This window comes from Phaseolus vulgaris, chromosome 1 (assembly GCF_051622355.1).
Source record: "Phaseolus vulgaris cultivar YP4 chromosome 1, ASM5162235v1, whole genome shotgun sequence".
Lineage (NCBI taxonomy): Eukaryota > Viridiplantae > Streptophyta > Magnoliopsida > Fabales > Fabaceae > Phaseolus > Phaseolus vulgaris.
This window is the reverse complement of record NC_143498.1, coordinates 34,841,641-34,912,675: the sequence shown is the minus strand read 5'-3', so window position 1 is coordinate 34,912,675 and position 71,035 is coordinate 34,841,641. Positions and strand designations below refer to the sequence as shown.

Sequence of the window (71,035 nt, the reverse complement as noted above, 5' to 3'; positions counted from 1 at the left end):
GTAACCCTTGGCCAGACCTCAAACCAATTTAAAGGGGTGTTTGACTCATGAATTAATAAGATTAATTTTGAGTGTTATACTGCCAAGTTGCTAGCTCTTACACTCCTTTGTCTAAACCTCTCGAGGATAGACACCTTTGGTCTTCTTCATCGCCTGTTTAGGTGATATGGTCCAACCAATTACTTTCCATACTCTTCATGCACCTTCAAGGAATTCATAACTCCATTGGAGACCTCCTTGTTCCATTTTGATACAACCCAGTTAGCCAAGCAAATGACCAAGGACACAAGCGACAATTCACACTATGATCATTCGTCTCAGTATACAAAGCCAGGCCCCACCAAACCTCAAGAGAGCACCAGCATAAGAAGAACCAGATATAAACGAGAATATCATAAGTTCTTCCTTATTGTCTTTCCACAAGAGAAGTTATGTAAATAAATTGGACTATCTTTGGGGGTCCAAATAGAAGAATAAACTAGAGTAAAGTATGCTTAGTAATTTGAGTAAGGTGTGCTTATTAATTTGAGTAGGGTGTGCTTATTAATTTGAGTATGGTGTGCTTATTAATTTGAGTAGGGTGTGCTTAGTAATTTGAGTAGGATGTGCTTAGTAATTTGGGCGTGCCAAACCCACCTTTCATGACAAGTGCTTCTAGGTTTAGAGTTTCTTTGACCTACTTTCTAGAAGGCTTCTCACAAATGACACCCCTACCCCTCTATTTTGTTCTCTAAGACACTTTCTCTCGTATAAATAGAGTGTCTTGCCTCATGTATTTCAGACTTGATTTTGAATACAGAAAAGAAACTCTGCAGGAGTGATTTTGTGAGCTCTCATTTTTGGGTCTTATCTTGGGTGGGTAACATCTCAAGTGACGGCTCTTTGCGCCACTCATCTTGGAGTCCTCCCCTCTTCAAGTGGCGTGACATCCTTCTTATTCCACAAGCTCTCTTCATCTCTTTACCCTTATGAAGTGTACATTCACACTTACTTAACCATTTGGTTAAGTTCGTGTGCAGCAGGATTCCCACTATCGTTGCTAAAATTCAAAATTCATAAACAAAGTATCACCATAAAAAAATCAACTCACATCATATTTCCTACACCAAGCTTCCGCCACTTCTCTCAAAATTCCTAGAAAAAAAATTGAAATGAAGGAAAAAAAAATTGGAATGAAGACACAACCGTCAGTAGTGACCGACGAGATCAAATTTTTCGTCACTTAGTCAATCAATTTTTCTATCAAAATGAATCATAAAACAACATGCTACATTTGATAATTATATATATGAAATGAAGTAAGATCTATCTCATTATAAAAATACATAATATCTTATATCACTTCATATATATATATTGTATATATAAATCTTTCATTATTATTAAACTATATACAAAAAATTCTATTAATATGTAATTATGGTGTAATAATTTGATTTTTTCTTATATGATTATTTTGTATTTTTAGTTAATTTTTTCTTTAACGAAATCCTTATATATTTCCACCTCATTTCTGACCAACTTTTTTGACCTATTTACTTCATCTCCCATTTCACGAAAGAGCCAAAAATATGAATGACCATCATGATCATGATCAAACGGTAGCTATTGTTTGGGTATATATGATCTAAGTCTGCACTGCAGGCAATAATAGTACGATAGCGCAGAAGGCAGGCCCGCCGGAGCAAATATTCTCTCTCCCAACGCTCTATCCATTCCCCTCCTTCCACACGGCATACATTCTAAACAAAAAATAAATACACAATATATTTTTTAACATTATTGAAATTTTTTACATTTATTTATAAGTTTAGACCTTTAAATATTTTATTCTAAAACAATTGATGTTTTAATATGCCAACTCTAACTAATATTTTTTTCTCAAATATACTACTATTTAATTATATTAATCACTAGAGAGCAAGATTTTACATAGTAAACATTTCTTAATTTATTTATATATAATCACTAAAAAGGAGAGAGATATAATTCAGAATGTGGAGTTTAAGATTAAGTCCAAGAAAAGTTGTATCTTGAAGTGTAAATACAACTCATAGAGGGTAAAAGCCGGCCATGTATGTCGATAAAATCAACACAATAACAACTCCTATATATAATCCTTATCCATTTTCAAATCAGTGTGAGCTAACAATTCATCTAAGCAATAACATTTGCATTGACACATTTGTTAGCACCTCCACAACTCCTTACTCCAAATCAAATGGCTTCCTCTTCTTCTTCTTCAGCTCGCCTTGCCTTCTTTGCCATCTCCATGCTTCTGCTTTCATCACTTTCTATGGCTACTGATTTTGTTGTGGGTGATGACAAGGGTTGGACTCTTGATTTTAACTACACAACGTGGGCACAGGACAAGGTTTTCCATGTTGGTGACACCCTTTGTATGTTTCCAAAACCCTAGCTACTTCCTCTCAGTTTGATCCCCACTTTCCATACTTCTCAAAATTATCACTATGCTCTTATATCTGCTTTTGAAATCTTCTTTCTTTACTGTGTTATATATCAGGTTAAATTATTTAAATATTTTAAATTAAAGATTAGTTTAAAAATGATGCACAAGTAGAGTGGTTTGATACTATAAATATTTGGAGTTCCTCCACTAAGATGAAGAGTGTCTTATGGCAGGGTTCAACTATGCGAAAGCGAACCACAACGTGGTGAAAGTGAACGGAACACAGTTCAAGGAGTGCAGTTTCACAGCAGAGAACGAGGTACTCTCCACCGGAAAGGACAGCATCACGCTGAAAGCCGAAGGAAGGAAGTGGTACATTTGCAGCAGAGGCAACCACTGCGCCAATCATCAAATGAAACTGCTCATCACCGTCGAAGCTGCACCTCCCGCACCCGCTCCCACTTCCTCCGCTTCTTCTCTCATGGCTTCTCTCTCTGGGGCCCTCATCGTTGCCCTCGCACCAATCCTTGTCTGAGATCAACGCACCTGCCATAGCACCAATTCTTAGACCAAACACTCTTATTTCGTTGTTCGATGCATTCTCATCATTCGTTTTGTTGTTTTTCTTTTACGCTCGTCTCAATGACAATAATATGTCTGATTTGATTTGGACTGTAAGATTAATGTTTGTGGACAACACCATGATTCGTTAGTCTTATTACCTTTATATTTATAAATAAATCATAATTCTTTCACGTGCTTTTAAAACTCTTTCTAATTCTTTGGTTACACTTTTTATTTTAGAACTTTTTTTCTTTTGTTAATTTTTCTCGTTAAGCTTTTCTCAATAGTTATAAAAATTATTCTTATACAGTGGAAGGTTCGTTTTTCTTTCTGTTTTGTTTTGATTTCTTCTTATTATTATTAATTTTAATGTTAATACTAATTTTAATAATAATATTATTAATAATAATTGTATTGGTCAGAGTGTTCAGAACCTCAATCCAAGTGTTTAGGTATGGTCAACTCGATTGTGCAAGTTATGTCTACCTCGGTCTGTGTCGGGTATGAATCCAAAAATGTGTTACGAGGTCAACCTAGATTTTTTAGTAAGTTTATGTGGAAAAGATAATTAAAAATAACAGAATAAATAATTGAATTGGTTGAAATATATTATTAAATGCAAATAAAAACAATTAAGAATGTTTGTACCAGAAACTAATAGGTATACGGTGAACAAATTATTGTTAAATATTATATTACGAATGTTGAGATTATATTCTCATTTATGAAAATTGTTGAATGAATGTCTATGAAAGGGACTTGAGACCTGAGTAAAGGTACGATTTTCCGAAAGCTCATCATCCTCAATGCATCATCTGCAATAGCCTCAACCGCCCACATGAAAATGAAGTTTCCCTCGTCGGAAGGAGGGGTGATCGTTATAAAGGCTGACCAGAAGATGACACGAAAGTATTATGAAAGCAGCTTGAAGAATCATAGGGGAGCTTATGCAGTAACTATCTGGAGAGCCAGGATGGATAACAGAGGTGCCAACTAGCAATGAAAGGCGACCAGGACCTACGGGAGAGGTTCAGGAAAGGGAGATAAAGGGGAAGAAATTCAAGCTCGGTACCACGCTGCGCAAAGAATTGGAAGCCAATGTTATCTCAATGAACATGAACAATTTTGCATGGTCGTTCGCCAACATGCTTGGAATAGATCCAGACATTTTGTACCATCGACTTACCATAGATGAAAAGGTCAGGCCCGTGGTCCATAGAAGAAGGAAGTTCAATTAAGAGAAACGTCTCATCATCTGAGAAGAAACAAGGAAACTTGTGGCAGCTGGCCATATTCGGGAGATCCAGTACCCTGAGTGGTTGACGAATGTCGTATTGGTGAAGAAGGCAAATGGGAAGTGGAGGATGTATGTTGACTTCACTGACCTGAATAAGGCCTACCCCAAGGTTCTTACCCTCTACCGAGCATAGATTCCTTGGTGGATAGCGCCTCAGGATGTCAGTTGTTGAGTTTTCTGAATGCATTTTTAGGGTATAATTAGATTCTTATGCACCTGAAGGATGAGTGCAGGATAACTTTTATGGCTGAGGTCGCCAGTTACTGCTACAAGGTGCCTTTTGGTCTGAAAAATGTTGGCGTGACCTATCAAAGGCTCATGGACCGAATTCTTTCACCAATGCTAGGGCGTAACATCCAGGCGTATGTGGATGACATGGTCGTCACCTCGGAGAAGGAAGATCAACGTGTTGCCGACCTGAAAGAGTTATTCGCCACTATAGCGAGGCATAATTTGAAGTTAAACCCTGAGAAATATGTGTTTAGTGTTGAAGCACAAAATTTTCTCGGTTGTTTGTTGACCAAGAGAGGAATAGAGGCAAACTTGGATAAATGCGCAACAATTATAAACATGAGGAGTCCAACCAATGTGAAAGAAGTGAAACAGTTGACCGAGCACATGTTCCGCCTTGTCTCGTTTTCTGTCAGCCAGTGGAGATAAGGGATATCCTTATTTTCAATGCCTCAAGAAGAATAACCATTTCGCGTGGACTGATGAATGTATTTCATTACGCTCAAGGAGTATTTGGCCAGTCCACCAATTCTTGGTAAGCCAATTCTAGAAGTTCCCATTCGACTGTATTTCTCAGTAACAGATCGGGCTATTAGCTCGGTCATTTTACAAGATCATGAGAAGATCCAAAAGCCAATATACTTCTTGAGCAAAGTGTTGCAAAGGCCGGAGACTTAGTACCAAGCTACCGAGAAGGTTGCCCTAGTTGTGGTGTTCACAGCTCGGCGACTTCGCCATTACTTCCAAAGCTTCACTGTTATCGTAAAGACCGACCTGCCCATCTGAAAGGTCCTCCAAAAGCCTGATATAGCAGGTCGGATGGTCCGTTGGGTGGTTGAGCTTTCTGAGTTCGACATACAGTATGAACCACCCAATCAAATGTTAGGTGTATACAGACTTTATGGTGGAACTTACATCCAAAGACCCCCAGCCCGATCCTAATGATTTCCAATGGGTTTTGTAGGTGGATGGGTCCTTTAACCAGCAAGGGAGTGGAGTTGGGGTCATTTTAGAAGAACCGAATGAGCTCTTAATCGAGCAAGCCCTAAGATTTGCGTTTAAAGCGAGCAACAATCAATCCAAGTATGAAGCCTTGATAGTAGGAATGTTGTTGGCCTAGGAGTTGGGAGCTCAGAGTTTGTTGGTGAAAAGCGACTCATTGCTTGTGACTGGGCAAGTCATAGGCGAATATCAAGCCAAGGACACGCAACTAACCTCGTACCTCAGATATGTAAAGATCTTAAGAGTAATTTTTTCTACATTTGACCTTGCTCATATTCCAAGATAGCAGAACTCGCAAGCAGACCTGTTGTCTAAGCTAGCTAGCTCGGGAAAGGAAGGTAGACAGAGGTCGATAATCCAAGAAACCTTAAAGCAACCCAGGACAACTACAAAGGAGTTGTCGAGGGTGGGTCACCTGGAGATTTTGCAGGTCAGCCCCGAGCAAGGGAAAAGACATTGCTCGATGGTCCAGGAAACGTTGAAGGTCCCGAGGATAACTACATGCGGGTCCCTTGAAGATGAACATTTTGAGGTCATGTCTTCAACTAACATCACTGCTTGAAGGGTTTTGGAGAATAAGATTGCTACTAAGGTCAATCTGGCAAGCGTGGGGTTGTAGTGGATAATTTGCTTTGTTGCTTCAGTGGGGAGAAAGAGGAGACTACAAGCCATTTGTTCTTTGAATGCAGAATAACTTGGCTCATGTGGAGACTTTGTTATGCTTGGGTAAGGTTGAAGTTGACAGATCATCTTGAGCATGCCTCACATTTTTTGAATTTTAACTTGTTTGACGCTCCCATTGTCGTTAATCTAGCTTTTGGAAATATCTGGATTGCTATGGTAAGTAAGATTTGACGTCATATGAATAAGCATATTTTTAAGGGAGGAGTGATTGATCATTTTGAATTTTTCTCCTTGGCTCAGTTGAAGGTATGGTCTTGGGTTACTCCCAAAGTTCCTTCAGTTTGTTTTTCCTTTTCACATTGGTGTCTTGATCCTTTGGTTTACATGTTTTCAGTTAAAAACAAGTGATCTATCTTTGGTTAGGTAGTTGTTTTGTTGTTGTGAGGGTACGTTGTATTTGTTTTGAAAATTGAGGATTTCTTTGTCCTGTATGTATAAGGGTTGAACCATCCCTAAAATGGTTCACATTTATTTATTTTTCATTACCGATAAAAAAAATTATTTTACAATATAAATATAAATAAATAAATATATATATATATATAATAATGTAAAATCGATTATGGTATATAACATACTCGATTATGTTTATATATAATATAACGTATAATCCATTATACATATAATATAATATAATTATTATAATTTTAATTAAATTATAATTTTTTATAATATTTATCTATAACTATTTTATTAATATTTTTATAATTTAATTATATTTCTCTTATGTTTAATTGTATGTGTAGTGGAACAGTGTAAAAAAAGATAAGATACAAAAATATGTTTTTATTATGTTTTTCAACAATTGGATCTAAATTGAAGATGTTCCTGCGTTTCCATTTTCACAAATAATAAATCACTTTTATCAGACTTAGCAAAGGACTCATAAACATAAAAGAAGTAAATTATTATAGGAAGTTTGTCGTTATTGACATCATTAAAATTTAGAGAAGCATTCTAGTTGTGAAAATAGGAATGAGCTTGAGCCATGAGGCTTTTGCTTACATCTGATATGTAACTTGCTGCAACCAATATGAGAACCATCACAAGCATGAATTTTAGGGCAACATCTCTAGTTGTTTCCTGCGCTACCCTCTTATCATCATCTTCTTCAAACTGGTATTCTTCCATATCATTTTCTTCTGATATTTCTCCTTTTCTCTTATTTCCCCTTTTCTCTTCCTTCATTTCTTGCTCCTCATGAAGAATCAGAGGGCTCTTCTTCGGCATCACCACCGAAAGAATGCTCTGCATCATATTGCCATGAATTGCATCGTCGTTGCAATATGATGGGATTTCGAATTCTTTCTTGAAACGTTTCCATCTGTTTCCTTCCGAAGGACGCTCCCCAGTTATTATCAGCAAACCAACATGGTTTATCTGAATTCGTATTTGGTCTCTCTTAAAACCTGAAAACAACTTTTCCTTCTATCATTCTTACATAACTTTTTCTAAAGCTTGCATTTCTATAAATTAACTCCATTTTATTATTTTAATTATCATAATATGGGGTGATTTTAGTTTCTTCATGAATCTTGTATATTATATATTTGACACGTATATGTTGACCTACCTTAATTGCAGTTTTTGTTTTCATATATGTTAAACAACCCATGTGTTAAAAATACGAAGAGTGACCAACGAACCAAAAATTGAAATATTTTGAGGATCCAAATTGCGCAATTAAAACCTAAAGATCAAATAATGGTAAGGGTTTTATTAAATAAATAATTTCTGAAATAATTACTAATTTCAGAAATAGATATGATTTATTTATAAAAAGGTCGAAAATCGTTTATTTTTAAAGTTATCTGATTAAACAAAAACATAACAAAACTGAAATATATTTATTTTTTTAAGAAATATTTAAAATAAAAAAGTCACCCATCATAATAATTAAAATTATTTTTTATTTTGTTTATGATATTTGAAGTAAAATGAATTTCAGTCCCCTAAATTTAAAAATAATGATTTATTAGTTCGTCAAATTTTAAAAAAAATCTGGACCCTTCAAAATTACTATTTAGATGTTTTAAAAAGTAATTGGATTCTCTTAACTCAGTGTACACTAAAAATGGATTTTTTAAAGTTTGATGGATTAAAATGGTTATTTTTAAAATTTGGAAAATTAAAATCGGATTTGCATAATCAGGCGATAAAGCATAATTAAACATAACTTGAATACTAGTGAAGGAAGATTCAACAAAAATGCTTTTTACGAAGAGATGAAGCTATTGAAAAGCATGCGAAGTTGATATATTTGGAGAAATGCAATGGAACATGCCTGGAAGATGAAGTTCAAGGGTGTCACGACCCTCTTCTCTACGCCACACAAACAAAGGATCAAAATCTTCATAAGACCTATTGGCATGTGCATGCTTGGGAATTTCCATCAATTCCAGAAGTTTGCTGTGTGAGATACTTTTAGGTTGAAGATGAACCAAATAATATAGTTTGTTTTAAAAGATATGAAGAAGAGAAGAGGCTTGTAAGGTAAAAAGGGCTTCAGGGTTTTCTTTTGGGGTTGGTGTTGAACAAGAATTATCCCTTGTTAACCTTGTCAAGTCTCGTCACCCCGAGGGTTAGTAATTTCTAGGGTTTATATTTAGAGAGATATACTTCTATGAGGAATGGGATCATTCGATTCATGTTGTTCTATTCGTGATAACAAAGCATGTAAATGATATACGAGGAAGCAAACCATGAGAATTAATGAATATTTTCTACAAATAAAAAAGGTTCCATGTACTATTAATTCTAAAAGAGAGGAAGCAACCGAAAACTAACTTTTATTCAAAGCAAAAATTGTGGTAAGAAGTCAACCAATACTTTATAATGCCATTATTAATTCTTTTTTTTTTTTTTTTTTAAATTTAGTTTGAGGTGTTGTATGAACAATTACCTAATGTTTTTTATATACTTTTCTGAGTAAAAACAACAATGATATGTTATTATTAAAGTTTATTAATATTAACCATGTGTTAGAGATAATTCAACCTGATTTCACTACAAGAAAAATATAATATTTCGTGGGTAAAAAACGGACGAAATAGGCCAAAAACAGACGCATAAGCGTCAGATTTACGTTGGCCAGCAGTCCAAAATCTTGGAAGCAAATAGAAATTAGCGTGGACGAAAGAATTCGACGCACGTTGCATGGGTCAAGCCCACACAAAACAGACGCAAATTGCATAAGCTAAACCGACGTCAAAGTGACGCAATTGCGGTGGCTTATGCATGAGCCAAACCGACATAAAATTAAAATATTGCCTATGCGTCGGTTTGGTCGACGAAATGAAAAAAAAAATTAATACCAGATTTTGTGTGGGCTAGGCCCATGCAAAATTCAATGCACATATTAATTAATATTTTAAAAAAAGCTGGTGTGGGCCAAAAGCCGACGCGTAAAGGGATGAAAAAAAAAACAGTTTATTTTGTTTCTAGCTAGTTTACATTGTAAACAATAAATACCAACCAAATCACATTCATACAAATTGCTATCATTCACAATACATCCACAATACAAAAATAATACAAATAGTTAAACAAAGTCTTTGATCCATTCAAATATTCAAAATGAATATGACACTAGCGCAGAAATGCTAATCAAATGCGGCTATTTTACATTTACAAATGCGGTTATAGAGCCGCATTTGATCAGCACGCAGTTGTAAATCAGAGAAATACAAATGCGGTTATAGAGCCGCATTTGTAAATGTGATTTACGAATGCGGTTATTTGAAATAACCGCATTTGTATATTCTTTTGAATGAGCTCGCATTTGTATATTCTTCTGAATGAGCTGGGGTTTTAGGGGCACGTTGTTGGTGAAGAGTGGAAGGGGAGAAGAGGAAACACGGCAACTGCGGTGAGTGCGGCGGCGGAAGCGGTGGCGGAGCGGCGAGAGCGAAATGCGACAGCGGCGGAAGCAATGGAAGAGTACACCTTCAAAATGCAGAGCGAAACTCATTAAAAACGAAAGCAATATGGAAAGCGAAAGCCATTGGAGTTCAATGCAGTTGTTAGGAGCAATGGAAACAAGAGAATAAGGGGCAATGCAGTTACGTACCTTCGAAAATGAAGAACTTCGCAACCAGAGAAAACAAAGAACAGATGTGAGCGCAAACGAAGAATGAACGAAACTGTTGAGCGCCTAAAATTTTTAGGGTCAAAACCATTTACAAATGCGGTTATTTAAATAACTGCATTTGTAAATCAAGCTTTTTGATTTACAAATGCGGTTATTCAAATAACCGCATTTGTAAATCAAGCGTTTTGATTTACAAATGCGGTTATTCAAATAACCGCATTTGTAAATCAAAATAATTTCAAAAATGCCACCGCGTTTTTTACGAATGCGTTTAAGTGCTGAACCGCATTAAATAAGGAACGTTCTTTTCTTATTTTAGTACTAGTGTGAATACTTAAAACAAAAATTAAAATTGTACTTTACAAATTTAACTAAAAGCACTAAAATGAATCCCAGAGTGATGTGGTCTATGAAAAACTGTAAAAAATACAAACAATATAAATAAATAAATGAAATAATTAAAATACTTAGAATATAATAAAAATGTCAAATAATTAAACTTACAGTATATGATGCACTTTAAGGAGTAGGTTGATCATCCTGCTCTGGATCATACTCGTGATCGAATTGAGTTGTGCTATTTGAAGCATTTTTGTCATGTACTATTGAGATAAGTTTTTCCTTTATAACCTTCATCTCATCCTCCAAGTGTGCATACTTCTGACTCCACATACTAATTTCAGCACAAAGCATTTGATTTTCAATCACTTGCTCAGATTGTGAAGTGCCGAAAGCAGAGGCTTGAGTGAGGGAAGAGACTCCTTGGCAGAAATTAGCAGCCAAGTCTGCCGTACCATACACTCAACCTCTAGTCTTTCTTCCGGCAACTTCCTTCCAAGTTTGAAGCTTAGTTGCAGGATCAAGTTGGTGGACATTAGTGCTAGAGTCTTGAGAACTATTTACTTGAAGGGCCCTCAAGCGCTCGTGATAGTTTTCCTACATAGATCATTAGGAAATGAAAATGTTAGAAAATTAAAATATAAATATAAAAAAATTTAAAAGAATAAGTTACATAAGTTTCAAGAGCACGAGAATCAACCCATTCACCCTTCTTGTTTGTGTGGGTGGCCATAAATAGTTCATAAAGTTCTAGAGGACGACCATATTGACGTTCCTAATAATGTTGTACAATTAAAAGCATTATAGGTTGCAAATGTAAAATGATTTTCATGTAAGGCAATGACAAGTACTTACCAAGGTCACTGCAATATCTGAATGTGATTTTCGACCTGTGGAGTGCAGTGCTCCACCACGAGCTGAACCCCTATTGGCTTTATTCTGAGTTGATTTATCTTTGAATTGTGGTGAATCCCAATAGTTTAGAAGCTTAGCCCATGCTTGCTTACCTATCCAACTAGGTCGGACACTCTTTGCCCTAGCTTTGGCCAACATGTCAGAAAGTCTTTTTCTGACATTAGACTCGTGGACTTTTTTAATTTGGCACTCATCTTGAGGTGCCCAAGTGACTCTAGTATGTTAAAAACAAGAAATAGTTTGTTTCAATTTTCCCATTTTGGTTGATCTATATGAAATTGTAATTAAAAATTAAAATTACTTGAAAGTCAGTCCATCATTTCAGTTTGTCCTCCTCAAGCATGACATCATAATGATTATATGGACCTCTGAATTGAGACCGAATGCAATGTCCAATGACCTTACTAACAAAATGATTTGGCGTCCAACTACAATACAAACAAATCAAATTACAAACATAGTAATATAAAGATAAAATCAAATATACATTTAGGATGACTTACCCTCTACCAAGAAGTCGGATGATGACCCTACCAGTAGGGTCACGTTGGACCTCCTCAGGGGGGAGGTCATGCTTTGAAGCAGCAGTGGCACCATTGTCAACATGGTCAAAGAGGCCTTGCACAGAGCCAACAGTAGTCGAGACAAATGGAGAAGATGTGGTGTGGACAATGGGATAAGGAGTAGTATGCACAAATGTACCAGGGGTGGTCTGCACAAATGTACCCGGGGAGGGCTGCACAAATGTACCAGGGGTGGAAAACTCCAAGTCTATGGAGTGGTGTAGGGACAGTCTGACGGTAAGTCGGAATAGAGAATGATGGCCTTGGTGGTACTGGAATACAAAGAGGGTGTGAAGATGATGAAATATGTGTGTGATGAGGTGATATAGTGGGGTGTGGATAAGCATACCGAAATTCTCCATGCCCAGAGGACGAGGGGACGGTGGAAGACGGTGTTGAGGAATGAGATGAAATATATGGATTACCAGGATCAGACGGTGGTAAAATACCAGAATAAGGGATGCTTCTCAGGTCTACACCCCACGTGATTATTTGTAATTTTCTGGCCCAATCTGTTGCCCATATTTTTTACTCTCAGCAAGCTCTATTTAATTTCTACACCCCACGTGACTATTTGTAATTTTTTGGCCCAATCTGCTGTCCATATATTTTACTCTTTGCAACCCCTATTTAATTTCTACACCCAATATCACTATTTGTAATTTTCTCGCCGAATCTGTTGCCCATTTTTTTACTTTTTGCAACACCTTTTATTTTGTACATGCATCACCTTTTAATTTTTTTTAATAACCAATGGAAAAATGATCTAAATGTATTTTCTTTTAAGTCTATTCTCGGCAGCACCAATATTTTCTTTTAAAGACAATACAAAAATTAAAAACTTCTAAATGCATTTAATTATTAAAACATAATCAGTGTGAAACTTCTACATAATCATTAATTGAACATAATCCATGGAAAAAGTAAATAAGAAACTTCTACATCTACACTAACAAAATGTCCGTATTATATTAACAGTGTCCATATTAACAGTCCATCCATATTAATAGTGTGTATACAGATTTAAAAAAATTTCAAATAATATGTTCATTAACTTGTTCAAAATTTTTAAAATTTTAGTCTCATCAACCTTCACACCGCATGCAATATTCACATATCAACACACAACCCACCAGAGACCACAAGACACAGCCCAACAGAGACCACAAATGCAACAGAACAATTTTAAAACTTTACCTGTCCAACCTGAACATGTAAAGCAGAAGGTGGAGCTCAACAAAGAGGCGTGAAGAAGACAAGATCTGAAATGAAAAATAAGAAAACAAACATTGACAGGAGATGGGACCGCAAATGGAGAAGAGGCAGAAAAGGAAGACGATAACAAAAACAACCAGTGGTGGAGCACTGACAGCGACGATAGACTATGCAGTGGTTGAGTGAGTGCAGCGGTGGAGCAGCGGTCGACCAACGGTGGTGGAGGGCAGCTCAGGGTAGTTGGAGGCAGAGTAAAAAAGGGGAGAATCAATTTAGGTTTTTTGAATAGGGAAAACGTGAGTGGGACGGGCACACACGATCAAAATTTTCTTAGATAGGTAGACTATGTGTCAATTACGTTCAACGCATAGCTTAAATATAATTTAATAAAAATTAAATTAAAACTTTCAAAAATTTAATTTAATTTATTTTAAATTTATACAACAAATAAATGAATTTAATGTATAAAAAAAATATATTTAATTTATAAAAAAAATTCTTTAATTTATACAAAATAATTTAATTTAATTTATACAACAAAAATAATTCATTTCATTTATACAACAAAAATTTATTTTAATTTATACAACAAAAACTTAATTTAATTTATAGAATAAAAAATATATTTAATTCATACAACAAAAAATATATTTAATTTATAGAACAAAAATAAATACATAATTAAATTGCTATCATGAATATAATATACTCAATTATTAAAATTGCTTATGAAACTCTCTTTTAGTCTTTATAATCGAATTTTTAGTTCAACTCTTACCATATCAACTGCAATAAAAAAAACACAAGTACATATACCTTAAATCCAAAATGTCAATGGGCTACGGTTATAAACTTATAATCCAAAATCTAATGATCAACTCTATTCCATGATTTTAAATTCATTATATACTAGACTCAATTGAAATGGAGGTATATATGTTACATTTATTAAGAACTAAGTCTACTAAAATTACTATGTCAAAGACCTACTATTCATGCAATGACAATTGTTTTACATGGTACAACATTTATGATCTTTAATACGAGGTCAATGACATACAATAAAATAACCTAAATCTATAAATTTGTTATTTAGTGCATTGGGAAACTCTATTAACACACTTATAAGGAATATTGCACATGAATCATCTCGTGACTCAAAACTTACTATATTAGTATGTGTTTCAATTGGAAAACATAAATGTCTTTTTGGAGATTATATTCAATAACTATAACAATTACATTTATAAAACATGTGATCAAGTTTAGGGTAATTTAAGAATTAAGCATAAGTTACTTACTCACACGTTTAGTCTTAATATATATGTTTCTATCATAAATATTCTCGATAAATCTTTAAAATGATCTTATGTTTTATTTATGACAAATAACATTCTTTAAACCACAATGGATATCAAAGTAAAATTACCAGTTTATTTAACCATTACACAAATATGACATTCAAATTTGTTGAAGTTATCAATAAAAAGTTTTATCTCAATTTTTTATTTTCTTAACTTTGATTTCAGATTTTAAGATAAAATGATTCTCTATTTTAAATACATCCATTACATTTTACATACATTAATTACTTCATGTTAAATTCATATTTCCAAATTTATATATATTTTACATAATATTTATAAAATTTAAATATGTATTTTTTTACCCAATTATTATTTTTCTACATCTTTCAATTCTTTATAAACTTTATAAGATAATTTCTTTAATTAATTTTAAATTAAACACTTAATCAATTTAATAAATTTAATTTAACTAATTTATATCAAAATATAAATACTTATTATAATATTATAAATTAAATTAACTTAAAATAATTAATTTTTAAAATATTTAAGTATTTTATATAACATTTATAAAATTTAAATACATTTTTTCCTTTACACAATTATTATTTTTTAACATTTTTCAATTATTTTTAATTTTTTTAAGATAATTTTTTAAAAGAATTTAAAAACAAATACGTAATCAATTTAATTTAACTAACATATACCAAAATTATTAAAATTAATTTTTTTATTATAATATTAAAATAAATTAAAATAAATACAATAAACAAGTAAAAATTATAATATTTATTATCACGTTATATATTAAATAAATATAAAATCAATAAATTTTAAATAAATATTTATTATCATGTAAATTTTTTAAATCTCTACTTGCGTCCGTTATGCGTTTGATGGCCCAAGAAAAATTACTTTGTGTCGGTTTTGCATGGGTTTAGCCGACGAAAACCGTGTTCACACTTGGTCCACGTAAATATGTGAAAGCTAATTCATTGTTTTCTCTTAGTGTTTATCGAGTAAAAATGGAATTTATAACCACTACACCAAATAATCTTTATGATTATATATTATAACAATTATTATTTGATTATTATTATTAATTTTTTATTTTATCATTTACATATAGTTATATTTAATACTAAATTTTGCTGATAAAAAAAATGTTTAATATTAAAATCGAATATTGTAATTACTTAATGCATTTTTCTAATTTTAAAATATATTATTTTTGTCTTAAAAGTGATTTATACAGTGAATAATAACAATTAGAAACAACTACATATAAAGAATAAAAATATTTCATTTTCAAATTAGAGAGACCAAAATAAAATTAAAACCAAACATTAAAAAATTTAGGAAGACAACATGTACGCATGTTTTAAAATAAAACTAAATATAAGTATAAAGGTATATCATTTAAACTTTTACATTTTATTTGTTAATTGTTTGTTTCCTATAATTTTATCTAAAATAAAAATCATGTGAATAATACTATACTAGAAGAAATTCACTTTGAAACACTGATATTTTTTTATTATTTTAATATATTTTAAACAAAATAAAAATATTACAGATAACAATAGCAAAAGATGAAAATCTATTGTTTTTAAGAAGATACTTGTTAACTTAATTTTTATTATGTAAAATTCATTTTAAATTAATCAAAATGAAAGTGAGAAAAGTAATCCACCACATTAATATTAGAACTACTCAATGGTTGATATGTAAAAAAATGGCAACGAAACCATCAACCTCGACCTCTTTTTACTTTTTCTATAAAAGCTAATAATCTCTTAAAATTAGAAAAAGGTAAAGAATAATAAAATATATTTATGTCCCCAAATCTCAACAAATCTTTTTTTCAAAAAAAAAAACTTTCATATTAGACATCACTATAAAACTTGACATCTCAACTATAGTGACACTTCAAGTAATAAACAACAATCACCTGCTACTATATGAAAAAATTATTATTAAAAAAGAAAGAAAGAAAGGAAATACAAACAAATATGGGAGACTAGACCAAAACCCATATATAAAAAATCTAACTAAAGCAATACTTAGGTAATCTATAATTATTAATAAAGAATTCTAAGAAAAGACTGCTAGAACATCAGTGCCCCCAGCCACTCCGCGCCTCCTTTCTCACTGAACCTCTGTGTCAGACAGCGAGCTGCACCACTCTAGATCGTCCGCTGCCACTGCATCCGACTTCCCCGCACCCTTAACTCCACCTTACGTTGTGAAAAAACAATCGTGTGCACAAAAAATAGAATGTTAGTGTTTTAATTTATTTAATTAATTTTATAATAAATATTTGTATGTGTGTGTTGATTAGTTAGTATTTTAATTTATTTAATTAATTTTATAATAAATGTTTGCATGTATGTGTTGATTAGTTAGTATTTTAATTCATTTAATTAATTTTATAATAAATATTTGCATGTATGTGTTGGTTTATATATGTATGTGTTCAACATGTTGATTATGAGTCTAAGGGTTGTTTGACCCTCAACATATTTGTTTTAATTATAGTATTTGTATTTATTGAACATGTTGATTCTGAGTTCGGAGGTGTCCGACTCTCGACAATTTTGATTTAATTGTAGTATTTGTATATCTTGAACACGTTGATTTTGAGTCTGGGGTGTCTGACCCTCGACAATTTTGATTTAATTGTAGTATTTGTATATATTGAACATGTTGATTCTGAGTCCAGGGTGTCCGACCCTCAACAATTTTGATTTAGATTTTCTTAGTTTACCAATTTTATGGATATGAGTTGGATTAATGCACAAATAAGTGATGCTTACGAAAGAGGGGTGGAAGAATTCATACAGTTTGCAGAACATAATGTTGTTGGTAATCATAATGGAGTAAGAATATGGTGTCCTTGTGTCAATTGTTTGAATGAAAGGATATTAAATATTTCCAAAATTAGAGAACACCTTTTCTGTGATGGATTTTTGAAAAATTATACAATATGGAAGTGGGATGGTGAATTGTTACACTTGCAAAGTGTGCGCGGAGCTTTGGAGTTTGTTGATTTCTCAATGGACGATAGATTAGAGGACGTAATTCGTGATATGGGTGCACAATCTTTTGCTAATACAGTTTTTGAAAATATGTCTAATGATGCAAAGACTCTTTCGTATCCTGGTTTAACTAACTTCACACGATTATCAATAGTATTATTAAGGTTGATGAATTTGAAGGCAATAAATGGATGGACCGACAAAATCTTTACAGAATTGCTTCAATTGCTGAAGGACATGCTTCCAAAAGGAAATACATTACCCAATCGAAATTACGAGGCAAAAAAAAAAACTTTATCCGATAGGTATGGAATATAAAAAAATACATCCATGTTCTAATGATTGTATTTTATACAAAAAATGAGTATGAAGATTTAAGAAGATGTCCAAGGTGTGGTTTGTCACGTTATAAGGTTAAAGTTAGTCAGAATGATGGAATTGATGAATTCACAAAGGAAGATCATCTTGCTAAGGTTGTTTGGTATCTTCCAATAAAATCCAAGGCTTAAGCGTTTATTTGCAAATACAAATGACGCTAAAAACCCTAGGTGGCATGAAGATAATAGAAAATGTAATGGACTAATTTGTCATCCAGCTGATTCTTTGCAGTGGAAGAACATTGATAAAGAATTTTCTGAATTTGGAAAAGAATTAAGAAACTTAAGACTTAGATTGAAATCACATGATGTGATTCCAATAGCAAAGAAGAGAATGATTCTTGACATTCTTAGGAATCAACTTGAGTTGGACAATAGTTAGGCACTTTTTCTTAGAATTGGATCAATGTTCTAAGTCAAGAACTCACCAAAACTAGCACCAAATCCAAACTCATATGGAAGTTCCAATTATAGTCAAATTGAACCGATTAAAGTGGAAGAAGAAGCAATTGCACCGTATAGAATTGAAAAAGAACAACAATGAACCGAACAAAATGAATTAAAAGGCAAGAAAACTGAATAAGAGTGCTGGAAAATGAAATGCACCGAACCAAACACAAAGAAGGAGAAGAACAGCTGCTGGAAAAACTAAAAGCCGAACCAAAAACTCAAGAACACAAACTCAAAACATGAACAACAAAAGAGAAGAAAGGAAGGAGAGGAGAAAGCTCATGAAGATGAATGTATGGTTGGATGATCACGCCACTAGAAGGACGGATGCTCCTAGATGAGTGTGCAAGCCGCCACTTGAGGAAACCATGGATCCATCAAGATAAGACTAGAGAAGAAGGCTCAAAGCTCTCCAATGCTCTCTCAAAATTTGAGTATAGTTTCTCTAATTAAAATTCAAATCTGAAATGTACAAGGGCAGCACCTATATTTATAGCCTAAGGGTGCTGAAAAACAAAGCTAAGAGAATTCAAAATTCCCTCCTAAAGCTATTAGAACCGGCGCCTAAACCAAGCATGAGGAAGGTGTGACCTCTTCCTTCACTTTGGCACCTCCTTTTCTACTCCTACACCTATCTACTAACACACCCCCCCTCCTAAAGCTCCTAACTATAGACTAAAAGATGCTATAACAATAGAGGTTTCTAATGTTTCCCTCTAATCACCTTCAACCAAAGAAATTACAAAAAGAGAAAATAATTGTCCCCTAGCTCCTAAAGCTTTGAACATGCTTCTTGTAAGCCTTTGAGGTGGGCTTTGACCTCCATGGGCGTCCTCCATTTGCACCTCTACCTCTTCTTGATCTTGTTGATTGGCCTCCATGTCCACTTGAGCTTGATCTCCATCAATCTCTAGTCCAAAACAACCTGGAAATAACATAGATGTTTATCTTAATCCATTAATTGAAGATTTGAAATTACTGTGGAATGAAGGGGTTGATGTGTTTGACGCGTTTAAGAATGAATCTTTTCGATTGCATTCAATGTTATTTTGTACTATCAATGACTTCCCTGCATATGGAAACTTGTCAGGTTTTAGCGTGAAAGGTCATAAAGCATGTTCAATATGTGAAGAGAATACACCATATAAGCATTTGAAACATGGAAGGAAGGTCATGTATCTTAAGCATTGTAGATTTCTAACGAAATACCACACATATCGTAGATTGAAAAAAACTTTCAACGGATACCAAGAACATGACATTTGTCCCATTCCATTAAGTGGCCTTCAAAATTATGAAAAGATAAAAAAAATGTTAATGTGCCTTTTGGATGAAGAAAAAGCAAATTATGACTAAAATATGGAAGAGATCGATCTTTTTTTTATCTTCCATATTGGTGTAAGTTAGATGTGAGACATTGTATAGATGTAATGAACGTAGAAAAGAATGTGTGTGACAGTTTAATAGGAACACTTATTAACATTAAAGGCAAAAAAAAAGGATGGTGAGACTGCACGTCTGGCTTTGATTGAGATGAATATACGAGAGGAATTGGCATCGTGAGAAGTTGGTAAACATACATACTTGCCTGCAACATGTTACACTTTGTTGAAGAAAGAGAAAATAAGTTTTTGTGAATGTCTTATAGGTGTTAAGGTACCACAAAGCTACTCTTCAAATGTTAAGAGTCTTGTATCTATGAATGATTTGAAACTAATTGGCTTAAAGTCTCATGATTGTCACGTTCTAATGCAACAATTACTACTGGTGGCTATTCGTGGAATCTTTCCAAAAAATGTTAGACATAGAATCACTCGACTATGTTCATTTTTCAATTCGATATGTAATAAAGAGATTGACTCTCAAAAGTTTGATGAACTTGAAGAAGAAATTATTATTATCTTGTGTCAACTAGAGATGTTTTTTCCTCCATAATTTTTTGATATCATGGTACATTTGATTGTTCACCTTATAAGAGAAATCAAATTGTGTGGGCCAGTTTATATGCGATGGATGTATCATGTTTAACGATACATGAAGATTTTGAAGGGATATTTGAAGAATCAATATCGTCCAGAATCTTCCATTATTGAAAGATACATTTCAGAAGAATCTATTGACTTTTGTTCCGAGTACTTGTCAAAAGCCAAATATATAGGAGTTCATGAAAAATGTTGGCATTCTCGTAGACTGATAAGTAAATCTTTAAAAGGTGTACATGTTATAAGCAAATATAGAGAAAAGGTTTTGCAAGTACATTTGTATATCCTGAATAACATTGATGAGGTGTTACCATACTTAGATACACACAAAGACATTGTCAAATATAAGAATCCAAGGCAATAAGAAACATGGGTGTTAATTGAGCATAACAAAACTTTCATGTAATGGTTTAAGCAACATATTATGAATGATCCATCAGCATCTGGAACATTAACATGGCTTGCAAACGGTCTAAAGTTTGATGTTTTATGTTGTTCTGTCTATGAAGTAAATGGTTGTTTATTTTACACAAAGTCTCGAGATGATAAGAGTACAATGCAAAATAGTGGAGTTACTTTGCAGGCAGAGTCCATGCAGTTTTCAACTTCAAAAGATCAAAATCCTGTTGTGGGATCAATGCCTTATTATGATATCATAGTAGAGATTTGGGAAGTTAATTATACCAAGTTTATTGTACTTGTTTTCAAATGCAAGTAGGTTGACAATAAGATCGGTGTCAAAGTTGATGAATCAGGAATGACTTTGGTTGAATTTTGAAAGATAGGTTATCATGACGAACCATTCATAATGGCATATCAAGCTTCCCAAGTTTTCTATATCCAAGATACTACGTCTGAAAACTGATTCATTGTGCTACATGGAAAAAAGCAACATAATGACCCAGAAGATGAAGAACCAAATAATGACATTTGTGAGATTGAATCACTTACAAGAACGATGATCAATAAAGAGTACGAGGATGTTCCTAATGTTGTACATGCAAATCGAAATGATCATGACAAAGGAATATTTATCTTTATGTGCATGTTTTCAGGTTTAGTTTTATAATATATAACTTTTATTATGTTTCATATTCTTAATGTTTATCATATTTGTTTGATAACAGGAACAAGGCTAATGATGAAGTTCCTCGTTCAATAATTGGTAAAGAACCTACTAAATTATAGACAATGTGTGTGAGGATAAATAAAGTTCAAAAAGTGCCATTGACTATCAATGTCAACACTGGTGTCGCTATTGGGCCAAATTCATAGAATTTTAGCAGTTATCTCAGAGTAGTTGCTTGCAAAAGGATCTTTATCTTAACTGATTCTTGGGATCATCGAGCATGAGAGAATATGATTTGGCAAGATATTCTAGTATGTAATTGTTTTTACTTTGTTCAATCTGAAGTTTATTATGAACTAATTGTCCCCAATGTGGAATGTAGATGCATTACGAAATCCCAAATATAGAAACGTTGAGAGCGAAGGTTCTATCTTCAATGAGTGTCAAGTTTCGTTAGTTTAAATCAAAATTGACAACAACTTATATATATAGTGTAAGGAAAGTAGAAAATCCTTACAAAATAGGCATGCCTTGATGAAGAAACTTGGCAGCAGTTTGTGAAGATCCAAGAAATTGAGAAATGGCAGGTGTACTGTGTAGGCCGAGAGGTTAATTGACGGTGTTATATAGACCGAAAGGTCGATCAGAAAGATTAGACAAAAAAACTAAGCCAAAAGATAGAATGAAAGGAAAATAAATAAATAATATTAAATTAATTATTGTAGCAAAATTCATGAAATATGATGAAATTAGTAGATCTGTGTTTAATAAATATTAGGTGCAAAAAGAAAAGCCCAAATAGGTTTTGAGCCCAACAAAAGGGCATTATAAATAGATGAGTAGCTCATGAGGTAGGTAGAGTGATATTATCTAATTATTATCAAGAACTGATTCTGATTTTAACATTGAAGCGTTTTGCAAATACACACATCCATCCGTGAGAGGAGACCAAACTGAGAGACCTAACCTAAAGATAAAAAATGATGAGATATAGTTGACTCAACCTAGAAAAGTAAAAACCTATAAACCAAGCCCAAATAACCCATAAGAATAACATACTGAAAACTTGAACCAAGAATCCAAACCGAAATAAAAGACCGAGAAATAAATCAAATGCTTAGAAGTAAGAAGAAGATTGTTTCTAGGCCCTTGTAAGAATAATAGGTTAATATTACTTGTTTTATTTAGATGTTAATAATGTATTATTAACTTTTGAATTTTGATGACAAGATGTTCGGAAGAAAACACAATCTAATTAGGCACATAATGAGACCCCACACTTATTATCCTGTGGTGGTTATAAGAAGTTAGAGTAGAAGTTGGTTGAACAAAAGATTAACGGGAGTCTGACCACATGTTGGTTGTTGCAATATGTTGGTTGCTGTTGTTAGTGCTGCTAACGGGAGTCACGCTGCATAATTGCTTTAGCTAGATTGAGCTTTGAGTGTTGTTGTTGTGTGCTGCTCACGCCCTCTATAGAGGTTGCCCTTAGCAGTTCTGTAGGCATAGGGTTTGGTTATTTTTTAGGCTACCTCTTTACAGTTTGGGTGTTGGCCTTCGTGTAGTCTTGTGATTTTGTATAAGGGTTGGGATACCCTTGAAGTATCCCTCTTTTATTTAATTATTCATTGCTGATAAAAAAAATACAGAACAATGCTTGTGATTGAAACATGTGACTAGAGGTATAAGAAAGACTCAACAAGAGGAGGTAGAGGGTAAGTGATGAAACTCCTTGATCATAAGACGTTTTCTGAAAACAATTTTATGGATTTAAATCAAATCATACAGAACAATGACTGAAATATGTTCTCATTTCTTCATGTTTTACGGAAAAGTTTCTTCCAATGATTTACTTATTCACAATCTTCAAACAAGGAGAAACTCAGTTAGAAAACATAAAAAGAGGAAGACATTGAACCCCAAGAAACTATTTCGCGCGCGTGTTCCTATAATTATCGTGCTTACCCCTCAAGCGCAAGGTTCCAATGCAAAGGAACATTGTTAAGAGTGGTGTGTAATCTGGATTCAGTGCGTGTTGCATCCTTGAAAAAGAGTTGCATGCGCTTCTACATCCACGAGAGAGTGTAGGGAAAGGTTGGTAGTTTTGTTTGTGAATAGAAAAAAAAATGGTTCGTCTTAGGATTTGATTGGGAGGGTTAAGAATAAGGGGGATGGTGGTGAGGAAGGATATGGAGGGGAAGTGGTTTACGGTGGTGGTAAAGGATATGAACGATTTGACTAAGTCTCTCTGCGGGTTCAAGGCAAAGAAAAGATAAGCATATTTTATTATATTTTCTTCTTTTGTATGTAATATTTTTCATGATTAATGTTTATTAAGTTGAGGATGAATATTTGGTTTATTGCTTAATGGTGTCACATGTATTGTAATGATAAAAATAAAAAAATGCGGATACACAGGTGCGGGAGCGCCTGTGTTCCCGCTAGTATTCACAAAAAGTATGCTAATATCCATTATAATATATAAATTAGAACAATACACATTTTACAAGTTAATTTGGTAAGATTCAATTAAACATAAATCTACTTCTATTATTGTATTATAACATATTCTAATATGGTTTGTTAGACCTATTGTGTTATTCATTATTGTAACCCGAGGAAGAAAAAGTTCTGGGAGCCCGTTCTAAGTAAGCTAAAATCCAGGCTTAGTGTGTGGAAAGGGAGATTCCTATCTATGGAAGGAAGACTATGTTTAATCAAATCTGTTTTGGCTACTGTGTCGCTTTACTATTTGTCCCTGTTTAAAGCTCCGGAGGTGGTCTGCAAGAGCATTATCAGTATCCAAAGAAGATTCCTGTGGGGGTGGGGTAAGGAGAAGAGGCCAATCTCTTGGATTAGTTGGAAAGACATATGTAAAACGAGAGAGGAAGTTGGGTCGGGCATTAGAGACATCCGCAAGTTCAATTATGCGTTGCTGGCTAAGTGAAAATGGAGGTGTATCTCTAACGAGAAAGGGAGGTGGAAGGAAGTGTTGAACTCAAAGTATGTCCTGAAACCTCATAATGTTCATACACCCGTGAAATCCCAATCCTGGTGGTGGAGAGACTTGCTGAAAGTATGTAGAGAAGGAGGAGGAGACAGGTGGTTTCAAGAACAAGTAGGATGGAAAATATGTAGTGAAAATAAAGTTAGATTTTGAGAGGATGTATGATGGAGATCAAGATCAAGAAGAAATAGAGGCCGAAGATCAAGGACAAGAAGAGGTAGAGGCCGAAGTTGAAGAAGCTCAAGAAGTCATTAGCTTACCTCATAGGCTTACAAGGAGCAAGTTTAAGGAATTAGGAAGTAGTGGTAGATTGTTTTCTCTTTTTATAGTGTCTTTTGTATAAAAAGTAGAATGTTTAAATACATAATTTTTAGGAAGGTGCTTGGAGGGAAACATTAGATACCTCTTTTGTAAAGCATCTTTAGGCTTTAGTTTAGAATTTTCTAGAAGGTGACTCTTCATAAGTCACTATAGGTGTTAGCTTAGGAGACTCTTGGGTAACTTGTGGTACAAGTTTTGTAACTCATGACCGGCCCTTGCTCCTATAAAAGGAGGGCTTGGGTCCTTCTAAATTCAGAATTGATGTTTGAAGTAACAAAACTCTCCCAAATTGGTGATTGAGTGTAGTGAGAACTTGCCTTCTCCTCTTCCTAGTCTCATCTTGAGAGCCTTGGTTCCCTCAAGTGGCGGCAATTCACACTTATCTTGGAGCTTTCACACTTCAAGTGGCATGTTCATCAACCAAGAACTACAACCACATAAGTCTTCTTTCTTCTCCATCTATTTCTTCCATTTCCATGTCCATTTGAATTCATAAAACATGTCTTAGGCCTTTTCTTGCAATTCTATTCGGTGCTTTGCCTTTTTTTCACTTGTTGTTCGGTTCATCTTCTTCCTTGTTGAGTTTTATTCGGTTCTTCTTCCTTTTCTATTGATTTGTTCGGTTCATTTCAATTTTAAGGCAATTTAATCGGTTCATTTGCATTCTTAAGCATTTTAATCGGTTCAATTGACAAGAAATGGAACTTCCATGTGAGCTTTGGTGTTTGGTGTTTGGTGCAAGTTTTGGTGAGTTCTTGAAACATAAAACATTGATCCATTTCTATAAGAGTGCCTATTCAATCTCCAACTCAAGTTGATTCCATAAAATGTCAAAGAATCATCTATATCTTGCTATTGGAATCATATCAATGTATGGGTTGGAAACTCTAACCTGAAAACCTTGTTCCCAAGATTGTTCTCGCTATCGTTGAATCAAGGCCAGAAGGTGGATGATGTAGGAGTGTGGGACGATTCGGTGTGGAGGTGGACCTTAACCTGGAGGAGAAGTAGATTTGAGTGGAAGACCTTGTTGGTATCTGAGCTCGGTAACCACATTTCTAGGGTCATTGTTAGGAAGGATGTGAAGGATACCCAGGTGTGGAGAAGTGACGAATCTGGGTGTTTCTCGGTGAGATCAACATATGAGTGTTTAGCCAAGTCTGAGAGGGGCCCCCCCCAAAAAGAGGTGTTCAAGTACCTCTGGAAGGTGAAGACGTTCCCTAATGTATTGCTTACAGCCTGGAGGGTGCTGCTGGGCAGAATTCCAACAAGAATGTGTTTGAGCAGGAGAGGGGTGTTGTTGAACTCCACTGTGTGTGCTTTTGTGAGTCCGAGGAGGAGTCATGCCAACACCTTTTCCTGGAATGTAAACACGCATGGCGGGCATGGACTCTGTGTTTTAGATGGATTGGAATTTTGTTCGTCCAACATAATGATATCGCGACCCATTTTGAGAGCTTTTATCTGATACATGGTAGCTGTAAACAAAATTTGGTCTGGAAAGGGGTGTGGACAGCTATAGTTCGATGTTTGTGGGAGCATAGAAATTCAGTTGTGTTCAATGAAGGTGTAGTGGATGAGGAAGAGGTGTTACATTAGGCCCAACTTAAATCGTTTGTTGTGGTTAAAGCATAAGGGACATAACTTCTATTACTCGTTTTCAGATTGGGTGTTGAACCCATGGCCCTGTATCAATAGCTACAAGTAGCTGTTTACAAGCAATACAGGAAGATGGTGGAAGAGTAGGACCCTTTGGCACCTGTAGATAAAGTCCAAGGATGAAGGCTGGATTTGTGAGAGGATGCCCAAATATGTGCTATGAGTTAGGAACAATAAGGAAAAGGGAGGGCAGGGTGTCATAGAGGTTCTTCGTAACCTTCAGTTCATACAACACATTGCTACTCGTTCCGGGTACAAATACTGCTTGTAAGCAGGTTTTTTGTGAAGTGTTTGGGTGTTTTGGTTGGGAGTGATGGAAGTGTTGGGTGCAAGCCATAGACTGGAGGTGTTTGGCTGGGTAGAAGAGGTTGTTGGTGCTGGAGAATACCTGTGAGTTAGAGAGCCAGTTTTTGGTTTAGGAGCAGTCTTAGATGGAGCAACATTAGAATTTTCCTGGTGTGGAGAAAATAGTAGTGGGGTTGGCACGAGCTCGAGCCTTGGTTCAGGTTCTATCTGTTCAAGGTACTTTTACTAAGATAGCAGGCTTCTCTCTGTTCCCATAGGTTCCATTTACTGGAACCCGTACGGTTGTTATTAGGGCCACATGGAGATGGTAAAGAGATTGGGTGTATGAGGAAGGAGTTTAGCCACTAGTGCACGATGGTGGTACATAGTTATGTAGGAAGCACTTGAAGGGTGTTATGTGTAAAGGAAGTGTGGTGGCCATGAAAGTGGATTGACAGCAGGTTCTGGGCGTTATGTAGGCATCTCTTATGCTGTTTATGTTATGCTGGTCCTCCATCATTGCAATGGAAAGGAGATTGTATTATACTCCTAAAATGTTTGTTGATATGGAGAGGAATATTGCTTGGAACACAGGGCCTTGGATGTGAACGGTCAGGGTCTATATGGTATAAGTTTAGAGTGCTGGAGTTGGTTGTTGATGGTCTTGGAGGAGTTGGAGTTAAATGCAAAAGGCCACCATGATGTCTTATTGTTCCTTTGCCTATTCACTAGTTCCCTCATTGAGTTATGCATATGTTTAATTTCCGTAGTATTTAATTCCTCTGACCTCTCGGCTGTAAAACTTATATGATGAAGTTATGATGGTAAAGGTGTCATCCCAACAAACATGAATTCTGGTCTCTGCAGGTTGTTCTAAGGCATCATTGCTGCGAAACTCTTTGTTCTGGAGTTATATGGTGCGGTGCTTTGATGCGGTAAAGGGGAGCCCTGGTGGCAATGTGGTTAAGCTGTTAGTCTGCAGGGCTGGTGGGTTTGGTGCCTCTTGTGGCTGTTTTTTCTTTAGTATCTTCTTAGGCTATGCCTTTCCTTACCAAATAAGGATGGATGGTGGTAGGATAGTTTTTATGTTGTTATACTTTTGTTTAAACACCCTTGCTGCTGTTTTTGGAGTGGTTATGTTATTGGTTTAGCTGTTAGAAGTTACTGAATGTGTAATTCTATTTAATCTATGAGAGGGGTGTATTAGTTTTGGGTCTGTATACGGTTAGAATATAATGAAGTATCCTTTTTAATTTTATTTATTTATTATTGATAAAAAGAATCTAGTCTTATGAATGTGTAATTCTATTTAATCTATGAGAGGGGTGTATTAGTTTTGGGTCTGTATACGGTTAAAATATAATGAAGTATCCCTTTTAATTTTATTTATTTATTATTGATAAAAAGAATCTAGTCTTATACATACACAAGATGTTACATGATAAAGTGTGTTAGATATTTCATATCAACTAAAAATAAAACTAATTTATAATATATAAGTGAATACAATTTTTAATTTATAAGTTGATTTTGTAAAATTGAAAAATAAATTTATTTAATAATAAAAAAAAGATGGTTTTTGGCATCCTCGTGCATCTCCGGCATCATTATAATCGTGGCAGACATTGGTTTTTGTCTATAAAACCTTTTCTACCACTTACACAATAATTGGTTTTTAGGTTAGGTACTAAATATTCAACTAAAACGATATGTTATATTCGACTTAAACGTGTTACCTAAGAAGCCAATAATTACCCGATCAACATTGTAAACAAATTTAGTAATACTTTTATTCTCGATTTTTTTTTTCATTTTTATACGTAATCTTTTGTGTATGTTACTTTTTTTTAATCTCACACTTAACTTATATGTGGCCATAATTTGAGAATGAATTTTGTGTTAGTATAATTTGGACTATGAGAATATTAGAGGATATTAGCAATAAGACATCATCCCGGATTAATGGTAATATGCAATCATTAAATCGAATCATAATAAAAGATTAGAGTGAGTTGGACAAATAACATAAACTATTCAAATAAAAAACTTCTTAAAATATTATAAATAAATAAATAAAATTTCATTATATGTTATTTATTTATTTATGAAGCATTTATTACCTTACTTTATTTCTTGATATCTTCAATAGGAAAGTGCATTGTCATGGCATGCATCTGGGGTTATGGAAACGTGAAGGAGAGAATTTTAGGCTTTAACTAAAGGGTTATATTGATTTTTTTTATCAAGGTTTCAATAAATATAAAATGGGTTTTAGCAGTGTACCAGGTTCCAATTTTGGGCAACATAAAAAGCAGATCCTTTTTATAAGTGTGCATATTATTAGCTGCATGGTCTTCATTTTTAGAATTTGACAATTAGGAGAGATGATACATTCATTGATTTGATGACTAGTTGTTGCAAACTTGAAAAAAAATTGCAGTACCATCCTAAACCAAAAGAGGAATTAAAGTTGTACATAGCACAACAATTTATAGAATAAAGTGTCACAATGAAACAAATTATATAAGAAAATAATTAAAAAAAGTGGTGCATACTATATACTCAAAATGTGTGGTGGTTTCTCATTCAAAAAGCTGTCACCACCTTCCTCAAAAATTCGAACCATAACAAACAGGTAGATACAACAGCATTTTCCTAAATATTATGGATGAAGAGAGGAAAAATTAAGACCAACTTTTTTTATTTTCCCAAAACCTCTAGAAAGAGAAATCAATATTAAAGATGTCACCACTTTGCATGTTGTTTTCAATCACATTTTCCTGAATTCATTTGTTTACATTGAATTTAGTGGGTATGTCTGCAGAACCTTCATCTACTTCGGTGGCCGTCGCAGATGGACAATCCAAGAGTGCCAAGAAACCCAAATGTAAATTTTTCTTCTTTTCTCTAAATTTTTTTATTTAGATTTTGGAATTTAGGTGAATTTCATTATGAAATGTCCTTGCGTAACAATGAGGCATTTTCTTGTATTTATATTGTTTTAAAATGTAAATTCACAGGGTTTGATCATTATGTAGTTTCAAAATAGAAGTTTTGGTTTGAACAGGTTAAAGGGTGTTTGATAAAATGTTCATTTAGGTTTCCCAAAAATGTTTGATTCCCATCTTCATCCACATGAAATTTTGTACCATCATAGTTGATTGATTGTACTGTCATATAAACAGTGTTCCCTGTTTCATCAAATGATATTATGGTGATTATACATTGAATTGAATTCTATTGATTTCTCTTTCTAGAATGGTATACAAGATCTCTCTCTCTCTCTCTTTTATTTTATGTTTTGCAGTTTATGTGTCTTCTGTAACATTTATCTGCCATGTGACTCATGAAATTTTGTATTTGTAATAGATTCTAGATTCTCACAGCAAGAACTTCATGCCTGGCAGCCAATTCTAACACCTAGTTGGGTACAACTTCCTACATAACTCTCTTAGTTTTACAACAGAATCATAGTATACAACTGTGTTTGTCTCAATATTTATCCACTAATTTTTTTCCAGGCCATTTCAATATTTACGGTTATAGGACTAATCTTCATTCCGGTTGGTCTTGCTTCAATGTTTGCATCTGATAGTGTAAGAAATTGTCTCCTTGTGTATAGCATAGTATCAAATAGAATTTTGGTACTCAAATGGAATGTGTGTTGAACTTGGTTTTTTGATACAGGTGGTGGAAGTTCCATTCAGATATGATGAGGAATGTCTTCCACCCGATCGCAAAAATGACGCAGTGGCATATATTAAAGATGATACGGCAAACAAAACTTGCAATAAGAAATTGACAGTCAGTACAATTGCTTATCACCAGTATAGTTGAAAATAAAGTTCTACTTTTTCTTTGAGGAATTCATTTCTCCACTTTTGATATCATATGTAGTTTAGGCAGCAACTTTTGTAAAACAAATTTCTGCAAATTTTCCAGGTTAAGAGTAAAATGAAGGCCCCTGTTTATGTCTATTATCAACTTGATAATTTTTACCAAAACCATCGACGGTAAGCTTAGTGAACCTGTAACTTTTTCCCTTTATTCCTTTACATCATCAATGCTTTTGTTTTGGCTCCCTTTTTAGTAGAATGACCTCTTCAATCGTGTTCTTAAATTTAAATTTAGATCGACCTAACTTAATCTGAAAAGATAGCTTAGCTCTATATTTTCTCTTATGGTTTTTGTGGAATCCTTCATATCAGGATTGAACACATCTATCTTGAGAACTTCTTGGTTTTCACTGACTTTTATTTGTGCTTTCTTTACACTCTCATGTTGTATAAAACTCACTCATATGAGAGAGAAACAATTGATTCTACGATGAATGTTGAAATGGTCCTCCTTACTTGGATTTTGGATGATATTTTCAGATACGTTAAAAGTAGAGATGATAAACAACTAAGGAGTAAAGCATCTGAAAATGATGTTGGCTCGTGTAGTCCCGAAGATTATACACCAAATGACATGGGTCATAAACCAATTGTTCCTTGTGGCCTTATTGCGTGGAGTATGTTTAATGACACGTACAAACTTTCAAGCAACAACAAGGATTTGGTGATTAACAAAAAGGATATAGCATGGAAGAGTGACCAAGATGGGAAATTCGGGTCTGATGTTTATCCAAAGAATTTTCAAGTTGGAGGTTTGATAGGGGGTGCTAGACTTAACGAGAGCATACCTGTAAGCATATTTTTGTATTTATGTTCATCTTTTGTGAGAAAATTACGCTTCTTTCTTTTGGCTTATTCTCAACTTGTTTCCTGATTTCAAATATTAGTATAGGAAACTAAGAAAACAGAATAAAAGTTGTTTTGAATGTTTCTATAACAGATATTTAACAACAGGAAACCAAGGTGGTAATTTTGTAGATTAAAAGGGAAAAAATGAAACAAAAGTACACTGTAATTCTTCTACTTTTTGACATTTTGAGAATTGAATCTTTGTCTTCATGGCATGTACCAGTTGAGTGAACAAGAGGATCTCATAGTTTGGATGCGAACAGCAGCACTACCTACTTTCAGAAAACTATACGGAAAGATTGAGACTGACATAGAAGATAATGAAGAAGTAATGCTTGTAATACAGAACAATTATAATACATACGAGTTTGGAGCCAGAAAGAGCATAGTTCTTTCAACCACAGCTTGGGTAGGTGGAAGAAACCACTTCTTGGGGTTGGCATATATTCTCATTGGTGGGATTTCCCTGTTATTGGCTGTAGGTTTCCTACTTCTATATGTGATGCAACCAAGGTGAGGAAGCACTGCATATTCTCCTCTCCTTTACTTCATATATACTTCTGTTAATTTTATGGGTAAAACATTAACAAAACACACCATGATTTTTTCTTCATAATGGTTTTTTTCTATCAATAAATCATCAATTTACTCTCTAAAGTAACACTCCCTCTTCCAAACAGTTCTTGAACAAATGTAATTATGTAAGTAATCCCTAAACTATTGAATCTTCATGAATTTACTCTCATGTTGATATATTTTACCAAATAGACTAATTTGAAGAATTTTTCAGAGGGATTGTATAGCTTGATTTCTTATACTCAAGGACTTTTATACAGTTTCATTTGTTTAAGAATTAATTTAGAAGAGGGTAGTATTTCAAAAAATAAATTGATAGTTTTGTTTTCTTATTGGTTACATGATTTAAATCTTTCTCAGCATCTGTTTATCTTGAACTGTTTAAGCAAAATTTGGCAATTGAGCCAAATAGATTATTGACATTGCTATGTTGTTGTATATGCAGACCTCTTGGAGATCCATCATTCTTGTCTTGGAACAGAAATCCTGGAATTCTAAGATGATTGGCTTTTACCATTTGAGTTTCATTACTTCTCATATCTCAATAAAAGGATTTGTCACAAGGCTAGGCTTGTATTTTGGAATGAGTTTGTCAACATTTATTCTTCATACTGTCACAGAATTTCCTCACTATTATTATATGGGCCAGATATAAGTATATCATTGTGAGGATTACTCGTACCATATTTGTTTACTGTTTTAAAGTTTTCTCTAAAATTTGTTTCTCTCTTATAATTACATCTTGAGGATTACTTTAGGTTCTGTTTTTTCTTTTCTTTTCTAAAACAGGTATTTAAAAATAGTTTTTAAAAATTCGTAGATGTTGAGTGAAAAATTAATTGCTCAGTAGTGAGAAATTGTTTTAAAAACAGTAAGTGAGACGAAAATCAAATATGCTAATGTTTTATATTTATTTTGGATTAGCATGTAACACGTACTACAAGGAGTTTTATATTAACATTTCAAAATGTTATGTATAGTATCACCTAATTTAAGTCTATATTATAAAAGCTAAGAAAAAGTTGACTTTTTTTAGTGATTTATATCCTGTATTTAACTTTTTCTAATCTCAAAAAGTAGTTCAAAAACATTAAAATTAAAAAATTTATAAATAGAAAATTATTATTTTATGATTTTTTGTTGTCAGAGGAAATTGGACCAAAACGTCAAAATTCAACTCCTAAAGAGTTATACATCTGAAACTTTTATGTCTAAAGCATCTGGTTATATCTCAAATCCTTCCGCTGCTATTTATTATTCTAATATGTAATCTGTAGTTTTTAGTTTCGCTCTCTGTGGGTATGGAATGAAATTCATTAAATATAAAGTGAAATTTAAAAAAAATTTGTGATTTTTAATAAATTTTAATTAAATACAATAGATAATATGAGTTAAATATGTTTTGTCTCTCTTTTATAACTTTTTTTACTTAATTAACAATTTTTTTTTAATTTGTGGGTGGTATTATAATATTATAATATCTATATTAAATATAAATGAGTATGAAATATTTTAATATCTTAATTTATATTTTTAATTAAAAATATGTTTGTCAATTAGTAATTATTTATTTAAATTTTTATTATTATAAATATTTAAAAGATGTAAAATTTAGATTAAAAAAATTAATTTTATAAATTTAAATTAAAAATAAAAATTAATTTTGATATAAAAAAATAGACAAAAAAATATATTTAACCAAGAATATTTTCCTATAACTTATTTCACTTTCAAGTACACTTTTTTTTACAGCTCTCGGGTATAATTTTGTTAGATACAAAACAAGTATACATTCAAGTAAAATTTGCAAAAGAAAATACAAAATAGTTACATTAATGAATAATAGCCTAATGATGTGAAAAACTGGAACATTAGGTGTTCTGTTTCTTCTACTCTTCCCATTCCCATCATTTCACACGTAAATCCCAATTTGGAAACGTAAAATCCTATAAAAACGAATTCTAATTTCTATCCCAATGTGAACTAATTCAACAAAATAACTAGATTGTCAAAAACTATTTTTATAAGTATTAAAGAAGAGAGTTTAAAGTGATGAAAAATAATGATTGTATGCTAAATTAAATTCTAAAAACTATAAAATTAAATTAAATAATCATTTTTATTTTCTTAAAAAAACATTATCTCTCTGAAATTTCAAATTCTTTACTTTTCTGTAACTTACTTTACCTTTAGATTTTCTTGATGATTTTCTTCCTTTTTGTGAACCAAAAAACTAAGAGATAGACGAAAGTATGTCTATTTCAAGTAAATAGATTTTTTCTACAGATAATTTTTTTTGTTCTCTTAGGATTTTAAGTTCTCATCTTTACTGTTTTTACTTGTTTGTATTCTTTAAGTGGTTGTATATATGATCCAATTAGAAAGGACGAATTTCTTCTAGTGAGAATTTGTGTTGAAATGTTTGTTTGATTGTTTGTTAGGTTTAGACTTTTTGGGACTAGACTACAATATTTCCAAACATCCTCAGTTTGTTTTATTTATAGGAGTAGATTCTTTAAAGAGCAACATGTTTTCACCTAAGAGAAGTTAACAATAATTTTGAAATAGGTTATGAGATTAAAGATGAAATTAGTAGGAGGGTTAGATATAAATCGAATTTAAATGTTTCTAGTGTTGAAAAATTGTTGAATTGTAGGTATGGATTAGAAATTAGAATGATTAAATTTTTTTAATTTAAACATGTCCTAGTGAATTATAATGTGTTGGGAATAAAATTGAAATGTTATTTTAAGGTGTGAATTGAATGTTTGTAGTGACAATAAATGTGTATGTGTAGTTTTTAAATTGTTTTAAGTGTGGGATATTGGAGTAAAAAAAATTATTTTTATTTTATTTCCATGTTTTAGATCATTTTGAGAACTTGAGACTAATTAGATCTATATAAGTTTGATTTTTAAGTAGAATTGATATGGAAATAGATTAATGTTTCTGCCAGTTGACTCGATTATCTTCGTACATCTACGACGATCACACGTCCAATTCTCTCTGCCTTTCGTTCGTGCTTTTCTGTGATCAAATACCTAAAATCACAAAGACAAAGGGCGCCCTAGAGGTCGTTTGCACTCTGACGCTCAAGTCAGTACTGGGCTAGGAAACACCAAAACTTAGCTGTAAAAAGCTTTGTGTAATCTGTGTGTGTATTCGCGTAAATAATGCGTACCTTATTAGGTTTGATACTACCCTTTATATACTCTAGGGTTTCCGCTGTTTCTGCTAACCGCAATTACGATTACTGAGGGTGTGCCTTAGTGCCGCTATCACCCACTCTTAGGGTAATCTAGCGCGTAAGGCTCCCTTACTAGAGTGCAACCTCTGATGGGATGACCACCTGGGTACCAACTTGTGCACCTAATCTCTGGGGCAATCCGTTCTGGGAGTGCCCTAGTTGTTCACGTGTCATGCATGCACCTCACCCCTGGAATGTAACCCTAATGGGCCTTAGCTCTTCCAGGGGCTCTTTACTTGTGTTATGCTTGAACGCGTCATTCACACCACATGCATGGACCCCTCGTGATCTAGGCTTCTCCCTACTGATAACTGGTGTATGGTCTGGGATCCACCTCACGTGGCTCAGCTCTACTGTTTGAGTCACCGATGTCCGATATCACATCGCCTTCACTCTGTTATCGAGGACACATCAACACGTTCTGGTGATCGACGTCTGACCACTCTTCGACACCTTGGCTCACGTGCCTTGCGAGACACTGGCGGTCAACGACGTCCGAGGACTGGTCGGTACAAATAAAATGAGGATGTTGAGTTTAAATCATTTGTAACTATTTTTTAGATTGTTTATATATATATATATATATCAAGCAACAATTTAGTCACTAAAGCAATATAGAGGTTGCAAGAATTGAATTTTTATTTAGACACTTTCTCGCTCAAGTGTACAAATGTAGCTCAAATAGTGATTAGAGTTTAAGCAAGAAATAAGTCATATCAATTATCGCTCATCTTGAAAAAATGTCACTTAAGTGTCTAAGAGTCACTTAATTTGTGACTAATCGTTTCAGTGAGAACAAGTTAGTACCAATTATCTATTCTACTAAAGAATATTGCTCAAGTGATATTTTTTTATTAACCTACATCCAATTTCACTACTTAAAATTATCGTTGAAGTATATATATTGTATATTAAAAAATTCAATGATTTATATATTATTTCACTGATTTATTCATTTAAACGAAATTATATGAAGAAAAAAAATATGATTGATTGAGAGGAGTTATTGACGATATAATGTGAAAAATTAGTAGTTAGCAGGAAGGTACTACTACTAAGTTGATGATATATAGTGTGAGTATGAAGTTGGTGGATTTTATGAGATATACATGTTTTAATAGCATTCCAAGCTATATAGATGAATGTATTGGGTATTGAGAACCAACAAATGTGGAGCTAACTGTGAAGTGCTAGACAAGTGAAGTACAAGACAAAGATAAAAATGTAAGACACACTCAAGTGTCAGGAAGAGACCAAACAACATAGATGAGTTAAGTAGATGAAGTATACACATAGCTTTCACAATATATAACTTGTGTTAGAATATGTGGCTTGAAATAAGAGGGGTGAATTGTTTTCGTAAGATTTTGCAAATATTGGTGTTAGATTGAAAACTTCAATTGAATCAACCAATCAATTAATCTATTAAACTAGTTATCAAAAGATTAACAATTATATAACCAAAATTTAAGCCTGTTGATTTTAAAAATAATTGATCTTTTTATGTGCAAAACACTGGAAACAAATTATATCATATCAAAGTAGGAAAGAGAGAAATCACACAAAAGAATTATATTGGTTCACTCTTAACCAAGAGTTGCATTTATTCTACTTTTTTTACAGACAAAAATAAATTTGTAATCTTACATTTTACACCTGTAAACAAAATAAAAATATCCTCACAATCATCACATCACTCACAAACTTGAATAAACCTTCCTCACAAATCCACTCTAACTTACCCCATTGCAAACACACTCACTTTCTTCACACTTTCATTTCAAATTCTCACACATTCACTCCCTTAAATCTCCACACATTCACTCCCTAAAATACTCACACTTCCATTCCTCGCACTACAAACACAATCAAGTTGATTACTTAACTTGTTAAATTTTCTTTGTTATCTCAACCGAGGAACTTAACTTGTTCAATTCATGTGTTCAAATTAAACTATTATATAGAAGAAAACGACCGTTCCATATATGAAGTACGCAAGGAGAAGGCCACACCCCAACCTCGAAGGTAAAGTGATAAAGGGCCACATCCTGGCCGAAGGAAGCAAAAAAACTAAAGCCTAAGACTTACTGGTTGCGCCTTCAGTACCTTCAGTCGAAGCAGGTTGCGTTGCGCTCTCCAAAGCCCTTACCTCAGCCCTCGGCAAGATCCGAACCTCAAACACTTCATTTTCGGGGTCGAAGTCACCAAACAGTGGTGGGCTATTGTAGAGGACATGGGCCTAGTAGACGACCTGGAAAAAACTTTGGTTAAGCAACTCCAAAGTGTCGTCAAAATTCTTATCCAACTCTGCCATGGCCTTCTTCATTTGTACATTCTCGGTCATAATCTCCAGAACTCACCACTCGAGCTCAGCCGCTCAACCTTCGGCGATCTCCTGCTCAGCGACTTCCTGAGCAAGCCTCTCCGCGTACTTAGTGTTAGCCACGCGAGACTACTTTAAGTTTCCTGAAGCCTCTGAAAGCTCGTGCTCGAGCCGAGAGATATCCTCCGCGTGGTGACCCAAATCCTCGAAACCCACGTGGGCAAGGACGAGCGCTCGACACATTATCTAGATGCTGCCTTGGAGCAAGTCTTTCGAGGGGACGCCTGGATGAGCTCTCGCGTCGGCTCGGGCAGACCAATCTTGACCCCCCCTTGCAAATTGTAAGTTACCCCCCAACACCGACAGGGGTGACATGGATACCTCCAATGTACGCTCGGTCGCAAGAAGGGGGATTGACCGATTGAAGTCGTCCGTTGGTGGAGAGTCAACGTCGATCAGCGTCCAGCGCGAAGGAGGTGGTATTGGCATTAACCCAGGGGAGCGGGTGGTCGTAGCTATGTTAACCCCTCCCCCCCCCCCTCCTTCGGCCTATTCTTGCTTTTCCTAGAGGGGCCAACACCACCGGACGATCCCTTCCCGACAACCAGGGCCTCAATACTCGGTCTGCCCTTCCGTTGGGCGGCCCTTTCCTTAAAGGCGTCAAGCAAGCCCTTTGACTGAGAAGCGTCTTGGTTCATGATTTCTGCAACAATAAGAAGTAAAATGTTAGTTAAAAACAAGGCAACCGACCGAGACTAGAGGAAACCATCATACCCTTAAAGACTGCCCAGTGGGATGATTTCGCGTACACGACAATCAGCTTTCGTGTAGGGAGTTTCCTCAATAGCTTATCGAAGAAAGAAGGAATCTCTAACTCCTCGACACCCATGGTCGGACGAGGCCACTCCTTAAACTTCTGAGGCTTCCTAATCTAAGACATAGGAAACCTCGACCGACCAACTTCATCAAAAGAAATATGGCGTGGCTTCCGGTCGGATGAAAACATTGAAAAATATTTCTTTAAACTTTTTGTACGAAGTGGTGTAGGAGTTAAAGAGAACATTACCCAACTGATTGATCAATAAATGCTACAGAACAGGTTCCACTGGGTGGGAGGTGTAATAACTTAAAAAGTAGGAAGGGGTAGGATACAAACGAAGAATGTCACATATCAGGCGGAAGGCCTGGATGGACGCCCAAGTGTTTGGATGGAGCTTAGTAGGAGCCACGTTAAGCGCCTTAAGGATGCCCACTGTGGAGTTATCAAAAGGCAAAGAAATGTGTAAGTCTAAAAACAGGCAAGAGTACATGTAAAAGAAGGGTGACTCAGTGGGAGACCGACCTAAACATATGGTCTCGGTCAGTAAGCACGACTCAAACCTAAGAAGCTAAGGCTAGCATTTGCCTTCAAAATCGGGACCCTCTCCAAAAAATTTGCGACACAGGTCTCGGTCGTAAAGGTAGAGGTGATCCTAGTTACCTCAGGATCTACCCAGTCAATCTTCGGGGGGGAGATGACTTGCTCAAGGGAGTTCGATCAATCGACAACACCGCCCGGATCTTCCCCCCTAACCACCTCCTCCACCGGGTGCAACACTTGGATTGCACCGACTGATAGAGGCTTGGTCGTAGAGGAATTAGAAACAGAAGATGAAGATGAAGAAGAAGAGGAATAAGGATGCACGGGACGAGGAAAAGGGGGAGCCGAAGAAGAAGAAGAGGTAGGACGAGACAAAGAAGATATGACTAACCTTATGAAAGCCGAAATACAACAGCTTAGGAGGACGAGGAGCGTTCGGGTCTCAGAGCAAATGTCGGAGTAGTAGCGCAGTGTCTCAGCTAGGGGTGGCAATGCGGGCTGGCCTGCCCCGCACTTGATCCGCCAAAAGCGGGTTGGGTTGGCCTGCCCCGCATAGAATTTGTGGGCTGATTTTTCTAACCCGCCCCATATAAAGGTTGGCCTGCGGGCCAGCCCGTATAAGAAATATTTATTAAAAAAAATAATTTTTTAAATAAAATTTTGATTTTCTTTTATTTAGATGCATTAGGTAATGGTCTCATAATATTATATTAATGAAACATGTGTAATAAGAAATTATTAAAAATTTCGAAATGTAAAATATGAGGTTATATGAAGAAAATATGGGGGTGTAGAAAAAAAAATTATACATTTTAAAGTTATGCGGGTTATGCGGGGCGGGCCTAAGCGGGCCAGCGGGTTGAAATAAGCAACCCGCCCTGCGTTTTTTTCAGCGGGCCCGCCCCACTTTGCCACCCCTAGTCTCAGCACTTTTGGGACCACTATTTATAGCCCTTGAGAGTCTCAAGAGACGAAGCGTCACAACTGTTAGAATGTATGACTTTAAACTAGATGGGAGGTGAATGGTTTAAAGAGGGTTTTCGCAAACTTTTAAGTCTAGAATGAAATCACTTCAAGAAAACTTGAATCAGAATTCAGTTTGCTAAAAACACAAAGCAAATAAGCACAGCACCAGAAAAACAATCGGTTGTTTCGCAGAAACAATTGGTTGTTTATACCAGTTCACAAATATAAAACTGAATTTAAAGAGTTCAAAGGATAGAGAGATTGAACACACATGTTTATACTGGTTCACTCTTAACCAAGAGCTACATCTAGTCTTCCCAGAAACCACTGGGGAATCCACTAAGCAATCAACCCTAGATTACTTACAACACCACCAAAAGAAGTGACTTTGATCCCCTCAAGAAACACACTTCCTTTGGCTCAGCACAACACCACTAAGAATGCTGATCTTGACAACCTTAAGAATACACAACACTTCTCAGCTACACACACAGAGTTTCTTCAAAGGTACAAAGGATTACACTTGTTACAGAAAAGATTTGAAATCAATACAAGATGAAAATCCTATATCACACTCTCTTTGATCCAAGAAATCTCAAAGCAAAACTTCAACTCTTCAAAAGCAAAATCAGTGAAAAACTCAAATCTGTTTTTCTTTGATTAAGACTTAGTTGTTTGTTACAAAATCTGAACAAACTATTTATTGCATTCAAATCTTGGTCAAAGCATTTAAAACTGGAGCGTATTCAATTATAAAATCATTTAATGCTCAGTCAAAGCTCAAACAGTTTTTTGTTATGGTCCCAAAACAAACAATCGGTTGTTTTCACGAACCAATCGGTTGTTTTGGTTTGACAGCAAGTCAACCATCAAAAACAGTTTTCAACCTTTCTAAAAACTCCTAAGTATAAAACAATCGGTTGTTTCGACAAAACAACAGGTTGTTTTTCACTTAGTTTGAAAAACACTTTTCTTTTAAAAGGTTTGAGAGTGCTTAAGCTTTGGATTCAATCAAGAGTGGATTTACATATAAAATCTACCCCAGATCCTATCTAAAGACAGCTCAGCAACAACAAGCACATCCAGCCTTCCATCATCCTTCAAAGGGTTTGGATTCTTCAAAGCTTGAACACACTTGATTCAACAACAACCATCTCAACCGTTAGATCTTTTCGATCCAACAGTCCTCGTCGTTTGGCCCCTAAAAAACCCCTCATCAATGCAAGTCATGTCATGCATGTAGGCACCGCCTGACGCCGCGTTAGGCATTGAGAAGCCCAATCGTCACATCAAATTCAGAAGCCCGACCAAAACATCACTCTCAAAGGACTCTTTGGATTAATCATCCTCAACCCTGGGGCAAGTGTATCGGTGAAGGTCGTACGAATGATGTACCGGTGAGGGTCCCCATCACTGGGCCGACCTAAGTGAAGGACCACATCTATAGGATTGACCGACAACACAAGTCCAATTACGCTCAATCAAGGTCAGTGAAGCTAACCCATGACTAAAAGTTAGGTAATATGTCCCTAAGCATGACTCAACTCCCTAATTCGGCCTAATAAGGTAGGCTTACTAAAATAATATAAATAGCACATATTCCAAGAATCAGGTACATCATCATATACACTGCTCTGAGAACCGAGTGCCAAATATCTTTCCTAACTTGAGCGTCAGAGTGTCTTCTGCAAGTACTCTCCGTGTTTGGATTACGAGAAGAACGAGAGTCGAGACTAGGAAGAAAAAGCGAAAAGTTTGTAAGGAAAGCTAAAGGACAATACAACTGACCGATAGAAGGAGAAAGAAGAATTCTCTCAATAGTTTTCTAGGCCAAACCCTAAACGACAACAAATGATATATAATAGGAAAATCTTATTTTAGTTTTTAATATTATAAAAATAGATTTTATAGGTTTAAAACTAAAAAAATAATTATGAATGAATATTGAATTTGGACAATCTACTCTCATACTCTAGTATAGGGCTTAAGTGTTTAGTTCAATATTGAAAATTTTTATTCATCACTATTTTAATCATAAGAAATAATATTAATTTTTTTTATCAATTATCAACTAACATTCATCGTGTATGATAAGGGAAGAAAACAATCTATCAAATTTTAAGTCTTCAAGCTATCTAAAAGATGGTCTAATTAGTTATATTCACCTCATATAATTTCTATAAAGATGCATTAAGTAATAAATAACATAAAGTAAGACACATTATCCTTTTACTATCGTCCAACTTCCTCCTTCTCCATCCGCCATCACTCAAGTTACTTACATGTATAACTTGTTATACTAAACAAAATTATTAAATAAAAAATAATTTTAAAAATAAATATAATTAAAATTATTATATTAACTAATTTATATATTATTTATAAATTAAAAAATTATTATTATTTAAAATAGTTTTCATTATTAATAAAAAATTAAATTAATTTTTAAATTGATATTTAATTACGATTTTGACTACTAATTATTTTAGATTCTAAAGTTGATAATTTATTATATATGGATTTAAAAATTAATTTATATTTTTTTATTAATAATATAAATTATTTTAAATATCAACAATTTAAAAGTTTATAAAATGTTACTAATTTAATCAATAAAATAATTAATTATTTTATCTATTTAATGATTTTTTTTATAGTAGTGCTAGAATCACTATAAAAAATTTCTAAAATTTGCAATATAAAAAATAACTTCATTCATTCTTTACATATACACTAATCAATTGAATTCAAAATTAACACAAATTTTAAAAGATGGTTTAAAAATAAAATCAATTAAAATTGTAACATCCCTATATTTTTTCACATCTAATAACTATAATTTGTATAAAATATTAAAATAAATATATAAACATAATACAAATATGTCTACAACTCTTTCTTAAAATGTTTTGAAACATATCTCTCTTTATGAGATTTTAAATATTTACATAAAATTAAAACAAATATTCAAAAGGAAATAAAATATTTTCATCATTCAGCTTCTCACTGAGGAGCTCTATCACCTGTAACATCATCTGCTCTCGTGTAAATACATGATCATCACAGATTAAATAAAACAATCACATAGTAAGTTAGATATTTTTAAGTGACAAACAATTAGAGAAATAGAAGTTAGTAAGCAAAACACTCTCAAGTCTGCGCCACTTATGAGAGATCACTCAAAGCACTCAAAGAAAAATTTGATCCTCTCAAAAAGGTCTATCTTGGTGTTGAAAAAACTTCTCAAGTGAAAGATGACAAAGCCAAACACACTTGATCTCAAAGAACCACAACAAAACTTAGAGATTTGAAAAGACAATCAAGAAAAGCTAAACCAATTTTGAGAAAAGAGATTATGACAAAACTTGAAAAGGAAGACAAGCAAGAAAAGGCACACAAAAAGAACTCAAAGATACTTACTAAACTTTTAACAATGAAACTTTTTCTTTAGAAATTGCTAAAACAAAAGGATAAAAAATTCCACAATGGTTGAAATCAATTTGCCAATCAAGTTGAATCCAAATTTGGAAAATGTTTTTCTTTGGTAATTGATACCACAAATTTGCGTTTTCACTTTTTTTTATACTAGTTTTTGAATTATGGAAATGAAATGTCCATAATTTTAATCATGCATAATTTCCAATAACTCTAATTTTCACAAAAATTTTAGGATTCAATATAATTGAACACTTGAAATCTTTTTGTTTGGAACTTTAAATCTACTTCTACTAAAACAAGTTTCCAATTGCTTCTCAAACTTTCAAAATTAAAAGCAAAGTAAGGACTCCTAGAACACTAATGAACATATGACTCAAAGCAAAAGGCGAAAACACAATATGACACAAAATAACAATCCAAAAGAGAAACAAAGCTATTGAAAATAAAATGGCTGAATGAAAATTGCAAGAAAGTAAATGGCTGAAAATTTAAATTGCAAGAATGTAAAGAAAAAAATTAAAGTTACTTGAATTTAAAGACAAGAAATTAAAGGTGCTTGAATGTAAAGAATGTAAAGTGGCAATCAACTCAAATCAAAATAATCTTAAGAACCTAAGCTCTGATAACCACATGATGTGAGTTGATTTTAGGATTGTTCATTTTATGGTGTGACACTTTACTTAGATTGAGATTTTAGGAATTTAAGAGTGAAAACCTTAGGAAAATCCCCACTGGATATTAACTTAACCAAGTGGTTAAGTAGATGTGAAGGTTCATTTCACAAAGGCAAAGATCAAAAGACAAGATATGGTGAGAATGGATGCAAAACTTAATTGATAAAGACAAAACTGAAAACAATACAATGAAGGAAACAAAGACAATGGACATAAAATGGAAGGCGAAAATGAAGGAGAATGGAAGAAGGAAACTTATGGAAAATGAGAGTAATGTTCACGCCATTTGATGGGTGGTAACCATCAAGATGAGTGGAAGACCGCCACCTGAGAGCTTCATTCTCATCAAGATAAGACCAAGGGAGAGGAGATAGCACTCACTCAAGGTCACACAATATTTGTGGAGAGTAACTATTCTTCTATTAATTTCAACTTGTCAAATACAAAGGGGGAGGCCTCCTATTTATAAGTGGAGGAGCCTTGAAGAACAAGAAGGAGGGTATGATGGGAAAAGGACACATATGGTGCGGTTAGGGTATTGACTTTGGTCAATGTCGCACCATTACTCACATTCTAGAAGGTAGGTTTAGCTTCCTTCCCTAAAGAACTTCTCATAGGCCTAATTTGATAACTACACCTCCTATTTATGCTATATGGACCTACTCTAGCTTATTCTACTATTTGGACTCCTTAAGTGAGCCCAATTTATTTACACATATTCTAATCATTAAGAAGACCAACAGGAAGAACTTTAACAACTGACATAATATAAATTAATAATAAATACAAATTATAATAAATACTAAATAATATAAATTTTAAAAAATACAAATTATAATAAATAAAAAAATAAATATATTCATAACATTAAAAAAAATTCAAAAAAATAAATATATTCATAACATTAAAAAAAATTCAAAAAAATTTAAAACACCACTAACCTTGTGCGTGAAGGCAACGTTGGTGAATAGTGACACAGGATTGGCGGCAGCAATGACGGAGCAAAGAAAACACACCCAAGAAACGTGAAGGCAATGCAATAGTACTTCGAGCAATGCAACAACAAAAAAACAAAGTAAGAGAAACGAACAATTAATGCATAAGAAGAGACAAACAAGATGAACTTACAGTGGCACACAGAAGGGGGCAAAGAAAATGAAGAAGATGTTAAAATGAAGAGCAGGAAAGAAGAGGAAGAAAGTATGAAAAACGTAAGTGACGCACTTTAGAGTTAGGGTTAAAAATGATTTAAGAATGCGACTATTTGTAATGAAGAGTAGTTGTTTTTACATTTTACACTAGTGAACCACTCCAAAATTTAAGAATTTTGTTTAAAAATCTGATTGAGTAGAAATGTACCCTGACTCCTCAGTTACATCATGGCGTGATCAAATTTTGAAATAGATAAGTTATGGAAGAAAAATTGAAAGAAAAATAAAAAAAAAGAAAAAAATATAAAATGGTGGGGACACTACAAATAAAACCTAACTCATTAATTAATAAAAATACTAATAATTTCCTGAAATAGAATGAATTCGCATACATGAATTTGTGACCCGCAGATCTCTCTCTTATTTTTCTAGTAACATAGCAAAATGTACAGATTCAAGTTTGGAAGCTCAAACATATGAATTAAAATTTGATAACTAATTAAATAACAATTTAAAATTAATTTATAAGTTTTTATTAATAAGAAACATAATTTTAAATACTAATAATTTTAATTTATAAAATAATATTTAATTTAATTAATAATAATTAATTACTTTTATTTTTAAGAATAATTTTTATTTAATAATTTTCTTAAAATGTTTAAACTTATTTTTAAAACTAAATTATTATTTAATATAATATATCATAGAAAAATTATTTATATTACAACGAATTCTAATGTAATACATTCATCTTTCCATTTCAAAGAAAAAAATGTACATATTTTAAAATAGGAAAGAAATATGAATATCTAAAGAAAACGTAATTTCCTCCAAAAGAAATTTTATTCTATAATTGGTTTGTTAAAAAGAGTAGTTGGAGATAAGTGACCTCTAAAGAAAAGACTAGTTGGCTTGTATTATTTGTATTTGCATAAGGACTTTCTTCCAAATCTAGAAGTTCAGAATTCCCAAAGCCTCTGTAACCACACAAATGCTTTATCTTTTTCTTCTTTAAAAAGAGAAAATAAAATCTTAACTATATAAATCTACCTACATTTAATAAATTTAAATATGTTTTAGCTATCATAAAATCAAATTAATGAGTTTTGATAGTGATCCTTATAAATTTTTTTCTTTATTTTAGTCCTTGTAAAATTAAATTTTTTTTTTTTGGTTGTTAATATTAAATGATATTAGTTAATATTGAAGAAAAGGTCAAACAATCATTCTAAGTGACACATATTAGTGGTGATGTTGTGATAGAATGCCAATATTTAACATCATAAAATATTTTAAAATTTATAAAATAAATGTTATGTATTTTTTAAAATGAATATTAGTAATTTTGAAAATTCGAAGAGATGAAAATGAAAGAAAAAAAATATTTCATAGGAACCAAAACAAAAATTTACATACTTTATAAAAATTATAAATAGATATTTCAAATTTTATGAAAGGAAAAACAAGTTCTCTTCATAGAAACTAAAAATAAAACTTGTTAATTTAATAAACTAAAACTATATTTAAGTCTATTTAATATTTCTACAATTGTTTTATTAAATACAGTCTTATATAATCCTTTCCAAATTTATTAATTAGAAATTAATATCATTCACAATAATATAATCTTTGTTGATTTAGCAAATTTTCACATATATTTAAGATATTAAATACAAATTTGCTACTATATGAACAATTTCTGAATATTTAATACCTAATCACTATACTAATTAAGTTATCTCATATTAATCTATACCAACATGATTATTGTAAATTTTGACTTAACAAATATTAAAAATTGTTATTAAACATAATTTTCATGTGTATTATGTATGACTAGTTCCAATTCACACGACTCTACATAAGGACATTGATGGTGTCATTCTATCTTAATATATCAATGATTTAATGGTATTGGTTATTTGGTGTATAAGCAGCCACTTGTGAACTAGATTCCTTCTCCTATTTATTGTTTGTTGAAAATTCTCTCTTCATAATAAATTCAATCAAACCCAATCAAACATGCTATATTTTAACAAAATATAATACCCATACTTTTTTTTACCAAAATTACTTTATTAATTTGTTAGAGTCTCCATTAAAAGGTTATGAGACAGAGGTTTTAATTTATTTATTTTCTAATCTCACTTTATTACATCATTGCTATAAAATTCATGTAAAAAAAATTTACAATACAAAATTCTTATAAAACCATATTCTAATAATTTTTTGAATAAATTCTTAGGAAAAAATTATTTTGTAAAAAAGTGTTTTTATTCTTATAATTTAGAGTTTTATTTACAATTCTAAATTTTTACTTAAGATTTAAGGTTGTGAATTTCAAATTTTTTATATTATCTTAATACATTATAATAAATAAGACTTATGTTTAAATTTATAATTTTCCATATAACGTATGAAATGAATTAGAAATTATTTTAATATAATCTCCTTAATTTAATTTGAAATGTAACTTCGAATTAGTTCATACAAGGAATATTATAGATTATAGTAATATTTTTAATTTAAATTTCATAAATATAATTATTTCAAAAAGCCCATTACATTTAATAGTATTTACTATTTCTTTTAAGAACTTGACAAAACTATATTAACCACAAAATAACTTAAACCTAATAAAGCCTTTATGAATTACTTAAAATTTACCCAATTTAAATGGCTTATTGCTTTTTTTAACATTGAATTTCGTGTTCCCGTGTTACAAAGGAAAGGTTAACACATAAGCCAACCTATAGTTTTTTATTAGAAGAATCTCCACATGACTTTATTCCAAAATTTTGAAAATAAATAGTTTATGCACTTATAATATAATTTTTTCATCGTTTAATTATAAATTATTATGCACTGTAAATTTATGGGTCTGCATAGTAATAGTTTATTTTAAAAATAATGGGAAATTACATAGAAATTAAGTTTTGTTTTAATAATAAAAAAAAGTTAATGGGCAAAAGTTTAAAGGGACAATTGTGGAATTTACGTGAGAATCACTGCATTGTTCTTTCTGGTCTTTACGAGGTAGCTGGGACATGATTACATTCTAAAACATCACACATTCTCTGTTATTTCTTTCTCTTTCTCTCTGTGTTCTTCTTCAATACAACTCTATTTCTCTTTCGGTGGCACAAAACCACTCCCAAGAACTTAACACGCGCCACCCTTTTCTCTCGCTCTTCCACAACTCTGCTCTCTGAACAGAAACAGCTTCCGCTGTGTAAATCGCAATGCAGGCAACTGAGGTAACAAGCTCTCACCTATTCTTTGAATTCAAAATCCTGTCTTTTCACCCTTTTTTTGTTGGAATTTGAGCATTATATAATTTTCTGTTTGTGGGTGTTGATTATTGCAGACCAGGACTGTTCAAGTTAAGCAGCTTTCAGATCTAGCTGGTGAGAGAGAGATTCACGAGTTCTTCTCCTTTTCTGGAGAAATTGAGCATGTTGAGATCCTGAGGTGGGTAGTTTTTGTACCAATATTTGTTTGCCTCTTTTTTGCTTCTTGAATTGGGTTTCTGCTAGTTCTAATCCTCCCAGCTCTGATTGAAGGGTGCTCAGAAAGGAAAAAAAAGGGGGCGAAAGGGTTGGAAAATTCAGAGAAGAAATCATGGGGTGGTCTTACTTTTGGTTTTAGTGAAAAAAGTTGTATTAATTAAAGGAAAATGAAACAAAGAAAGACAGTTCAGTTAAGGGCTTAACTTTTTAATAAGTTAAGCTGGTGGGGTAAACTGTGCTGTCGCAGTGCATTAATCTCCTGTTTTTTTTTTACTTTATCTTAGTCTAAGCAACGTAATTGAAGATAAACTCAAAGTCTTCTACTTTAGGATTTGAACTCTTCTTGTGTATTCAAAATTCAAACAATCCGTGCGTTGAATTCAGTTATTGAAATTACGAATTTTTATTTTTATTTTTCCAAGCCAGCTGAAAGAAGTCAAATCTGTATTATGATTGCTTCTTGTGTTGTCTGTTGCAGTGAAGATGGGAAATCAAAGACTGCATATGTGACATTTAAAGATCCCAAAGCACTTGAAATTGCATTGTTGTTATCGGTAATGCCACTTTTCCTTTTATGATTTTGTTGGAGCTGTGGCAGTTTATCGAGTTGGATTTGTAATCATGGTAGATACTAGGTATTGTGTACTGAATGTGTTTGCTAACAGATGGAAGGAGAGTGACTCTACAAGGAAACCTTAAAGTAAAATCCTTTAGAATAACATGCCATTATATAGCTTATGAAGATTGCAAGCATATGAAAGTTGTTGTGTTATATTTTAAACTTTTAGTATCTGTTAGCATCATGTCATTTTAATTTGAAACACAGATATGTTGAACATTAAAGTTACGAATGACAGAGCTTAACCATTTTTAACATTAGAAAGGTCTGTATTTCCTTAGCAATGTCTATTTGAATATCTGTATTAATTGAGTCGATTCCTTTCCCTCTCTGGCCTGTTTTCATATTGCATCATAACAATTTGGTCTTGATATTAAGTTTTGGGAAGATATAAATCTTATATATGCCTTTGCAGTTTTTGGCTTGTGCGAGTAAACTTTTTGTTGTCTTTTTCTCAGGGAGCAACAATAGTAGACCAAGTTGTGAGGATAACTCCAGCTGAGAACTATGTACCAAATCGTGAGATGCAGGTAAAATTCCAAGAACTATAATATCATACATGCACTTATTGACATAAAATTTAGTGCTTATCAGAAGCAATTTATGCAGGAAGTAATGGTGGTGGAAAATGCTATAAATGTTGCTCCTTCTGAAAATGTCTCTACAGATATTGAGGTAAAACCAGAAACCAGATTAAGATTTTGCATGATCTTTTTCTCCCCATGGGTTGTTCTTCATTGGCATGTGGAGTAGACTAAAAGTTCGTTGAAATTATTTATATTATACCCAGGGCTTTGTTAGTTCATTGGAGTGTGCTTTGAATATACCAGATTACTGGACATTGCATCCTTAAACTAGTAAAGAAAGTCCCTGTCATGATATTTTGCTTGCAGCAAGTTACATCAATTGCATCCAAATTTTGAGGCTTCTTGCATTGTGTCAATCTTGCATCTTTTCCTTGTAATCTTCAGCGGTTCATTCCGTTAAATTTCTGTTAACGTTTCTCTCTGATTGAGTTCATGGTCTGCTAATATCTCTTTCAGGATGGGAAAGCCAGCCCCAACAATAGAAGAATCTACCTTACTAAAGCACAAGATGCAGTTACAAGTATGCTGGCAAAAGGTTCAGCAATAAGACAGGACGCCGTGAACAAAGCTAAAGCATTTGACGAAAAACATCAATTGACTGCCAATGCATCTGCAAAGGTCATTTCTTTTGACAAGAGAGTTGGACTGACTGAGAAATGGACAGTAGGCATTGCTGCAGTGAATCAGAAAGTCAAATCTGTGGATCAGAGGCTTCATGTTTCAGATAAAACAATGGCAGCAATAATTGCAGCGGAGAGGAAGCTGAATGATACTGGATCGGCTGTCAAAACAAGCAGGTATTGTTGCATATGATGCATGATCTCCATTACCACTCTTGAATTTCTCCATGAAATTATGATGAGTTTGTGGTGAGATCCAGCCAGGAAATACATAATGAAATTTAGAAATTTCTTTAGTTCCTACATGGATTAACTACAGGTTGGAGAGAAATGAAATATGCATGATGTTCCTTGAGTGTTATTTGGATGATGATAATAAGGTATACTTGTTAATGGGTTTTCCTCGTCTGATGCAGATATGTGACTGCTGGAACAGCATGGTTAAATGGTGCTTTTAGCAAGGTGGCAAAGGCTGGACATGTTGCAAGTTCTAAAACTAGAGAAAAATTTAATTTGGCTGTTTCAAACTTGGCATCAAAGGTTTGATTTTGATATCCTCTTGCAATGTTAGTAATAAAGATAAAAGAAATTTTAAGCACTGAACTGGGACATAGTTCTTTAAGTATTTGTGATATTGTTTTCCAAACATCATTCTAGTTATATCTTGATAATCTAAGTTAATCATTTATTATAATTTTTTATATAGATTATCGAGGTGAAACTTCGTAACTGGAGAACCATACCAAAAACGCTTAAAGAACTGGAACTAACCTTTGTCAAATTTTAAACCTGTAATTTTTCATTTGTTAAGGAAAATGAATAATAAGTAGAAGATAATATATTTTTTGTGTTTTCATTTATGCAGGAACCATCAGTGGCTGCTGCATAGACCAGAATTCTGGTATTGAAGTCACTTCAGAGGGTCTTTCAGAACATGGCTTTTAAACTATTTGAGCATTTACTGCTTTCTTTCTGTCCTTCAACAGTTAGATGCAAGTGGCAAGTGCGGTGATTCATTTTCAATCCTATTTTTTGTATTCTTTTCTCACTCTGGTGTTCTGGTTGTTGCTTATATGTAATTTAGCATTGTTAATTTTGGCTTTCTCTTTCTTTTTGTGAAAAGGAAATTATAGTTGCGTGATGCAACTGTGTTTCCTATGTTAAAAAAATAGTTTTGCATGTATAACTTGACACCTGGTTCAAAGATTTACGTGGGAAATTATCATCATGCTGCAGACTACACAATTCCATTGCTTTGCTGATGCAATTGATGAAAATTGTAAAGAATTATCACTATGTTGTATTAGCTCAGTTGTTCTAAATTTGTGTGTTCCAAAATGTAAAATCTTAACATGGATGAAAAATAACAAGCATGGTGAAGACCATGCTCTGATAATAACAATGATTAGGATCAACGCAGGCGTAATAATGGACATTGAATCATTGATGCACTCCACTTTTGACCAATATGATGCCGTACTTGTCGGCTAATGAAAGGGTCCTCAACATACAGACAAATCTTTTTAATAATAGTTTTTTAAAACTCTTAGATTTGTTTTTGAATTTGTACAGTCATCAAATGTTGTTTCACGTGCTAGCTATGTCCTCGTTTTTATCTCTTGTCAAAGTCTTTCTCTGCCATTATCTCTAATAAGAATTATAAAATGCTTCTTTACACACGGTAGTCGCATTTGGATGCTAAAAAGTGTTCTCATTCTGTTAAAACAAATTTCTTGTGCTTGGGACTTAGATTGACTGCATATTACTGAGCAAGATTAATTACTTAATGAGTTTTTTTAGTGGTAAAATAGATCTTTGAATTTTTGTCCTGTAGCTTTCTTCCTTTGAGCATATCAATTCTTCTGTTTAAGCTTGTCACCAACCCTTGGTCAAATGAAAATAGGTTTCCTGATCCAGTTCTACTTTTTGTAGCTCTTCAATTTGTCTAATATCTAAAAGATGGTTCTTATTTGCTCACTTTGTCTGGTTCAGAAGTTCCAAATAAAATGCTTCATTTGGCAGAGTTGGTTCATTTAATGAATAATCATTACCTATTGCAGTGCAAATTCCTTTTATTCCATTCATGGACATCCTTAAAAATCCACGCAATAATGTCTTCATTCTTTCCGTTATACACTGAGGAATCATGATTAAAGGAGGTTTAGGGTTTAGTATTCAGCACCAGGCCAGAATTGGAGAAAATTTTAACATTGCTGTTTTTCTTAATAATTATATTTTGTTTAAACTCGTTTTGTTTTCATTTCGTGCATTTTTCTTACCGTCTAAATGTTGGTTCTATTCTGGGTTGGTGTTGGTTCTGTGCATTCTTTACATAGGAATTCCTGTTGTAGAAATTCTAAAATAGTATATAAAAAGTTGTGTTGTGTAATTTAGTTGAGCATGATTAAGTGTGTATGGCTATTTGGAAAGAGAACCATTCTTACCTAAGCAATTGACACAGAGTTTTCAATTTGACTAATGTGTTAGTAAAAGATCCTATATAAGAACCACCCTATTGTCTATTTGACTAATCCTAATAGAAGAATCAACCTCATCAAATGAATTTCTATTAGAACCTAAAGGCCATCAAGTTTTTTTTAGAGATTTGTCTTTCATTTCTTATATTTTCTAAGCAAGAAAATTGATATTTTGTCCAATAACTTTACCTACATTTAAATTTAAATTAAATATATTTTTTTATAACTAAATTGGAAATTTTCACTTAAATAAAATGAACTAACTATAATTGTTCCTGCTAGGGAGATGGGACCTAGAGAACTATTGAAGTCTTCTTCTCCTTCCTTCGGTCGGGCAGGTGACTGGGTGATGAACTGGGATTCTCCTCGTCCTCCTGCTTATCCTTCAGCACTTGGGACTCGGTCGTCGGGTGAACACCGGATGGTGGGGGTACCTGCGAAGGCACTCCGACGCTCAAGTCAGTAAAGCGGGTGGTCAGCTCTCAGGTAGGTGAACAGTAATAAATGACATACCTTACTCCTTGGAATGTGTGCTATTTATATTATTCTAATGGGCCTACCTTGTTGGGCCCGTTTATCGAGGTGGATACCGCTTAGGGTTGCATTACCTAATCCTTGATGGTGGATTAGGTTCATTGATCTTGGTCTGGGAATTAATTGTGACGGGGTTCGACCATCGGCCACCTTCTCGTGGTGAGGGTCGGCCATCGGCCAAATCCATGTGGTCTTCGACCGTCCCAGCTCGGTCTTCTAAGGTCTCGGACCCTCGGCCGAGTCCCCAAAGGTCTCGGCCACCCGGTCTCTCGGCCAAGCATCCAAATCTATCGGCCAGACCGACTGGGTATCGGGCAGCCAGGCAGGTCCTAGCCTCGTCCAGTACCGGTACAATAATAAACATATATTTTTGACTTTTTAAGAATACAAAAGAACTTAAAAATATTATATTATAACAATTATAAACTCAATTATTTGATTTTTTATTTTATTTTAAAAGGAATGGATTGACACACCATACAAAACAAACAAGGTAAAATGGACTAGTGGACTAAATCTTACTCATTCGTTAATAAAAGAATTAGCTATTTTCTTGATTTGTATTCGTTAAAACAATTCTTGATTTGTATTCGTTAAAACAAAAGTATCATATCCTAGAATTTTGATTAAGTGCTAAAAATAGTTAAATATAAAACATAATCATGCTTTGTCTTTAAGATGATAGCTTTGTAAAAGTAACCGATAATGTAAGACGCAATTGTTTCGTTTGACAAACAATATAATATTGTGGAGTCTTTTCTTAAATTTAATAAGGCGCATATAAGATATGATAAAATGTACATAAAACATTAGATGATATTCACATAGTCTAAGCTAACCTTGTACGAAAATATATATCTATATGATTATTCTATATTGCATGGAATGTTCATCTACGAAGGAGATTCGGTAAAAGCATAAGCTAAAGTCAACATCAAAAGATCTCTTAGAGTTAAACTAAAGTTGCTTCTTCTTTCCAATTTTTAAGCACTAAGCATACTTTGGAAAGGATACTTGCATTTAATGTTATATACAAAATGAATTTAATGCATTTCAATCAAGCAAACTCATAAATAAAAGAAGAACACACAAAAGAACTAGAATCAATTCAATGGGAAAAACCCGATTCACAACAATCACCTTCTTCAAAGTCTATATAAAATATCTCAAGGAAAAGAAGCATTTTAGAGAGACCGGGTCTTGTATAGTACTGAAACGTTGTTCAAACTTTTTGTGCCCATTTAAAGCTTCACAAAAGAACACTATTGGAGTTCAATAAGCTAACTGAGAGAGTGATCAAATTCTACATACGTCTTTAGATGATGATAGTCCTCTCTAGAAAGCTTCAACGTGATCAATTGATCACTTTGTATCCAACTTCTGCATCTTAGCTAAGGGTGCCTATTAAGTAAAGAATATTCACTTAAGTTAGGAGTGACTTGTGCCAAGAATACTCAAACGGTTAGTCAGGAGTGACTATGAATCTAAAGAATACTTAGTTAAGCTAGGAGTGGCTTATGTCAAGAATAATCAAGGGGTTAACTAGATATAGTTATATGCCTAAAGAATACTCAACTTGTACTTCATATCAATAGTTTGGTTAGTGTAACTCAATCATTTGATTGAGAACTAAATGTAGTTTGTTTGGTAAAATGAACTTGTACTATTCGACATGTTCAGCCTACGACCCGATCAGGGCATGCTATGCCCATAGTCCAAACATCTGGGTCTCTGGTCCATCAGTCAGAGCGGTACATGTTGAGAAAATCATAACTCTAGAAATCGGCCCAAATACGATAAGACCCAGTATCTCCAAACGAACATTCACTTTTCGTAAAATTAACACGGTCCAAACACCAAAGGCACATTTTCTCTGATTCAGTTAGTTATTTGAAAGAAGGGAAAGAAAAGAGACCCAGTCAAAAATGATACTTTGCAAAGATATAACCCCAAAATGTAAGGGAGAATATTAACAGATAAAATATGTAGTTATCAATGCTTGACGACTACTATAAAAGGGCCATGAGACCCTAGCCACTGGGTAAGTTGATCCTACGCTATATACACTGCATTCTAATATATAAGTGATCTCATTTACTTCAAGGGTTCTAAGGTCACAAAAAATCGCAACAAAGAAAGAGTGAGAGAGCATCCACCATTAGAACCCAACTCAAGTTAGTCGGCGAAAACATTTGGCGCCCACCGTGAGGTAGGTGAAACTGATCCCGCTAACTACCCGTGACATAAATTATCATTTCCACTTAAATATGTTGTGATATTTTAAATTTGTTATCATATTATTCTGAAAATCACATATGTATTTAAATTTGTCATCATATTATTCTGAAGATAATATAAATGATTATTATCATTTAAATCTGTTGTGATATTATTATGAAGATAACAAATATAATTATTATTATTTAAATTGTTTATCATATTATTATGAAAATCACAGATATATTTAAATTTGTTATCATGTTATTATGAAGATAACACAAATGATTATTATCATTTAAGTATGTTGTGATATTATTCTAAAGATAACAAATATAATTGTTGTTATTAAAATATGTTATCATATTATTATGAAAATAACATATATATTTAAATTTGTTATCATATTATTCTGAAGATAACAAGTATGATTGTTATTATTAAAATCTGTTATCATATTATTATGAAAATAACAGATATATTTAAATTTGTTATCATATTATTATGAAGATAACATAAATGATTATTATCATTTAAACCTATTGTGATATTTTAAATTTGTTATCATATTATCCTAAAAATCACAAATATATTTAAATATATTATCATGTTATTCTAAAGATAACGCAAATGAATATTCATTTAAATTTATTGTGATATTATTAGCATCATCATTATCATGATCTCCCACATGAGAGAAATTATTTTTGTACTGCATGTAGAGCGTAGTAGTGTAAAAGTACATGTCTAGGAAAGTTCTGGCAAGAAAAGACTTGGTATTTAAGCGCGTCCATTGGTGACCCACCTCTCTTTCCTGGAAACTTACTTGGGTACTAGTTCACAGTGTATAATCATTATTCCAGTAAGCATTATTATTCATAGTTTATGATTCAATTTTAACTATGAAAAAAAAGATTAAAAAAAAGATACATACAACAAAGATAAACACTTTGACAAATTTGTCATAACTCAAGTGTCGAGAATGACAAATGATTATGTCGATGTCCTATCGCAACTCTCCATTTAAAGGCAGTACAACACAAAACTTTTATACTTTACAGGTTCATAGAAGTGATGGGCAACAGAGCATATCATATTGAAATTCTCGATAGAGGAGTAATCCCAAGGACATGATCAGACCAACTTGGTTGAATCCTTTGATCAGACCAACTTAGTCGACAATGTTTCTACAAGACTTGGTCGAACCCTATGATCGGACCAACTCGGTCGTTAATGATCCTACAAACAGACCGACTTGGACGAATCCTAAGATCGGACCAACTTGACCATCACGACTTCTACAAACGAACCAATTTGGTTGAACCCAAAGGTTTGACTAACTCGGTGACGTCGTCTTCTGCATATCTTTTTAGTCGAACCCTAAGGTTGGACTAATTCGGTAGCTTTATTTTCTACACATCGTTTAGCCGAACCCTAAGGTCAAGACTAACTCGGTGGCGTCATCTTCTACATATCGTTTTAGTTGAACTCTAAGGTTGGACTAATTCGATAATGTTATTCTCTACACATCATTTAGTCGAACCCTAAGGTCAGACTAATCCGATAACATTATTCTCTACACATCGTTTCGCTGAACCCTAAGGTCGGACTAATTCGGTAATGTTATTCTCTACACATCGTTTAGCCAAACCCTAAAGTCAAACTAACTTAGTGACATCATCTTCTACATATCGTTTAGTCGAACCCTAAGGTAAGACTAATCCGATAATGTTATTCTCTACACATCGTTTAACCGAACTCTAAGGTCAAACTAACTCGGCAATATTATGTTCTACACATCGTTCTAGTCGAACCCTGAAAGTCAAACTAACTTGATGACATCGTTTACACATATTGGTGTGAAAGAACCCTAAGGTCAAACCAACTACGCAACATCATTATCCGCATATCAAATTGACTAACAACGAAAGAGGAATCAACTCAAAGATACCAAACAACTTGGCTGACCCTAGAAGGGCAACCCAACGACGACCCAACTCGATGCCAAAGAACATCCCCATTGTCTTATATCTGCTTGGGCATTCAATCGGTACACCAGGTCAGTAAATTATAATTTCCTAACCGTGTTATGTTTAGAACCTAACACGTGTTCACCTTGTCAAAATTACTTCTTAAGTTTTTTCAGAATGTTGCATTCGTTTGTATAATAATAGGAAAATTCGTCGGCACATAAAAAGGCATAACTAAGGAAGTTATAAGTTTAAAATATAAAAAACAGTTAGACATTAAACATTGTCCAAATTGAAATGTCAAATATACATATAAGGGTTAAACATTGTTCGTAGATTTGGGGATTGGTAAAAATAATTAAGACTCCTCAATCAGCTTCCCATCAACCATTGCTTTACATGGGCTCAGCTCTGAAAAATCCACCGAGGGGTGAACAATGGCTGCTTGTTCCATGGTGGCCTCGAAGCCGACGACATATGACTGAGTCACATCATCTTTCAGTGTGTCAATCATCTTTGAGAGATCAACCTCTTTACGAGCCATATCCTTTTCTCGGTCTCGTATATTCTCCAAAATATTAACCATATCAGCTAAAACGATTTTCTCTCTGGTCAGAACAAGTCCTTCCTTTGTCTTGCAAGCCAACTCCGAGTGTAAGCGATCAATCTCTACGGTCTAGGCTCGAAAGCGTTCATAATCTTTTTAAAGTTCGACAATCTGCTGAGTTTTTTTACCTTCAGTTTTCTTCCGCACTTCCACCTTGATGTTGGCCAAACACACTAGTGTAGTAGCTTGGCCGAGCAAACTTTCAGCGTCACGGCGGAGTCGGTCTCCATCACAAATCTTTAGCCTTGCATTATCATCTTCTAGTAAGAAGAATGATTTATTATAGGCCGAGATATCCAAACTTGGATGCCACGGGCTCTTCCCTTTCGAGCTTCCAACAACTTCGCATTCTTGGATTTTCAGAGCATCCTGGGTAGGAGCTTGACCATCCGAGTGCGAGTGTTCCGAAGTAATCGACACTTCCGATCTCTTTCTCTTGAAAACTAACCCAGAAGCAGTACGTTAATCCTGTTCAGATTGAACATGAACGACGCTAGTCGGGGCAATCTCTTTCGACACTAAGTTATCCTTGGTCGTCCTTATTTTCCTTGCGCTTTCAGCCAACTCGATTTTGTTGATCGAGGAAAGCATGTTCTCGTTTTTCTTACTTAAACCCCCGACTCCCTCAACTCTTTAATCTTTAAACAGAGATTTCTTAAGCAATTCCCTTTTGGCCCAGGGATAGGTGGATGCATAATCCATTTATGAAATTTTTTTGCACACAAACACACCAAAAATCTAGATAGAACAACTTTAAAAAGAAAGAACATCAATCTCAACCCAGAAACAAATAACAATCCCAACCTAAAAAATATAAGCAACACTAGAAACAAATCTCAAACACAGTGTAAACCCAGGAAAAATAGTACGAGGAGGGGACTGCACATACCTGATAACCAGCGTGACAGAGGAACTGACGAGGAACTATCGCATAGGACACAACTTTTCTTTTAAGCAAGGCGCGAAGGTAAAAATGGGATAAAAGAATGCTCTTTGAAAGTATAAGGGAAGTAAAAACGTCACGGAATAAGGATCGTTGATGTTAAGCCACGTGTACGCCTCTAAGATGGCCATTTCATCCAGAAACGCTTCGAAACTTGTGCGACACCTACCCTCTGGCAAAATGTCTTGTCACTGACGACACCTCTACGTCTCATTGTAGCCTCTTCGCCTCGTTCTTCTTGGCTTGAGGCTGGGGGATTGTGTACTGTTCGACATGTTCAACCTACGACCCGATCATGGCATGCTATGCCCATAGTCCAAACATTTGGGTCTCTGGTCCATCAGTCAAAGCAGTACATGTTGATCAAACCATAACTCTAGAAATCGGCCCAAATACGATAAGGTCCAGTATCTCCAAAAGAACATTCACTTTTGGTAAAATTAACACAGTCCAAACAACAAAGGTACATTTTATCTGATTCAATTAGTTGTTTGGAAGAGTGGAAAGAAAAGAGACACAGGCAGAGACGATACTCTGCAAAGATATAACCCCAAAATATAAGGGAGAATATTAACGGATAAATTATGCAGTTATCAATGCTTGACTACTAGTATAAAAGGACCATGAGACCCTAACCACCAGGTAAGTTGATCCTACGCTATATACATTGCATTCTAATATATAAGTGCTCTCATTGAATTGATCGTCGGAGTGTAATTAACAGGTGGAGCATCCTCCGTTGGAGCTTCAATGGTTCCAAGGTCACAAACAATCAACAAAGACAGAGTGAGAGAACATCCACCACCAGAACCCGACCCAGGTTAGTTGGCGAGAACAAAACCATTATAAAAATTATAGTGTGTATGATCTTTTTCTCTATCTCTCTACTTTGCATATATGGTTATTTGTACTAACGAAAAGTGAGAACCACTGTGATATGACATATAACCAAAAATGTTTTATATAGACTAATTCGTTAAGTTTAATATCTTCGAGATATAATTGCCATTAACTAATTAATCAATTTAAAAATTTATTATCTAAGTATTCCCTATCAAACAATATCTATGGAAAGTGCATAAAAGTTCTCAAAAACACAATTTTAATACCTCCTTCTTGTGTTTTTTCTGTTTTCACAATGTCACTATGATTATTGTTGTCGTCACTAACATTGTTATCTCCAACACTACATCATTGAATTTAAAAAGCATGACTACCATTATCATTAATGTCTAATTGATTACCACAATTATGAAAACCACTTTTTTTGCCACCACCACGACTAGAACTATTTCTTAACATTGTATTTGCTACTATTGCAAGCACCATATGATTATATGATTATAATAACAGTGGTGATGAAGACGATAATAATAAAGATTAGTCATAAATAATTTTAAAAAAATTGAATTAATACATGAAATCAAGAGATAGTTGAAGTAAAAGGACGAGTCCGTGGAGCTAAAAAAAAGGTCGAAGGTTAAAAAGAAGCCTGGGTTTCGCGGCGGTGCAATCCCAGTCGCGGCGACACAGAGTTGCGTTCTGTGGAGCTTTGTGACGGTGCCAATAGAAGACCCAAATCTGCTTCGCGGTGGCCTAGAGACACGTTCCGTGGAGCTTCGTGGTGGCCCAGACTCGCGGCGACACAACAGGTCGCATCTTTTGCGTTAGGGGCGGCGGCGCTGCTAGTGGTGCGACGCTGTTTGCGCTGGTGGCGGCGACGCTGGTCGTGCTGGGTGGAGGCGGCGTTGTGCGGGACTGCTCGGGGTGGTCTATGACAACGGCGGCTCACACAGTGGTGTTCCGAGCGCGATGGACGTATGACAGCTTGGGCGAAGGCGGTAACGCAGTGGTGGTCTGGAGTGCGCGACGTTCTGGTGTGGTTGGTGTGCGACGGTGGTGCGGTGTGTGCACGATGCGGTTCATGGTGGTAACTTGTTAGTTGTTGGAAATGGTGGAGGGTTCTAAGGCTTCCTTATCCCATGGAATTGTGACGTATCTTTTGGGAAGAATGTGTATGCTAAGCCTGGCCAAAGGAAAACTTTTGCTTTGGGAACTATTCCTTTGTTCGAGTTACCTACTCCTTATATTAAGGGAGACATGATTATGGTCCGGATCGATGAGGCAGATTATTTGGCTGAACTTAAGGATTGCAAGACCCATCTACATGGTCAAGTTATTCTTTCTAAGGGAGATAAACCTCACACACACCTGGATTTAACTAAAAAGTTGCAACCGATGTGGAAGGCTCTTGGACTGTGGAAAGAAATCCCTTTTGGAAAGGGTTTTTATGGGTTTGAGTTCGCTTCTTTAGAAGACATGCGATGGGCCCTCAGAATGGGTTCCTTAAAGTTATCTCCGGGTTTCTTGAGATTGTTTGCCTGGACAATAGAATTTGTTCCATCTACTATGAAGAGTACCAAAACTCAGACCTGGATTCAAATCTACAAATTGCCTTTGGAGTATTGGAGACCAAGGGCGATTTTTTCCATCATCAGAGGTCTTGGTACTCCTTTGTCTTTGGATGAGAGTACTATGAGAAAGAATAGGGGTATGTTTGCTAGAGTCCTGGTGGATATTGATATGTTTTCCATTCTTCCCGATCACATCTAGGTTGAACGTCCAAACTATACTTTTGTAGCTGGTATGAAATATGAATGGCTTCCTCCTTTTTGCTCTCATTGTAAGATGATAGGGGATGAGCTTGCTAAGTGTTGGGTGGTTCATGCTCAGGGTAGTGTTTCTGGGCCTCAACATAAACCTTCTAAGAAGAAAATTTTTGATGAACGGAATTTGGAGAGGACCGCGGCTCCTAAACAACGGAAAGAGTATCGGAAGAAAGTTTCACATTGAACATTGATGTTCCAGGCGGGGCTAATGCAGGGTCCCCCTTGGGCCACATTGCTTCTGATAAACCAGGCGGAGTGGAAGATTATTTTGCTGATATGTCTCCTCTTGAGGATGCCTCGGATCATGAATCCAGGAAGGAGTTGTCCCCTCACACTTCAGATTTCCCAGATCAAGGGATGCTACCTACTATTATTCAAGCGAAGGGCTCAGAGTCTCATGCGCCTATTGAGGATCATCATGTGGAGGTTCGGGCTCTTGTAGCGGTACCATCTTCGTTGCATCCCACCTCTCCTCGGAGGGCTAAATCACCTGCAGATTCTACAACACCAATCAATACTCCAACTGATGGTCATCACGTGGAGATCTCTACAATTATGATTGTACCACCCCCATCGTTGGTCCTGCAAAATCATTTTTCCTCTCTCGAGGGTTTGGAATCTACGAATGTGGGAGGTGATCCTTATATTGTTACAACTTCTATTGATGATCATCATGTGGAGGTCTCTGCTCCTGTGGTTGTTCCTACCTCTTCTTGGAGGGATAAATCACCTGCAGGTTCTAACATACCAACTACAAATCTAATTGATGGTCATCATTTGGAGGTCTCTGCTATTGTAATTGTACCACCTTCATCACCTCATACCTCCCCTCGGAAGGCTAAGCCTCTTGGGGATGTTAAAGCACTATCGTTGGTCTTGCAAAATCACTTTTCCTCTCTTGATGGTTTGGAAACTACAAATGTTGTTTCAAAATTTTGGGTTCATCCTAATGAGATGGAGGAGGATGCCAATGATATTGGGGAGGAAATAATTAGCACTAAAAGAAAACCAGGGAGACCACCTAAGGGGACTGGTAAATCCAAAAAAACTGCTAAGACAGTTCTCTCCACAACGTCGCAATGAAGATCTCTTCATTTTTTTGGAATGTTAGAGGACTGGGAAACCACAAAACTGTGGAGATGTTGATTAGTTTACTTAAACTACATAAAACCCTTTTGGTTTTTCTTGCTAAACATATGGTGTCGTACACTAATGCTTTTGAAGTCCTTTTCAAATCTGTTAATATGCATTTGGTGGCTACATGTCCTATTGTTAATAAAGTTGCTAAGCTTTGGTGTTTGTCGGTTCCTAATCTGGTCCGAAATTTCTTGGTAAATGAATAGTTTATTTCTGTAACTTGCAATTTGCATGATAAATGTTTTAGCTTTGCAGGTGTTTATGGTGCCAACACATACGTGGCTAGACAATTTTTGTGGAGGGAGCTTAGTTCCTTCATAGGGCCTTGGTGTATTATGGGAGATTTTAATGTTGTGTTCTCAGTAGATGACTATAAAAGGGGTGACTCCTAATCAGGTTTCTTGTAATGAATTCCTTGATTGAATTAATTCTAATGAGCTTTCTTGTATGCCTTTTACTCAAAACTACTTATTCTTGATGCTTAATTTAAAGTCATTCATCTTGATTCCTCACAGATGAAATTCATAAGATAATTTCTCAAACACTGATTCCTCAGATATTTAACAAATCATCCAGCTTTAGGAACAAAATTATAATGCAATCAATAACCTGGAATCTATTCCTAACATTACAAGTTATCAAGTATTTTCGTTTATTTCAAATCCTTAAAGGTACTTTCCAGTTAAATTTAAGGATCAAAATCAAGACTCTATTGATCAGACAGAATCAAGCAATAAGCATAAAACGAAAATACCAAGAACAAGTAGAAAAGAGAATTATATATATATATATATATATATATATCACCAAGAATACATTTGATCAAGGTAAATTACATTCAATCCCAAGTTAGAAAGAACTTAGCCACTCATGACAGCTCCTCCAATCTTCATTCTTGATCTGGATTGCATAAGAAGGGCTTATCTGAGCAAGTTCTTCTCCTAAGAACAGAGGTTTCTTCTCTTTCTCTCACTAGTCTCTCTCTATAAAAACCCAATCTGTTTCCCACCGCTGGTTTTGAGTTATGTTTCAAAATTTATATAATCAACTTTAGCTCAAGCTAGTCCGTTTTAGCTTAAGCTAGATCTTTCGGTGCCTTTTTAGCTTGAGCTAGCGATTCTAGCCTGAGCTAAATCAGTACTGCACCTTTAATCAACTCTGGACAGTTTTAGCTTGAGCTAGCAATTCTAGTATGGGCTAGAATTGTACTGCACCTTTAATCAACTCTGGACAGTTTTAGCTTGAGCTAAATCCTCTAGCTTGAGCTAAATCTTCTTGTGATCCAATTAAGTTTTTACTCTTTTTTTTCTTTCAATGCTAGCTTGAATACGCTCTTTCAATGTTTCATATTCATCTGCAATTTACACAAAAATTGAGATTAAATTTCTTCATTTGTTTCTTGGTTCAAAAAATATATAATCAGATTCAATAATTCTTAGATTAGGATAATTTTCTTACATTAAGCAACAATTAAGTTCCAAAGTGTTCAATTTTCTCAATCATAAAAACTACACATTGACACTTATCAAATTCCCCCCAACCTAGAATCTTGCTTGTCCTCAAGCAAAGTAATTGAATCCCAAAAAATGAGTTCATTCTTCCCCAAAATCCTTAGAAATCAAATCTATAGTTTAATATCAGAACAACTTCATGGAAAGAGCACAAGATAATTCAACAAAAAGTTATGGTGTTTCCTATCAATTCAAACCAAGACAGGATAAGAATGTATTCAATTTCCAAGGTAAACAATTGTTACTCTTCACTAAGAATCAAACTAAGGAATTTCTCTCTTCATTTCTCACTGGTGAGTGTTTTCCCTCTTTTTTTTTTCACTGAATTCCAAGTTAATTTAAGGTTGCCCTTCATTTCCAGTTGATTACAAACACTTTCACAAACATAGAACTTGAGGTCTTTTTCAGGTTGTAATGAGGTTGGGTTACAAAGAAAATTTGGTTTTTCCAGGATAACAAAATGCACACTTAACAAAAGATTAGCATATTTGCAATTCACTTTCTAATTGTGCTATCCATTATCCCTTCCATAAAATTCATTCACATTGCTTCTTTTTATATTCTTGTAATCCCCTTTTCTTTTTTTTTTCTTTTTTTTAGAAAAGAGAATGAGAATTTGGATAATTTTGTCATTCCCTTTTTTTTTCTCTTTTTTTTTCATTCTCAAAATCCCAACAGCCACACCAAACCCAATTCTTTTAATTATAGAAATTTGAATTGCACCTATGCTCTCCTTTTGTTAGCATACCACAAGGTAGGACAATATATGTATATCAGAAGCTAGGGTGCAATAAAACAAATTTGGCTAAAAAAAGGGTTATTTTTCTGCACATTTCATCATATATTGCAAAAGTTAGATGTTTGGCTTTAAGTTTTCTCACCTCCAACTTTATTAAACATGCCTCAATCATCTCAATATTTGATTTTGTGATGTAAATTGACTAGAAAATTAGGCAACCTCAATTAACTCTTCACTAGTGAAAGTCTCTCAAACTGTTTAAAGGTTTCACACTCTCACTTGGTTGGCTAATTTCAATTCCTCATTTGTTCTCAGTCATTGCTTTCAACTGTTTACATTGTTCCAACTTTTACACATTACTATCCTTTCTCAATTTGAGTGATGGTTCCAACCACAAATTCTTTTTTCAAATTAAGTCCCTGATCAATCCATTTGGTTGTTCTAATTTAGAACTATGGTTTGATTTCTTTTTCCAAAAAACAATTATACCATCATCTATATATATACAAGATTTCACTTCACAAAATATGCAAACATCAACCACTATACTAACTTAAGCTTGCCATCAACAAAAGCTAAAGTAAGAAATATTAAACTAAACTGCTAAAGTCAACTTACTAAATTAAAATGAAAGTAAAGTTAAACAAAAAGATAAAACCAGTTTTTTGTTCATTGTGCATGATAAGTATCAATCTCCTCTTGTGATTTTGTTCTGCTCTGTGCCAACATCATCATTCTGAACTTGGTTTGAATGTTCATCATCTGTTGTTATTGGGGATCCTAAACTCATTGAGGAACATATTTTGGACTTTTATAAAACTCTTTATGCTGAGTCCATTTCCCAAGATCAGGATACAGGCAATATGGAAGATTTTATTGGTAGTTATATTCCTGAGTTGGTTTCCTTTGAGGAGAATATGATGTTGATTAATGTCCTGATTTTTTGGAAATCAAAAATGTTATTTTTAACCTTAATGATAATAGTGCTCCTGGTCCTGATGGTTTTGGTGGTGTTTTCTATCATTCTTGTTGGGAAATTATTGGGACAGATGCTTGCAATGTTGTCCAACAATTTTTTAAACAAAACTGGGTTCTTCCTAGAATGAACAGTAGTGTGGTATCTCTTATTTCTAAGATTCAAGGTGCTAAATCCATTAAAGATTACATGCCAATTGTTGTTGCCAAATTTAAATTTAAGATTATTTCCAAGATTTTGGCCGATCGGCTTGCTCTTGTGGCTACCAGAATTATTTCTCCTAATCAGTATGGGTTTGTGCAGGGCAGACAAATTTAGGATTGTATAGGTATTGCTTCTGAAGCTATTAACTTGCTTTCTAAAAAGGTTCACGGAGCTAATGTGGCTTACAAAGTTGATATTCACAAAGCCTTTGACACTCTGAGTTGGAGGTTTTTACTATTAGTTTTGTCACGCTTTGGTTTTCACCCCTCGTTTGTCGGTTGGATTAGTACTATTCTCCGTTCAACTATGTTTTCTATAAGAATAAATACCAGTTTGGTGATTTTTTTTCCTTGTAGTAGAGGTGTTAGACAAGGTGATCATTTGTCTCCTCTATTTTCTATCTTGCAGAGGAAGTTCTTAGTAGAGGTCTCTCAAAGCTTGTGAATGATAAGAAGATATTACATATGGCTAGTCCACAAGGTTTTTTCACTCCCTCTCATATTTATATGCGGATGACATTTTTCTTTTGTGTAGGGCAGATAAAAAGTCTCTTATGCTATGTTTGGATTGAGGAGTGAATTTGTGGGGAGGGGAGAGGGTGGATTTGGGAGGATTAGAGAAGATGTATGAGGATATGTGAGGTTGTTTGGATTGAGGGATGATAGAGTGAATTTGTGAGGATGATTTATTGTAAGTTTACAAATTTATCCTTGTTATTAAAAACTATTTGAGTAATGAATTATGATTTTTTTTGTAGGTTTGAATTAATTAAATTTTTCTAATATAAAATATCCATAATTACTTATATTTTTTGATAAAAAATTAAAAAATATAATAGGAAATATTTTTGTGTTAAATTGAAATAAATTTATTAAATATATTAAAATTTATGAAAATAATATTTATTATTATATTCATTTGTTATTTTATATAATTATATATATTTTGTTGATATTATAATTTTATTTTTTATTTTTTTATTTTCATTATTTATAATTCTATGTTGTTATTAATAGTATAATTAAATATTTTTGAAATTATAAATAAATTTATGTAATATTTAATTTTGTATATTGTAATAAAATGTATGCACAAGGATATTTGGGTAAAATACAACAATCCTACATAAATTCCCACAAATCTCTTCATTTTGTCCAGAATGAAAAAAGACCTCCCCCATCTCCCCCATCCACTCCCCACCCTCAAAACTATTGAAACAGACACAAAAAACACTTACTCCCTCCTCCCTCCTCCCTCTTCATACTTGGAAACAAACACACCTTTAGAAATTTGAGTATTTTTTTAAAACATATGGTGATTTCTCAGGTAAATATGTTAATAATTCTAAGGGTAGTTTTTTCACCATGAATAATTTTGTAAGATTTGTCACCAAAATTCAGCGTATTTTTTCTTGTAGTCATGGTTGTTTTCCTTTCACTTATTTAGGAGTGTCTATCTTTGTTGGTACTCCAAGGGGTCGTTTTCTTCAACCTTTGGCTGATAAAGTCAAATTAAAGCTTGCTTCTTGGAAAAGTAAATCTCTTACAATGATGGGTCGGGTTCAGTTGGTCAATACAGTGATTACGAGTCTTCTAGCTTATAGTTTTAATTTGTATAAATGGTTTGTCTCTCTTCTTAAGCAAGTTGAGCAATAGTGTCGAAATTTTATTTGGACTGGTGATATTATGTAAAAAGGTATAACTATTGTTAATTGGGCTACAATTTGTTCTCCCCTTGAGAATGGAGGTTTGAAGATTATTAACCTTCACCATGAAAATAATGCATATCTTCTTAAGCTTGCTTGGAATTTTGCTTATAGCAACAGGCCTTGGTCTTTGCCCTTAAAAGTCAGGGTTCTTAAATCAAAATACGAATTTCGAATGGTTTATAGATCCTCATCTCTTTGCCCTGGAATTAAACAGTTTTATTCTACTATACTTGATTATACTTCTTAGACTGTTGGTACAGGTTCTTTTATTAATTTTTGGAATGATAAATAGTATGGTACTAATTCTTTAACAAATATTGTAGCCTTATCTGATAGTGCTAGCATTCCGAATACAATCTCTCAGTTTTGGACATGTGGTGATGGCATTGAGCTCTTCTCTTTTGTGGTTTTTTGGTGGTTTGTGGAAGCTTTGTGGTTTGTTGATGGAACAAGGCCCTCCTAGGAGGTGTAGCTGCCTTGGAGGTGCATGAAGAGTAGGAATTTAGGGAGGTTTGGCCAGCCCCTTTGGAAGGTGAAAGGATTGAAGATTAAGACCTAAATTCTAGGCAAGGGTGTAAAGTATGGCTCAAGTTTGGCAGCATAACAATACTCAATTTAATCTTACAAAATGAGAGCCAAGCACCTCCTTATATAGGATTGGAGGGCTGGAATTTGAAGAGCCAAATACAAATGAAATGCTAGCCAAATTACGTGCAAGTGTTAGCACATGGAAGCACATGGAGCACATGGCACATGGGTGAGGTGGCGCCTAAATGGAGGTAAATTCCAGAAGTATTCCTTGTGTGGTTGGTCTAGAATTTATGCCCATTAGGTATGTTTCATCACATTTACAAAAAGATTTAAACTATGCTACTTTAACTAGAAAAGGAAGAAGAACTATCTCACACTAGAGTCTATGACATGTAAAAATGTCCCCTTGACCCCTCTTTGACTATGACTCTAGTGATTGCCTTAAATGTAGCATTTTGGTGGCCTTTGATAGGATTGTTGTTGGGGCCTCTTCCATCATGTGGTGATTGGAATATTCCATTTTCTTTACAGTAGATGCCACATCTTTTTAGTCATATCATGGTTAGGGTGGAACAGGATATTCCTAATTGGATTCTAGATGAGTCTGGTCGTTTCACTCTTAAATCAGCTAGGACTTTTTTCTTGGATCCAGGAGTTCCCTATGGTTGGGGTAAATTTATTTGGTCTTCATATCTTTTGTCTTCCAAAACTCTTGTCCTTTAGAAAGTTTTTCACTGACGGTTTCCTACAGATCAGCGTATTCAAAATAAAGGTTTGCATATTTGTTCTATGTGTACGCTTTGTGAAAAGTACGAGGAATCTATTCAACATTTATTTTTTGAATGTTCTAATGCTTTGCATATTTGAAGTTGGGTTCGACAGATTTTTCCTACTTCTCATTTCTCTAATAAGGATGATCTTCTCTCTTTTATTAAGAGTGATGGTAATCCTTTGGTTAAATTGATTAAGCTTGTTGTGATAACTTTTTCTAATTGGATGATATGGCGTATGAGAAATTATGCTCGTTTTGAAGATAAGATTGAGGTTTCTACGGCTATTTCAGTTATTAAAGATTTAACTCGTCTAGTGGGTAAGTCGTCTAAAGCTTCAATAAAGAATGATATGTTGGATTTCAATGTGATCAAGTTTTTTTGTATTAATACTCGTACTGGTAAAGTTCTTTGTCATCTTCCTGTTAGATGGGAGTTTCCTTCACCAGGCTGGGTGAAAATTAACATTGATGGGGTTGCTAGGGCATATTGTGGTCTTGCTACTTGTGAATGTATTTTTCGTGGGAGTATAGGGGAATTTATTGGATCTTTCTTTGTGTTTCTTGAAGCTCAGTCTGCTTTGGTTGCTGAGTTTTATCGAGTTATACATGCTATAGAGGAAACTCAAAAGATGGGGTTTACTAATGTATGGTTGGAATGTGATTCTACTTTGGTTTGTGCTACGTTTACTGCTAGGACTAATGTTCCTTGGATGCTTCGTAATCGATGGAATACTTATCTTAATTATTGTGGGAAAATCAGGTTTAGGGTTACTCATATTTTTCATGAAGGGAATGTGTGTGCTGATAAGTTGGCTAATTTAGGATTTATTCATAAAGAATCTTTTCATTGGTATAATAGACTAGTCTGTTCTTAGAATTCTTTATGAATAGGTGTAGTTTACCTATGTATTGTTTTTGTTAACATATGAGTTTTGGTCTAATCCCCCATATTTTTTTTATTTTTTTATTTTTTAATAATATTTTTTTCATGCGATGACAAATGATTGTTGTTACTTGATATGTCAGCATAACTGAGATGTTAAGTTGCATATTGATGCTTAACATGAAAGTTTTTATTTTAAAAAAAGTGAATTAATAATTTATATATTTTAGAATGTAATAATCAAGAGATTTTAAGTATCTGTTTTTTGCTAGATGAATCTTATAGAGATTTGATTTAAGTAACAAGTTAGTTTTGGAAGGCAGGTTAAATAGAATTTATAAAAAAAATTTGCAAAGCCTTTTAGAAAACCATGTATCAGATGGGCCATCTTTTTTTTTATTATCGGCATCACATAGGCTATCTAACAAATAACTTTTGTTGGGATATAAAGTGGTTTTTCATAATTGTGGTAATGAATTAATATTAAGAATTTTTTATTATTGAAATATTATATTATTAATTTTATTAAGAATT

General features: G+C 34.0%; 5 protein-coding genes across 11 annotated transcripts; 3 read left to right on the top strand and 2 right to left on the bottom strand.

The window, feature by feature from the left end:
• Positions 1 to 2,152: 2,152 nt before the first annotated feature.
• On the top strand, positions 2,153 to 3,165 carry LOC137815866 (blue copper protein 1a). Its single transcript, XM_068618978.2, has 2 exons — positions 2,153 to 2,399; positions 2,644 to 3,165. Exons 1-2 carry the CDS (start codon positions 2,222 to 2,224, stop codon positions 2,943 to 2,945), a joined length of 480 nt encoding a protein of 159 aa, XP_068475079.1. The 5' UTR covers positions 2,153 to 2,221; the 3' UTR covers positions 2,946 to 3,165.
• Positions 3,166 to 7,076: 3,911 nt separating this feature from the next.
• Positions 7,077 to 8,760, bottom strand: LOC137816144 (18.1 kDa class I heat shock protein). Its single transcript, XM_068619227.2, has 2 exons — positions 8,473 to 8,760; positions 7,077 to 7,597 (listed from the first exon to the last, which is right to left on the bottom strand). Exons 1-2 carry the CDS (start codon positions 8,579 to 8,581, stop codon positions 7,146 to 7,148), a joined length of 561 nt encoding a protein of 186 aa, XP_068475328.1. The 5' UTR covers positions 8,582 to 8,760; the 3' UTR covers positions 7,077 to 7,145.
• An 842-nt stretch (positions 8,761 to 9,602) lies between these two features.
• LOC137813922 (uncharacterized) lies at positions 9,603 to 13,657 on the bottom strand. 6 transcript variants are annotated; one of them, XM_090301756.1, is made up of 8 exons: positions 13,466 to 13,627; positions 12,445 to 13,357; positions 12,036 to 12,367; positions 11,834 to 11,960; positions 11,473 to 11,746; positions 11,318 to 11,392; positions 10,783 to 11,214; positions 10,572 to 10,695 (listed from the first exon to the last, which is right to left on the bottom strand). In XM_090301756.1, exons 5-7 carry the CDS (start codon positions 11,668 to 11,670, stop codon positions 11,080 to 11,082), a joined length of 408 nt encoding a protein of 135 aa, XP_090157882.1. In that variant the 5' UTR covers positions 11,671 to 11,746; positions 11,834 to 11,960; positions 12,036 to 12,367; positions 12,445 to 13,357; positions 13,466 to 13,627; the 3' UTR covers positions 10,572 to 10,695; positions 10,783 to 11,079. The 6 variants fall into 6 exon arrangements, 4 of the variants coding, with proteins under 4 accessions (XP_090157879.1, XP_090157881.1, XP_090157877.1 ...); XR_016520601.1 differs by lacking the exons at positions 10,572 to 10,695; positions 11,318 to 11,392 and adding an exon at positions 9,603 to 10,133 and having other exon boundaries at positions 13,448 to 13,657; XR_016520600.1 differs by lacking the exons at positions 10,572 to 10,695; positions 11,318 to 11,392 and adding an exon at positions 9,603 to 10,133 and having other exon boundaries at positions 13,466 to 13,612.
• Positions 13,658 to 29,384: 15,727 nt separating this feature from the next.
• Positions 29,385 to 32,827, top strand: LOC137816145 (ALA-interacting subunit 3). 2 transcript variants are annotated; one of them, XM_068619230.2, is made up of 9 exons: positions 29,385 to 29,440; positions 29,615 to 29,692; positions 30,175 to 30,233; positions 30,327 to 30,401; positions 30,493 to 30,609; positions 30,748 to 30,818; positions 31,182 to 31,491; positions 31,774 to 32,063; positions 32,572 to 32,782. In XM_068619230.2, the coding sequence occupies exons 2-9, from the start codon at positions 29,620 to 29,622 to the stop codon at positions 32,627 to 32,629; spliced, it is 1,053 nt and encodes a 350-aa protein (XP_068475331.1). In that variant the 5' UTR covers positions 29,385 to 29,440; positions 29,615 to 29,619; the 3' UTR covers positions 32,630 to 32,782. The 2 variants fall into 2 exon arrangements, with proteins under 2 accessions (XP_068475331.1, XP_068475330.1); XM_068619229.2 differs by lacking the exon at positions 29,385 to 29,440 and having other exon boundaries at positions 29,472 to 29,692; positions 32,572 to 32,827.
• A 15,448-nt stretch (positions 32,828 to 48,275) lies between these two features.
• On the top strand, positions 48,276 to 51,851 carry LOC137813924 (binding partner of ACD11 1). Its single transcript, XM_068616410.2, has 8 exons — positions 48,276 to 48,545; positions 48,656 to 48,759; positions 49,276 to 49,351; positions 49,875 to 49,946; positions 50,026 to 50,091; positions 50,460 to 50,800; positions 51,040 to 51,163; positions 51,489 to 51,851. Exons 1-8 carry the CDS (start codon positions 48,531 to 48,533, stop codon positions 51,510 to 51,512), a joined length of 822 nt encoding a protein of 273 aa, XP_068472511.1. The 5' UTR covers positions 48,276 to 48,530; the 3' UTR covers positions 51,513 to 51,851.
• The last annotated feature ends 19,184 nt before the right edge of the window (positions 51,852 to 71,035 follow it).

Bases quoted from the DNA above. Each gene is read 5' to 3' on its own strand.
- LOC137816144 (XM_068619227.2), bottom strand. From the start codon at position 8,581: ATGGAAATTCCCAAGCATGCACATGCCAATAGGTCTTATGAAGATTTT. The intron at 7,598-8,472 runs GCATGTTCCATT...AGTTGTTTTCAG, and splicing joins CCTTGAACTTCATCTTCCAG to GTTTTAAGAGAGACCAAATA.
- LOC137816145 (XM_068619229.2), top strand. From the start codon at position 29,620: ATGTCTGCAGAACCTTCATCTACTTCGGTGGCCGTCGCAGATGGACAA. The intron at 30,234-30,326 runs GTACAACTTCCT...ATTTTTTTCCAG, and splicing joins CAATTCTAACACCTAGTTGG to GCCATTTCAATATTTACGGT. The intron at 30,819-31,181 runs GTAAGCTTAGTG...TGATATTTTCAG, and splicing joins TTTTACCAAAACCATCGACG to ATACGTTAAAAGTAGAGATG.
- LOC137815866 (XM_068618978.2), top strand. From the start codon at position 2,222: ATGGCTTCCTCTTCTTCTTCTTCAGCTCGCCTTGCCTTCTTTGCCATC. The intron at 2,400-2,643 runs GTATGTTTCCAA...GTCTTATGGCAG, and splicing joins CCATGTTGGTGACACCCTTT to GGTTCAACTATGCGAAAGCG.
- LOC137813922 (XM_090301751.1), bottom strand. From the start codon at position 11,670: ATGTTGGCCAAAGCTAGGGCAAAGAGTGTCCGACCTAGTTGGATAGGT. The intron at 11,393-11,472 runs GTAAGTACTTGT...CAACATTATTAG, and splicing joins CAGATATTGCAGTGACCTTG to GAACGTCAATATGGTCGTCC. The intron at 11,215-11,317 runs GTTGATTCTCGT...TGATCTATGTAG, and splicing joins CAAACAAGAAGGGTGAATGG to GAAAACTATCACGAGCGCTT.
- LOC137813924 (XM_068616410.2), top strand. The intron at 50,801-51,039 runs GTATTGTTGCAT...CGTCTGATGCAG, and splicing joins TCGGCTGTCAAAACAAGCAG to ATATGTGACTGCTGGAACAG. The intron at 51,164-51,488 runs GTTTGATTTTGA...TCATTTATGCAG, and splicing joins TTTCAAACTTGGCATCAAAG to GAACCATCAGTGGCTGCTGC.